The sequence below is a fragment of the Biomphalaria glabrata genome, chromosome 8, assembly GCF_947242115.1.
Source record: "Biomphalaria glabrata chromosome 8, xgBioGlab47.1, whole genome shotgun sequence".
Taxonomy (NCBI): domain Eukaryota; kingdom Metazoa; phylum Mollusca; class Gastropoda; family Planorbidae; genus Biomphalaria; species Biomphalaria glabrata.
Window position 1 is genome coordinate 47,010,439 of NC_074718.1, and position 72,089 is coordinate 47,082,527.

At 33.7% G+C, this 72,089-nt stretch overlaps 2 protein-coding genes, 1 long non-coding RNA gene and 1 pseudogene across 6 annotated transcripts in view; all 4 read left to right on the forward strand.

The window, feature by feature from the left end:
• Window positions 1–12,599, forward strand: part of LOC129927772 (uncharacterized) — a 12,943-nt gene extending 344 nt beyond the window's left edge. Inside the window, exons 2-7 of one of the 2 annotated variants that reach the window (XR_008779430.1) lie at window positions 3,835–3,995; window positions 4,647–4,826; window positions 5,545–5,650; window positions 8,911–9,082; window positions 10,016–10,178; window positions 10,731–10,832. This is a non-coding gene — a long non-coding RNA (uncharacterized LOC129927772). Of the gene's footprint in view, window positions 1–3,834; window positions 3,996–4,646; window positions 4,827–5,544; window positions 5,651–8,910; window positions 9,083–10,015; window positions 10,179–10,730; window positions 10,833–12,091 lie in introns of those variants that run through there. The other variant, XR_008779429.1, reaches the window with a different exon arrangement.
• Window positions 12,600–17,576: 4,977 nt separating this feature from the next.
• On the forward strand, window positions 17,577–44,944 carry LOC129927861 (THO complex subunit 2-like; annotated as a pseudogene).
• Window positions 44,945–48,810: 3,866 nt separating this feature from the next.
• Window positions 48,811–52,887, forward strand: LOC129927770 (uncharacterized). Its single transcript, XM_056038872.1, has 6 exons — window positions 48,811–49,000; window positions 49,559–49,624; window positions 50,374–50,444; window positions 50,561–50,658; window positions 51,521–51,581; window positions 52,248–52,887. Exons 1-6 carry the CDS (start codon window positions 48,819–48,821, stop codon window positions 52,271–52,273), a joined length of 504 nt encoding a protein of 167 aa, XP_055894847.1. The 5' UTR covers window positions 48,811–48,818; the 3' UTR covers window positions 52,274–52,887.
• Window positions 52,888–56,663: 3,776 nt separating this feature from the next.
• LOC129927771 (galactocerebrosidase-like) lies at window positions 56,664–62,624 on the forward strand. 3 transcript variants are annotated; one of them, XR_008779427.1, is made up of 5 exons: window positions 56,665–57,880; window positions 58,891–59,281; window positions 59,813–59,901; window positions 60,035–60,196; window positions 61,100–62,624. XR_008779427.1 is itself a non-coding variant. In XM_056038873.1 (4 exons), exons 1-4 carry the CDS (start codon window positions 57,728–57,730, stop codon window positions 61,121–61,123), a joined length of 333 nt encoding a protein of 110 aa, XP_055894848.1. In that variant the 5' UTR covers window positions 56,664–57,727; the 3' UTR covers window positions 61,124–62,624. The 3 variants fall into 3 exon arrangements, 1 of the variants encoding a protein (XP_055894848.1); XM_056038873.1 differs by lacking the exon at window positions 58,891–59,281 and having other exon boundaries at window positions 56,664–57,785; XR_008779428.1 differs by lacking the exon at window positions 58,891–59,281 and having other exon boundaries at window positions 56,669–57,880.
• Window positions 62,625–72,089: the final 9,465 nt, after the last annotated feature.

A 72,089-nucleotide genomic window follows, 5' to 3' on the forward strand; every position in this document is an offset into this window, starting at 1 on the left:
CTTAATATAGACTATAATCTATACGTAGATCTAGATTAGATATATAGTCTATTTATAGTAGTCTAGATACTATAATACTAGATTTAGATATGTTCTTAGAATCTAGATCCAGAGCCAAATGCTACATTTAATGAAGTTTAATCTAGATGTATTGTATGTCTAAATCTAGAGCTAAATCATCCCCTTTGGGTGTCGAATGACTATTTGCGAGGGGTCGCCTAAGATAAATTTTTTTTTGGGTGGGGGGCTATTTTCATCGCAAGTTGTTTTTTTTTTTTAAATATATTTCTTTGTGTCTCTAACGCAGCGGTTCTCAACCTTTTAAGTTCGACGACCCCTTTTTACAATCCCCCACTCTGCCGCGACCCCCCCACACACACACATACAGCAATAGTAGACGATAACAATCCATATTTTCGATGGTCTTAGGCGACCCCTGGCAAATGGTCAATCGACCCCCAAGGGGGTGGCGACCCACAGGTTGAGAACCCCTGCTCTAACGTGTTGTAACAAGCATATGTGTTCTATAGTCGAAATAAATTTATACTTTTAGATGACGTAGGTTTGGAAAATCATTCAGATTATATTATTACTGGACAAATAATGAAACGATCGTCAAGTATTAATAAAATAAAAAGTGGGAGTAATAGAGATAGATCTAAGAACACTGACAAATAGCCAGGAGATACGAATGACACTTAAGTGAATGTATCATCAATGAAAGTAGACGTGATTTTTATTGGTAGTTACTTCTTTCTTTTCACTTTTATAATTATTATTTGAAAATATTTGTTGCGGACCTCATCTTTGTTGTTGCAGTATACTTTTTCAACAACCGAAATTACTGTCGATTAATTGCATCGTAACGCCATTGCGGAATGAAATATTTCTATGGAGATGATCTAATCAGGTAAATCACATTTACCTCAGCCAATGAACGAAAAAGATTGTATGATTGGGGTCGCCGTCTAGTTTAAAATTGGATTAGGGGGTCGAGGAGCTAAAAAGGTTGAGAACCGCTGGTCTAGTCTATATAGAATTATAGATCTAGATTCTAGATCTAGCTCTTTATCTCCCAAGCAACGATAATAGCGTCGGTCATTTTTGTAAAAGCCGATTAAACGTCAACATTGTCGTCGGTGCAGTTAAACATCTTTGTTTCGTTCCTATTCTTGGTTAATAATTTTAAATGCTTATATTCTAAATCTACGTGATTTCCGCTTGCAGAAGAGTTCACGTTTTACTTCCTTCAACGTGGTTTTAATATTACAGAAAGTCGTCTTTTTTTTGTTGTTGTTTATCTTGTTTGGAAATGGGTCGATCCTCTAAAACTTGTAGATCTAAATTATATTCAGATCAACATGCAAAAGACCTTATTGATTCAGATAACAGTGATTTGTATTGTTTTAACTGTTCTTTGAAATCATTGTGATAGTTTTACTAGTTTTAGTGTCAGTGTTAGGGTCTGAACCCTAGGTCTATTTTTTTCTATTATAAAAAGAATGTTTTTGACATTTTTGCTATGTTTTATTAGATCTAATTATTTTTTTCCTGTAAATTTAGTCATAAAATTGATTTTTTTAAATATCTGATACAGAGTAAGAGTTATATATCCCTTCTCTTAGCCTGTCTTAGGGATAGATAGTTTCTGACAACTGTTTAGTGTCGAAAAGGTTAATATAAACTAGATTTATAATTAGTATAATATAATAATGTATAGATCTCTAGAGATTGATTAGATTGAATAGATTATAGATCTAGATCTATAGAAATCTATACTAAACTGACTAAATGGTATAATACTATTTATAATGTGTATAACATAGATCTACTGACTAGATGACTATATTGTCTAGATCTATAACTAGTTAGTAGTGTAACTATAATTCAATACTATAATAATTTACTATATAACTTATATTATTATAATTATATAATATAAAAATATAGTATAAATAATATTAATGGACCTCATTCACCAATCGTAAATAAACACATTTAGCCACGGCATAATATTGATAAAACAATAAAAAATATGTATCAGGTGACAGCCACTATGGATGGCATGTACTTTGTATAGAAGATATAGATAATCACGTGGTTAAATGTTGTTTGTTTACGATTGGTGAATGAGGTCCATTAACTATATTATAATTTTATTTAGTATGAAAAAAATATAGTATAAAATAGTAGTATTTTAATAAGTTTAGTCTAGTGACTAGTCTATAGTGACTATAGTGACGGTATTGTCAGACAAATAGTATAGACAGATACTCAGATAGTGTGAGATAGTCATACTATTTTAGTATTATGATTAAGTATAGTCTAGTAACTAGTCTAATAGTGACTATACTCAGATAATAGTATAGACAGATAGTGTGAGATAGTCATAGTATAATGATTATGATAATAATGACTATTGTGATTTTCTAGATCTATAGTAATATATTTTATATAATAATAAATTATAATAGATCTATTATAATCTAGATCTAGAGTAGTTTATGCTATTCGGACACCTATAGGCCAAAATTTCAAAGTTTGATTTTGACAGCGCATTATTTGACAATGGTTTGACTTAGAAAAGAAATAAGTATCAAAATCTTCTTTAGTTTAAGTTTAAGGAGAATAAGGATGACTACTTATATTTGTACCCCTAACCTATATTTGTTATTATATTTAAGGGCAAAGAGGCCATGTGTTTTCATTTAATGCAGACAAATTTGACTCACATTATTTTATTCCGGAGACCATATAATTTATTTCAGTCAGTCTCTATATTAGGCATTAATATTAACTAAATTTTTGTTTTTTGTTTATTAATTTAATACATTTCTAATATAGATGATCTTTTGTAGAATAGTACAGGTTAGGATAGCCATTCTTGCCTAAATAGCTGAATCCTCTATATTCTCTCTATAAATCTATCTAGTAGGTCTAGATCTAGGCATTTAACTACATTCAATGTACCAGCTCACTACAAACATTTGCCCATTTATTCTCTATAAAAAAATAACAACAAACAAACAAATATAATATAAGATCATTAACATTGATGTCTAAAACTGGCTGTCTGTCTTGGGTAAGAAAATTGTAATTTAATTCAAACACCCTATTATTTTTGTTGTATAAAATAAAACAACTTGGCTTATGAATCAAATAAAACAGCTCCAAAAACAGAATAAGTATTGCCGGGCTCATTAGCATAGACTTAGCCAACCAAAAAAATATTCTCTTAATCCTAGGAAAAGGTAAAGTCATCTGGGTAACATAAGAAAAAACAAAAACCTGATGTAGACATTTGAAATTCTTTTTTCTTACATAAAAAGACAGCTAATATTACTTCAACCTAACACAGGTGTTCCGTGTTACATCAAAAGAGGCCATTTTATGTACTTTTTCACACATTTTCTACAATTCTACAAAATTCCACTATTAGATTTTCAATCTCAAAATATCCCAATTTATAAATTAACCATTTCTAATTGCAATGAAAAGAAAATAGTGACATTTTTATTCGAATTTTTTTAGTTATAGACTTTATAGTGAACCAATACCTATTTGTCACCAGTACTGGAGAAACACTCATATATAAAATAAGATATAGGTTGGGGAAAGTATAAGTGGTGGTTGCTTTTTTCTGTTTTCATGACACCCTTGTTAACCACAGGTCAAAGAAACAAATGACCTTAACATCTTCTGTCCTCATAAATCACAAGATCTGAAAAGGGGTACTTTACTATAAACATGCTAATTAAAATTAAACATTTTAAGTCATTTCTTCTAACTGGTTCATTGAAATACAATGTTATAAATCATTTCTTGCCATTCTAGATTCAGGAAATCTTATCCACATACAAAGAGTTGACTGAGGTAAAGATTACAGTCTGTGTCTATCTAACAACAAGAAGCATGTAATTGTCTGTGCTACAACCTTAGCCCCTGACAGTCTGATAGAGTTCCTGAATGAGTTTTATGGTAATTCTAACTTAGAGGTAAGGCCATTGCTTAAACATACAACCAGTGTATAATAAATAGAACTTTAACAGAGTTGTAATAATAATAATTTATTTATAAAGTGCTGTTAACAAACAAAATGTAGGCTCAAGGCGCTGTAATAACATTACAAACACAAACACGACAATTACAATAAAAAACTAATCTAAAAAAATTTTAAACAAGTAGGTCTTAATGTTCTTCTTAAAAGTGGTATAGCATGTTGTCTGTCTGAGATCAATGGGGAGTGAGTTCCAAACCTTTGGTCCGTGCACTGAAAAATCCCGCAGACTGTGGCTTTTGAGGGAGAAACGTTGCACCACTAAAAGCGTTGAGTCCATTGAGCGCAGGGCTCTCTGGGGGACATATGGAGTAATCAGTTCTCTAAGGTACAGGGGCATCTCATTGTTATTTATACACTGATGACAAAGTGTACTTTAAGCCTCTCATAAAATAACAAAACTGCTACAGATGGGATGAGGTGGCCTCAGCTTGGGAGTCATTGTACAGAAGATTGTCCATATTTCAAAAGAAATTGGACTGAAAACTTGATTAGTTGTAAAGAAAAAAATTAACCCAAGAAACTTAAAAATGTTTCATTCAGCTATCAGAATGCTTAGCCTTATATACCTTTTTTTTTTCAAAAATAGAGATGTAATTCTGCTGTGTTCCTGTAAGTTGGAAACCAGAAAGCAAGTCATCTACTAGTGGTGTAATAGAGTCATATACATCAAGGGATGAGTACTAAAAGATGTGGACCTGATGTGGTGTCATGAAGCTTTTGCTTTCATCTTTTGGCTGTTCGTTTAACACAAGACAAAGCACAGACTGTAAGATTTTGTTTTCCATTTTATGTTAGATTTTTGTTTTAAATTTCTTTTTAAGATTGACTTCATGTTTCTTCACTCAACCTAATGTACGTAAGACTGTCTGAACATTTGATTCCATGAGTGGTACTCAGACATTGGTCTTTAAATAAAGCTTGCAATAATCTCCTGGTTAACTGACCACACAAATTGCAGTCTCACTTCGAAACTGAATGATGCAAACTTATTACATATATAAAGGCTGTTTCTGGGGTTACTGGTTATTGCCCTGCTTGTTACAATCCCTTATTTTGTTTATATAATTCACTAATTTCTCTCATAAAATGTGGACCCCAGTGCTGTTACATATGTTATATGTTTCCAAGGTTGTTGTTTTTTGGTACTCCTTGGTAAGGTTTTGTTTTACTTGTCCATTCTTGGGCATCTATGTGTTTGGTATTCTTGTATTAATTTGATAAGATTAATGTTTTAACATAGTTCCTTTAGAAATACGTAGGTGGTATGAAGTAATAATAACCTAAATAAATTATGTACATATCAATAACAGGGGATTATGTAGTTTCTTTGTTCATCTTAACAATAAGTCTCAACATCAATTAATATCATATTGAGGGGGTGAATATTCACTCATTATAAATTTCAGCATACACATTCATTATGTATTATTACCTATATAATTTATTTCTAGTATTGATATTTCTCTTAATGTTTTCTTGTCAAGTCTTTGGACATTTGTTTCTACATGAGTGTGACAAGGGAACAGCACTCTAACTTATCAAGAAAACTTTTGGCAAATTCAGTTTTGAAAACCAATCCAGTCGTCAATGGTATGATTTAATTTAAATTATTTGTCTAGCATCATAGACAGGGGGGAAGGGGGTAACTGAGAGAAGTTTTCCATGATACCTTTAGGCGCTTAACAAACTCAGCTCAGCTAGAGTGTGAATTTGAACTCAAGCTCTCTTGATGTAGGTAGCTCATTGGTTTATCCCACTCAGCCACACATCCCACACTCTAATTAGTTAGAAAAAAGGTTTTGTTGATTGATTATTAGACTCACATTCTGACCCTTGGTTTAAACTTGATCTCTTTATTTATTTTGAATATCTCAAGAGGAAGAAAAAAAATGTGATATGTAAGAAATGAGTACCAACTGTTTGATCAACGTAGTTAGAAAACTGTTGACAGTTCAGTGTTCCACTGTTCCATGTTTACTTTATTTGTTTTGTTGGATGTTTGCTTTATACAGACATGCCTACCATCCTGCATTATGCGGAACCGTCTCACAAAATCATCAAAAAAAAGGCTCACATGTTCCGCCATCCCGCATTCACACGTTTTTGTTCTACCGGATAGTAAAAGCTACACCAGTATTTCTATTAATATTGTTAGGCCCCTCCACGCTGTCTTTTCCAGATACGCCAAACGAAGGTAACACTTAAATATTGAAACAACACAGGCGGAAGGCAAACAATATAATGGTAGTCGACGCTGATAAACGATGTCCAACAAGAAGTTTAAACTAAATCTCCATGTTAATAAAAATATACCAATATCCAAAAAGTGGACATGATTCAATAATGTCAGTTCTGAAATACATTAACGTTTTTGTTTCAAATAAAAGAATTGGTTTTTAAAACTATGACTATGCATCAAATATTTTTTAGTACAAAGACAAGGCGTGTTAATCTAAAAAGAAATAAAATTTTACATTAAAAATTCGCATTACATACATAGCAGCGATGTCTGGCACTTTTTAAAAGCTTGTCTTGGCCTATGAGTGGTCAAGTAAACATGTAATATTTCTTTACTACGTCATATCTGTCTAGATATGCAGGTATATCTCCAGAGGTAGAGATGAGCAACCCCCACCTCCTTTTGTTTCTTTAGTCCATAACATTGAGTTCACAGAGTTCACAGCTGACCACATTAAGCCAGATGTCAACGTGTTGACACTGTCTAGAGGTCACATCTTATGAGGAAACTGAGTTTGTTTACTTGGAGAAGAATTTTTATTAGGGGGGGGGACTACAAGCCAAATCTTTATAAGGTTAATCTGGTATGAGTTTGGTTATTATGAGATAGGTTGTCAATCAAGGGTCTGGACCACAAGCTACACCTTTTATACTATTGGCCGAGTAATAAGTTTGTTTACTTTGAGTTAAGTCTCAATTAGGAGGCTGGACTACAAGGCAAACAGACACTGACCAGGGGTATCTTTAAAGGGAGGGCTCAAGAGACTCAACACCCCCAACTTCTTATTTGTTTAATCCATGACAATGTATTGATAGACATTTACCATTCTTAAGCCAGAATGGATTAATGCAGATTGTTGAGAAACATTGACACTGTTTAGAGGTCACTAGATGATAACACTAAGTTTGTTTACTTGGAGAGAAATGTCATTTGCGCTGAATACACATTCATTGCACAATAAAATAAAACAAATATGTGCATGTGTGCGTGTATGTATTTTTTTTCCTTGTATTAAAACCTTTAGAAAGAAAGCTAATTTCATTGTTTAATTCTATTGACTTAATATATAAAGGAAAACCTTACAGTAAAATTTAACATCGCAGAAAATAAATTGATCTAAAGCACCACAATTAGATCTAGCAAACAAAGAAAAATATATGCTGGAATGTTAAGAAACACTTGACCTCTGTAACTAAGGTACGGATATAATTTATCTATATGCTTGACTGACCATGCCAATGTATTATCTTTTTTTTGCCTGCACACTAAACACTATTGCGTATGCCCAAGGAAAAAACGCATGAGGGTCAACACAATCATCTATACCCACTACACTAGGACTACATGTGTAGGCTCACTACGTCTATCTAACCAGGTTGCTACAATCAGTCGAACACAAAGTCTATTTATGTTTTTTTTGGTAGGGAGGGTGTGGATGAGTTTTTTCTTCTTCTATAGTTGGTTTTCCTAATTCTCTTAGATCTTTATAACAGTAGATCTAAACATAGATATCAATAGTAGGCCTACAGACTACAATTAAATCTATGCTTCGCAACATTTAATGCTCAGGTTATAAGTAGGTATAATGGATGTTCCTGCTGTTAATAAAATATCGTTTGCCGCAAATGTATGAATAAATATATGACCTACTACGCTTAAGATTCCAACTATTAACTAACAGCTATCAGTATTAAGCCCTTAAAGCCAGAACCAGAATCAGTCTTTGGACTAAAAATTACAAATCTGATGACCAGTTGTTGGTCAGAAATTCTTGAACACATACATCCAACCACCATTCAAGCCAGATAAGAGATTTACATTAGTAAATAGTTAAATATATACTAACATATTTTACATTGACTCTCCAACACACAGCCTTTATGGTTGGTGGCCTCATACATACACACAGACACGCTCATGTTACACAGATTAATTTCTGTTTATAAATACTGTTAATCTTTAATAAATCAATCAGTAACAGAGTTTAAAACAATAAGGTATATAAAAGGAAAAGAAAATAATACCAACAAATATAAGTATATTATTTAACAGTTTTGTAAAATGTTCAGCAATACAAGCTATTTACAAGACTCTTAGGTATCCGGCTCCAGCCCCTGTGCGCCCCTACAGAGTATATTCTATCTCAAAATTTACCAAACTCCTCTTTTGTTCTCATCATGACTTGTATATTTCTAGAAGAAAGATCCACAATAGTATTGTATTCTTAACACAGCTACTTGAGTTTTTGTTTGGAACTTCACTTCCATTTACTTCCTTCACTATGTCAAAGAAGTGTGACTACCAAAACATTTGTACAGTTACTTATAACCAGGTGTCCAGTAGGAGGGCATAAGGGATACATGCTCTTGAATTAGCTACATCAATCTATTTTCAGTGTTTGTAGAGAATCATTAAAGCATTATGATTACAATAAAAATACTTTTTGTCCCTTGAAACATAAACTGATTGCCTTTGCACCCCATAATATGAGAAACAGTATTAGTTCTAGCTAGATTTCCCCTTCTAACATAATTTGTAATGCAAACTTCATTACTATCTTTAATACTATCAAGCTTTACATAACTCTAAAACTGTTTCTATGTTTGTTTAGGTTATCCACAGTACCAGGAGCCATTCAATCTTGCCCAGCAGACAGGCTCCCATGAAGTACTTAGTGATGGTCAAACAAAGTTTATTAGACAAATGGTTCTAGAGAATCCAGTAGCTTGGTGGGATTCTGATCTGCATAACAAATCAATTAGTGTTGTTGGTTCTTATACTTGGTAAGTGATTACTATAAAAGCCAAACATAATAGAAATAGCAGGTTAGCAAGCTTTACAGAAAGACTTGTTACAGATGTTGATATACAGGGTGACCCAAAAGTAAGTTTACAGTTATTTAACTACCTTTCATATGGTTGAAGCTACTTGCTTAGTAATACCAATAAAAACATTCCTCAGAGTATAAATTATCAGTTTTAATGGTAAACATGATAGCTACATTGTGATAAAATAGTTGATACTTGTTTATGTTGGTGTAACATTGTGAGAATGTGTTTTAATGTGTTATTGTCTTAGTATCTTTCATCAGTTCATGTGTCATTCTAGCTTAATAAAGCCTTTTTTAAGGTTTCTCTACAGTGTTACTTTAATTCTTATTACAATGTATTTAGTTAGAACAAGGCATGAAATGATGAAAGATACAATAGGTCAAATACTAGTATCTGTTGTAAATAATAGCAAGTAGTGTAGCAAGTAAATATCAACACTTGTAGCAGTAGTATGATTGATAAACAAATAGTAGTTTATGTAGTATAGTATATAAAAAAACACTAGGCTGTAGTTTGGGGTGGTAAACCTGTAAACCTACTCTTGGCCCACCTTGTATATAGAAACTGAATATTTTTTTTTTGCAATACTTTGGAAACCCAAACTTTTGTTCTAGTATGTAAGACTTTATAAAAATATAATACATTGCTCATTATTTAAATATGATTGTATAATGCAATCTGGCTTGGTTATTACTGTTGCAAGCCTATTCCATAAACTGACTCAAAGCATTGAATATAAAATATTAATGATAAAGTTTACTAATTATTACACATTTAAGCATTCTTTTTTAAAATTTCACACACTAGAAAATGCATTTTGTAATATATTTAGTTACTAAACCTTATTTTTTATATTAATACAATAGACATTCTTCTATTTTATAGGTCTGATATTCTGAAATAAATTTCCGTATCTCCACCTTAAATTTTACTAGTGGAGTTTTTGTAGCTGCCAGAGTGGATCTAGGTGGATGTGATGCCTTTAAAGATCAAGGCATTATTTATATATACTTCAAAGTGGCATGTATGAACTTAAGGAATGATTTTGGTAAGTAAACAAAGACAGATTATATACATTTAACCCACTAGCTACTAATGCGACCAAATGCCCCACTCGCTACTAATGCGCCCACCACAGCACACACACAGCATGACTTGTGTAGCTCTTGTTTTCCTGTGTGACGCGTAGTGTTATTTTGAGCTGGCTGGGTTTTTTAAAAAGTAGAAATATAGATTGTTTTGTTAAAAAAGCTGATATTTTTATGTCTTTTGCTTCAGTTTCTATGGGCCGTCAAAGTTTGGTGATTTTTTTTTAATTTTCCTTAGCTGTGCAGGCCATTTTCTCAATGACCTTTCAATTTTTAGACCCATTATCGCAAATAATACACTAAATACAGCTAATAATGAAGTTGAAATTGATAAAGACATTGATCATGAAATTTAGCTCTAAATTTAGACTTAGATCTAGTTCGATTCTGAGAGAGAGAGAGAGTGAAGTAAACATTAGATCTAGTCTAGATCTAATGTCAATGAATCTTCAACTTCTTTGACTGATATTTTGACCATTTTTTTTATCACATGAAAACGTTTGATGAAATAGATCTAGTTGGGTCATGCTAGAAGTAAGGAACACATGCAGAGCCACATCAGCATGATGCCATGTTCAGGCAACTAAAGGCCTCACGCGCACCCAGTGTAAGTCAGTAAATACTCAAGACATATACAGATTTTATATGTATATAAGCATAATGTATAGGCCTACTAAATTCCTACTTATAAACATTACTGGTCTTTGGGTAAATGTTAGAGGGTACCAGTAATAACAGATCTGATTGGGGTGTGGGGGTCCACCTGTCTTCAAAAAATCAGGCACTCGAACCTGTTGTTTTTATTGTTTTAATCTTGTAAAACCTAGTTATACCAAGTTATACATCATTTTAATGGCCATCCATTTCTCTCTTTTTTAGAAGTATTTTTTTTTTATTAATAGATGTTGTTTAATGTTTTTTTTAAATATATTTTTTAAAGTCAATCTCTAAATGTTTTATGTCTGTCACTAAATGTTTTAGGTCAGGCACTTCATTTTAGTCTTATTTTTTCTCCTATTTGATTTTTACTATAGTTATAGACACATAATAGGTTAAAAAGGGGAAATAATCTCAGCTCGTGCCATTAGCTCTTTTCTCTAACATCTAACTTAACGCTATGGCATTTAGTGCCTTATTCAATTTAAAAGAGAGAAAGAAAAACTGTAACATACCACAATTAGACCATTATATGTTGGTCTACAATGTCTTTTAGTGATTTTTTTTCACAAAAAGAGTTCTTTTTGAAAAGGGGAATTTTGAGAGCAAAGGTTAAAGAAAGGAGAAATTTTGAAGAGTCATTACTCATCATTGAGTATAAAAGCAAATCATCATACAAAAATAAATTTAGTCTTAACTCTACATTCTAATTACTTAACAGCTGTGTGCCATCGTTGAAATTCTGTCACATCTCAGAAATACCTACTATAAGCATCAGAAATCACATCGGATTGTTCAGGCATTTACTTACCTGTGATGATTTATTGCCAGCAACCTAAATTTAGACCTTGAGGTGACAAAAAGAATTGGAAAAACTCTCTAATTGTATTTGGGGAAAAAAAACAACTGACCACACCAACCAAAATGCTAGTGTACAAAGCCTGCATAGCCACTCTTCTATATATTAATGAGAGCTGGCCAACATACATTCATAAAGAGCATAGAAAAACAGTTTTTTTATCGTTTCATAAAGTTTGTTATTAAATAGAGCTAGAACAAAGATTCGATGAACATAACTTGCATTGACATACTAAAAAAAAATATGTAAACTTATCATTTTAAAATCAAATTATTTTCTTTTTAGAAGAAATCTTTAAATGATCAAATCTGAATATGTAATTGAAATGTACCTATTGTAACAAATCTCACTATTCAGGTTCTCTGCAACTGCACTTGACAACTCAGGTCTCCAAAAACTTAAATGTCCAACAAATCACAGCTAATACTGTACAATTGGCAACACATAACACTGACTGTACAATGTTCTGTCATGGACATCTGAACTGCTGTATCAAATCTGTACTGTTGTAGCAAGACCTCTGCTGGCTTCGCTGTACTTTGTTGAACTCTGTCATAATGTACTGAATGGTAGATCGAGAATTTGTGACTGAGTCAACTCTGGTACCTTTGTTCTTCATATAGGGTCTCTAATGGCATTCTAGAACCGGATTCCGTTAATCACATGACTCTTGAGTGAGTCACATCTCTTGTGACTGGCCTGAGTTCGATTCAGAACACTGATCCTGCCCAAACCGCAATGTTTGACACTCTTCTCAGGTGACCGTCACAACTCATCCTGGTTGACCGCTCGTCTAGCGCTGGCCTGGGGCATTTTCCATCGGCTGAAAACACACACACCACTACCCCCATCTTTGTCACCACCAGGATTATAACTCTATTTTAAAAAAAAAAATTTTTTCAGGGTTCAAGTGCACTTGGAGCTCTGGATGGAGTTATATTATTCAATGCAACTATTCCCACCTCTCCAGTATCTGGCTTAGCAGCTATTGGCACAGACAGCTATGGCTTGGCTCATTTTCATAATCTTGTATTAGATTCAGTGACAAGTGGCTTGAAGATTATGCAATGCTTGTAAAATAGTAACATAATTAGTATAGCTTAATTTATTTCTATCAAAGTCTCACTTTTAAATCTTTGTACAGTCACTGCCAAGCTCTACAATTTTTTTATGGAAATTGATTAGGTTTTATAAAATTCTAAATATTGACTGGTTAAAATTTTGAATACTTTTTTACAGCCCAACACAATTAAATAGCAATTGAGATCTCACCTACATCTTAACACCTAACTTAACTTAGGCCTGTAAGAATTAAAGCTAACATGAATGAATATCTGGGAGAGAAGTAATGTGACACATGAAAATTGTATGTTGATTTTCTTATGATGGTTTTGTCAATACTTTAAAAATATTTAACAATTTATTCTTATGAAATCTAATACAACTAGGTTTGGCTGTAGTTAGTTTTGTTAAAAGGTATTAAGAACATTCCATTCTGTATATATTAAACGTTTTTCTAATGTAATTGCATTCAGTGATTATCAATATTTAAACATATATACTAGTGTTTTGTAATCAGTGATTTTCATTTTCTGGTATCAGTTTGTTCCCATTTAGATTGCAATCTTTCCAAATGTGAAAACAAGGTGTCTGCATAATCTTTGAGGCCATTTTTAAAATCACTTAAATTTATTTATTTGTTTCTATTTAATAATTTGATTGCCGGGGAACAAAAGATTATTTGTGTTGTTTGTCTTTACTATTGGTGTCTTGTATCTCTTTTGTGATGGTAAAGTCACAAAATGTAGGAAACATCACTGTGTTTGGTCCAGTGTTCCTATATGCAAGTCTATTGTATTTTCTATATTATTTTACAATTGTAAAAAAAATTAATAAAATTGTTGCACTGTTGATGTTTTCAAATTAACATTTTTATTTATTTATGCTTACATATCTGTTGTGTTTTAGTTAGTTCATAAATATAGATTCTTAAATTAAATTGTTTCTTTCCGCACTTATAAACTATGATCATCTGTAAGCCTATTTTTACTTTTTTTTTAACTTTAATGTTCTACTTGGATATGTCTCAGAAATCATTACATTTCTTTTTCTTGAAACCACTCTATGGAAGCATCTATTTTAATCATATTAACTTTGATCATAAACATTGGATAGCTGCCTGGTTGTAACGGAGCAGTATGCACGCTGGACTGTTGATCAGAGTTCTCAATGGTCCAGAGTTCATACTCTGCCCAATGACATCCCGGTCATCTTGCAGGAGGTTTGTACTTGGAATTTAGTTATCCTCAACTCTGCAGGTACAGCCAAAACATGTAAAGCAAACATTTCTTTTGTCTGGCGCACAACTAGCACAAGCTTGGATGTATGTCCAATACCAGAACAGTTTACTCTAAAGCAGTGATTCCCAAAGTGGTCTATATAGACCCCTAGGGGTCTACGAAGACTTCCAAGGGGTCTACGAAAGTGAAAAAATAAATTTTGGGTCTATGAGATGTCCACGGGGGTCTACGATAATAGATATCATTTAGGCAGGTCGTGACTTTAATTTGTATATCCCATTACTGTAATTTTTTCATACACTAATAAATGATTTGTACTTTGGGTAATCCTTTAAATTGTTGTATCAATACATATTTAAATAGATTAATTTTGTCTACGTGTAACTAATGTTACTTGCTAGGTGGGTAGCAAGCCAAGGCAAATGAGCCCTTCCTGCCTGAAGCTTACTGGTTAAGGAGCCAGTCACTCGCCTTCTGCTGTCAGTGAAAACAGTTCTGAAGACCCATTCTTTGAGCCACACATGAAAGATCAAGAAAAGCACTATAAACTGCTCTTTGCAAAATTTCTTACGATGATATTTAATGCAAATTAATTAATTAATTAAAATTTAAGGTTTGAAGGACTACTTCATAGAAAAACAAATTCCTATATGAAACAAAATATCCGTAGCAACAGATGATAAACCTGAAAAACAAATTTTTCCAGTAAGTTTGGTTCCAGTAATACATATTGTCATTTTAATTGGGTTAAATTTGAATTATGTCAATAAAAAAGATAGATCTCTATAGCTTAAATGACTTTTTCACTCTTCAACTCTCTATAGTTAGAAACCAGTTTTTAAAAAAAGTTTATGAATTTGCAAAAATAAATACAAGTTAAGCAGGGGGTCTACCGAAAAACAGACAACATGGCAAGGGGTCTACAAGACAAAAAAGTTTGGGAACCACTGCTCTAAAGAAAAGTGTAAATATTTGAAATCCATAAATCTATATATGAAAGTCAAAACATGGACTCAGTCTTCTGTGATTCTCCTATTTAAAGATAATTAAAAATTTTACCCAGTTTTTCATTACCTCTTCCTTGAAATAAGTGATCACTTTTTGCATTCAATGTCTTGACTAGAACTGCAATGGTCCTCTTTTCTAAATCATTTTTTTTTATTTCTTCACTTAAAATTGTAAAATGTAATGCAACTTTTTATTCAACAAAACATTTTTCTTTTTCAAAAATACTGAATATCACACTAATGCTTTTAGCCATTATGAGCCAATGCATGAATTAGATTGAGAATGGTAAAGCCTTATGGCAATGGTGAGTGACTACAAATTGAAAGATGTCATAATGAACTTAATTAAAAGAACAATAAATAAAATATTATTTCTAATTACAATTTGACTAAGCCAAACCTAAAATACACTTAAAAGTAAATTCAGCTCAATGCCCATGTTAATATTTCGGAGAAAAAAATTCTGTTTCATTATGTTATTATTATTAGGCTATCAATTAAGTCTAATATTTGATTTCAACACTGATGTGTAAGATGCAACTCAATTTTATTGACATGAAAACAAGAAGATGAAAACAACACTAACAGGAGACTGTAATACACACTTATAGGCCTAACATACTTGAGAAAAACACGTGAACACACTAATAAGGCTTGTCTTCGAGTCCGAAGATGAGTGAGGAATGAAAGTATTTCCCGTGGCTGCGCAGCCCTTGCAGATAGCTGTGACCTACATACCCTGCCACACCCAGGGCAAGCATAACCATTGTCCGCAGGTGGTCGATTTAGATTTTCTTTTTGCCGTCTGCCTCTGTCCTCGACAGCAGATTTTCTTTTGGTCTCAAATGTGTATCTCGTGGCCTTTGTGAGTGACCCCCAGCTGTCTTGTTCTGTTCGATCAGTAGAAAAAGGGAGACTAAAAGAAAACAAACACATAACATGTTAACATCTATAAATACACATAGGCCTATAAACGTAACAGCCTCGTTTATAACAATAATAATGTTATATTATTACAAGCAAGGGTGGACTGGCTATATGGACATTTGGGCAATGCCCGGTGGGTCGGTACTCAAATGGGCCTAAAGGATCTTATGAATGCCACTATGGCACGCATAAAATTGTTAATTGTTCTATATTCTCTTATATAAGGGGCTACATCTTTAACGGACTACAGTGTAATACTAATTTAATCTAAAACGTTTTCAAAAATAATGTATTAGTAATAGCCTACATCCGTAGACAGTGCTATTAATAGGCTTCATCCAAAAGGGCCAACAAACATAGCGATTCAAAAGCCACTTATTAACATACATTACTAGATTGACACACGAAGCGCATTTGACGTAATTAGCCTATCTTCCTGAAGACGTGTCTGTAATTTAAAAGATAAGATTATAATAAAACCACCACACACCATTCCCTGGCCACTGCCAACAAAAGGTAGATAAGGACGCCTAGCTGGCAATGGCGACCTGCGGATTTTACCCATAGACTATAATTGCTCTCACTGGTGACACTTCCACTGAAACTTCCAAGTTCAACTTACTCAGACTAGAATTGAGAGTACTCAGACTCGTCTCAGTCTGTGCACACTACACTTAGATCTAGAATCTAGAACTCTAAACTTATTAAATAATCTAGATCTACTCATCTAGTTATACTATTACTATACTATAAAATACTATAATCATAGTATAATCTAGATCTAGATCTAGAACTAGAAGTTCAAGTTCTACACTACTACTCAGTACTAGTCTAGTAGTAGTGATAAGTAGTACTACTTGACTTACTACTAGACTAGTCTAGTTACTGGCTAGAGTCTAGAAGTTATTATTTACACTGTAAAGTGACTCACGTAACAGTTATCTGTAAGTAATCAGTAACTCACTCAGTAACTGCCATTCAAACTTAAATAAAGTTTAGTCTTTACTCAAAATTAGTCAAAACACTAAAATTTAAACAATCTCAGCTTCACAACTGACTTGAACTGTTGGAGTTGAAGTAAAATTGAGTTCTAAGTAATGCAATATAACTGTAACTAGATCTAGACTATCTATATAATATATATTATATGTAGATACTCCTAAGGATTGAAACCTAGCATACATATGTGATATTTCATTTAAAATAGTCTTCTCAAAGGTGCGTCTCCACTCCTTAATTTGCTTTTAAATTGCTATAAAATAAAAATCATTTAAAAAAAATCAAATTTGTTGTCAATGCTGAACCACCACCACTCATCCTTTAGTCTGTTGGGGCACTACACATGATCTGCTTTTTTTTTCTCCATTCCTTTTTTCTTTTTTTAACCATGACTAGAATCTCTTTTAACAACAGGCCTGTCCTTTCTTTGATGTCTATCCTTCACTTTTTCTGTCTGCCTATTGTTCTTTTTCCTGGGCCTGTTCCCTGCCTTCTTTCTGTTCAAATAAGGGTGCCTAAGCTTTGAAATGTGTAAGGTAAAATTGCCTAGTAAAGAATAATTTAAAATCTCTTCTTAGTTTTTATTTTGAATACAGATTAAAAATAATCATGAAAATGTGAGGTTTATCAAAGTAAATTAATGGCATCGTCTCTGATCTTATAACAAAAAATACTTTTTTTTTTTGTGGGAGTTATGATTTTTTTTTTCAATCTTTAGCCTAAAGCAGTGCAAGTTATTAGGAGATGATGAAATATCTATGAAAGAGTTACCAAAGAAAACAATTAAAAGAGCTTTTTATGAAGTTTGTTATGCAGTCAATCATAATCAACTCAAGATTGAGAATGCAGTATCTGTATTTTCTGAACTCAAGGTATTCTACAACTTCATCATCGTTATAACTAGGATAGATGTTATATACTATAACTAGGATAGATGTTATATATTTAAAAAAAACAATCTGGGCATATATTGCACCAAGTCTTTTATTTCAGGAAACATTTCCATGGCTACCATCTACACTTGCTGATGTACTGGGAATAGTGGGTAAGACTCCTCTATTTTTTTAAAGCACACTAACACTAAGTAAAGGAAATTTAAAATTAAGGCTTCTGTACATATATTTAACACTAATTGATTTGTTTTCATTTCAGATGTTGAAACTGCTTGCTCTGATGAATTGAGAGAAATTTATTACACTAGTTGGGGCATTACGAGTAAGCTATTTGTCTTAGAAAAAAATGTTTTTATCAGAAGAAATCCATAAAGAACATTGTTTGACAGAATCAGAATCAGTCACCGGATAAATGGGTGCATTTGGTTTCTATTTTTTTAAAAGTGTGTTTAAATCCTTATTCATTTTGGTCTTTGTTTCATTTCATTTTATTTCAGGCATGATAATAATCTCTGCTAGTTTTATTTTATTATAGATTTTTAAAGTGTGTGCCTTTTCATCTAATAAATATGTTTTTTTTTGTTTTTTTTTTAAACAGCAGTATATGAGGAAAACAATATTTTAATTAATAGTAGTGTTGTATTTTTAAAAAAGTATTTTTATGTACTATTTCAGAACACTATTATAGCTGATGGCCTTTTAAAAGAAAGATTAGACCAAGACTCCTTAGAGTTGGTTGGTTTAGTCAGTTCTCAAGTTGGATTTAATCAGAAATATGTGAAGACCAAAACTCGACTTTAGTAAGTTGTTGATTGGAATTAGGAATACAGTAGAACCTGCTTAAAGGCATACCTGGTATACAACCCTGACCCCTCCAAATCCCTTACCTTCAAATGTTTAGACCAGAACACAACTTTAGTCAGTTGTAAATAGGAATTATTAAAATATTAAGATGAGGTGATTAGCAATTATTAAAATATTAAGATGAGGTGATTAGCAATTATTAAAATATTAAGATGAGGTGATTAGCAAAGGTGCTGTGCTAGTTAGCAATAGAGCTGTTTAAAAATAATGGTTTCCAAATGTTATGCAATTAATTTGGTTCCAATTTTATTCTTCTTTCTATTATTTTTGTTTACAGGTTGTGAATCATAGCCTACAAATACTTTTGAAATTCTATACAAGCATGAGCTACTGTGTTATAATTATTATTTTTTTTTTTTCAGTTACAAGCAGCAGAAGTTTAATTTGTTAAGAGAAGAAAGTGAAGGCTACTCAAAATTAATCACTGAATTAAATCCAGATTTCAATCTCAAGATTTCCTGGGAACAAGTGCTGCAGAATATTCAATCATTGATTGGTAACTCATTGGTCCATTATATCTTTATGATGTAATAAAAACCAGTCAAATTAATTTTCAACTTTAAAATTCAAAAGGGCATAAATTAGTAACTTAATTATCAACTTTTGTTTTCTTTATATTTTTTTAGGTTGTTTTGATCTTGATCCTAACTGCGAGTTAGACATTATCCTTGAAGCTTTTGAATGCCATCCTGAAGAGAGCCCCTTCTATGTTCCATTCCTGCGCGCATACATTATAGACAAGTTGACTTTGTGCCATATTCTAGGATTTAAATTTCACTTCAGAGAGGTAATACTCTTTGTTCTGCTTTCTGAGCCATTGTTAGGATAAAAGTTTATGTGAAGAATTAAAGCTATCATCATGATACATGTCAACATATTTGTGTTTTGTTTATCCTGACATTGTTTCATTTAAATAGTTCTATTTCTCAGTCTGCTGACTGGAGCACTCCCAAATCATTATTCACATAAGCAGCACTTTTATTAAAGAATGAGCTGGTAGATCTAGATGACTTGTATCCTTATGTAAGTTGATTTTGGTAAATACTCTGAACTTGTACATCTACTGTATTTTCTCGCATATAGTTATTGTGGGTTATACAATTTTTACAAATGAATGGCAGCTGTGCCAGTGTAAAAAGGTACTGGGTTAACAAGAATTATTTTATTCATAAACAAAGCATAACGGAACCTATCAACATACTGGTGTGTCTTTATACCTTTATACAGTTTGCTCTGTGTTTTTGTTTACGTGTACATTGGAAAGCTTTATGAGCATCTCATTATAAACCTCAAGAAAACAAATAGTACCAATGATGGTACTTTATTTACTGGTAATTTAGTCACACTTTGCACATGTGGGGTATGTAATGGTGTTGTTTGTACTATTTTGTTTCTACTTAATTTGTAATTTGTGCAGTTGACAATTATATGCTGGGTATAAAATGCATGAAAATATGCCACACAGCTTTCAAAAACATTCAACTTGTATTTCTTTTTTTTTTTTTACTTAAAGAAATCTGTTTCCAAATGCTTGTAGTTGTCATTCTAAACATTTTCATAATTTGTTTTTACGCTGTTTATGGGCTATATTTGGCTCTTCTGTATTGGATGTACTGGTAATATTATGGTTGTGAATTTGACAGTTATTACCAGCAGACTCTGAAATAATTCCATTTCACAACAAAGAAGTCTCAGATGCCAAAGCCTATGCTAAAAAGCTGAGTACTGTGATATTGGCTGATAAAAAAGAGGATGAAAAGAAAGAAGAAGAACAACGGATTATTGATTTGGTAAGGTCTAGCAGTAGTTAAAGCTATTAGTTCATTAGTATAAACATTTCAAAATTGTATGCCATTATGTCTACTTTCTATGTCTTTTAATTTTTGTGTTTTGTTTGTGTCACCATGTTATTTTAGATGGTGGTTGGGTGGGTTCATATTATAATGAGTTATATACTGTAGACATTATCAGGATGAATATTTGCACATTTATACAGCTCTCATAAATGAGGAAATAACACTTAATGTAGCAGACACAAATATGTTTAATGTATATGTATATAACAACACTACATAGGAAATTTGATACACAATCCAAGAATAATCAGTAATAATCCTTTATAGAAATACTTGACAAAAATAGTAATAACTTATTAACGTACAAATGTCAACTGCTTTATAACTCTATAGTGACTGCTTGCAATAACTTTCTCAAGTGACTACCTTCAATGCCTGCCCCTTACTGACTGCTATCAAGTAACTACTTAGCTTAAGGTTAAAAGTGTTCACCTTCAGAAACCATGAATTGTGAATTAAACTGGTAATATCAAAATAGTGTATCTCCCTTATGGCACCAACTTTGAGGTGGTGACAGTTTGTATTTGAGCTTAGTAGTATAACAATGGTGTCACTGCTATTATGTGACATTTGATTGTATATAGTAGTGTAAGTAAAGATGAATTTTGTACTACTTGATGTCACACAAGTCCACTCCAATTCATACAGAACAACACTTATTAAAATTCATCAAATAAGACCTTGGTTAGCTGACAAGATTTATTTACTATAAAATAAAAAAACAGTTCACTGGCAATTCCAGCCATAAAGAATTACATATGATGCTTCATAAATCCAATGAAATATTCTAAGTAAACAACTGGTATTAAACTATTGAATCAACTACATTAGACATCCTTACAGTTTAAGAACATGGCGATCACTGCCTCTACCCATGTGGTTAAAATTCTAGAACGAGATTTCTTGCCCACAATTCAACTGTGAATGCTTGTTTCCCACGTCAAACATTGTGAACATGAATATACCATTTACTTCGTGCTTCCCAACAAAATACATGTCACTAACTATCAAACAATGATGTGACAAAATGGTTAAATACACTTAGTAGATGTGGTGGCTGAGTGATAAAGCTCTTGGCTTCCTGGGTTTGAATCCTGATGAAGAGTGAGATTTTTTATTTCAGAATCTTTAGAGCACCTCTGAGTCCATCCAGCTCTGCCTGACATTAGTTGGGGAAAAGTAAAGGTGGTTGGTTGTTGTGCTGGCCACATGACACCCTTGTTAACAGTGGACCTGGCAACAAATGACCTTTACATCATCCACCCCATAGATTGTAAAGTCTGAAAGGTCAACTTCATCTTTACTAAAAACACATGCAGAATTAATGACAATGTTAAGTTTGTGCTTTAGAATAACAAAACATGTTTCTTTGTTTTGAAAGATTAAAGAATATATATTAATAAGAAGTGGTTAACAATATGACTTAAGTAAGTTTGGCTATCTTTTTGTTTTCAGAGAGAAAACATTCAAAAACTTGGTCTGTGTGAAGCTTTGCTAGAAATAGGAGCCTGGGAGAATGCTAGGGCCATCATTGACAGGCTGCCTGAAAACTTTGTTTTGGTTCATCCATCCATCTCCTATGCCCTTTGCTCATTAGTAAATAGAGTGATAGAACCTCTGTATGAAAAGTAAGTTTACATTTCTAAATAGAACTAATATCAGTATGATGTTTTACTGACTTTTTTTTTTCATAAGAATTTAAAAAAACAACTAGTTTTATTATCCTAATTTCTTGTCTTTCAGGAACATAGGGTTAGCATCTGTGTTAGCCAAGTGGAGAGTTAAGAAAGTAGAATCCTGTGATTGTCCTCTAGCCTACACCTATCACCAGCTCTATCACTTAGCCATGCCAATGTTGTATTACCTGGTCCATATGCTTCTCAAGATCCTATTTTGATGGTGAAAATATAATTTTAATGTTTTTGTAAATATGATTATCTTATTTTGCAATTAAAAAAAATATTGTTCAACTAATTATTTTTTCATAAATATTTAAATGAATTACAATTAGAAGCGAGATCATATTCAATTAATATCCCTTAAGTAATCACCAGCACATAATTCTATTATATCTAAGACAAAGTATTAGAATTCCCATATACAAAATGGTATTACAAAATAAATTATGTTTAGAACTGAAATGAATAGTACAACATTCTGTTACAATGGGTTATTAAAAACTTTTAAATATAAAGATCATGAATAGATTAAATGAAAAATTACTTTTCAACACTTTTTAAACCAAGCTAACACTGAATACAGTTATAGCCTGAGTGTGTATTTTAGAACAGAGTGAACATAATTTTAAATGACAATTTCAGCATCACTCCGGTGGCATTGGTCCAGAGGATGAAATTGCTTACTATGGGTTTTTAAATGCTCTTGAAGAAGTCCTGCTACCATCTCTTTCCCTTCTTCTTCAATGGCTGAAGAATTGTGGACTCTACTAAAACTCTATCCATATGAGATACGGTGAGAGAGCTAATGTTGCTACATCTGTAATTATCTTATGATCATGGACACTTGTTTTTATCGAAGTGGGCGTCATCTTTTAGATTTTTGTGTGTGCCTCCCTTTAGCAATAACATTTTTCTTGTTGCCCTACCTAGAAAATGTGTTGCCCACTTAGAGGCTTAATGAAAGCAAAAAAAAACAACAACTTTCTTTTACCATTCAGATATCATCTCTATGGGACATGGAAAAATGAGAGTTTTTTCTTGTATCCAATACTTATCAGTACAAGAGCAGATTGTCTGGATAGAGCCAAATACATCATGAAGTAAGTCTAAAACTTGTGTCCTGAGATGTTTAGAAAATTATTGCCCTTGCTTTCTCTTGTATTTAATCCTAACACTGCCATGAACTGCCTATAGTTTGTGTTTATAAATAGAATTCTCAATTAAATTGAGATACTTAATTCGAAAATTCATAAATCATAAAGTTAGGGTAGATATGTTTTTAAACAATCTCCTTTTTTTTCTGTAGGCGTTTTTCTAAAGAGATGGTGAAACCCTCTGGTCGACAGTTAGGCAAGTTGAGTCATAGTAATCCTAGCATTGCTGCCTTTAGTCTGGTTTTGAACCTCGAGCCCCCTTCATAGGTAGCCAGGCCAAGTTCAAGCGTACTTAGCCTCTTGACCATGCTTCCTTATTAATATTTTCCTGCACTTGTAATTATTTTGACATTGTAGCCAAGTAAAAAGAATTTTAAAAAAAGAGGGTGTCTGGGAGAAAGTTTTTGTGCTTCTTTTTTATTTGGGTGCTCAGCAAACACAACTCGATCACATGTCAATATAAAAATTTCCTGATGTACATTGAGATTCAAACTTATGCCCCTTGTTACATGTCCAAGCAGTTCATGCCACTCAACCTCACAGCCCATCTTAGTTGTTAGTGACAGTGGAAAATATGACAAGAAAGTTTCCTCTTCATGCAACTCAGTACAGAAGAGTTTGTGAAGAGATTACCTCCCATTGATGTCTTGTTATCAACCTACCATATCCCTCATTCAGCTGCCTTCTTTCTCTCCAAACTTCTCTATGCACATGCTATCAATGTAAGCTTCAAATTGAATTGTCTGCCCAGATTTAGTATAACAATATGTTTCTTAATTTTTTTCTTTGAAAAGCAAATAATTCTTTTCATCTTTAAATTGTTCTTATAATTATTCTTAAGTACTCCATTTTTAAGTTTGGCAGGGTAGTTGATTGATAAAGTGTTGAGCCTTTTTAATCAAAAGTCACAGATTGGGTCTTGATGAAGCATTATGGTTTTTTACTCTAGATGGGTATGCAGCTACAGCTGGTGAAGTCAAGGTCATTGTGCTAAGCCACACTGCATCATCATTTACCCTGGAGTCTTTAACTTTCACTTTTTGTTTTAAAAAAAAGTTTAATATACTATTGACTATTGTGCAATACTTAAGAGAGTGAACCCAAGTCTCTACATCTCATTACAGGTCAAATATGATGAACTGAAAAAGTTGAAGGACAAAAAGAATCATAAGGTAGCTTTTAGTATATTGTTCAATCTTTTGTCTTTTTCTACTCATTTTCTTTTTACATAAAACATTTTTTTGTGTCTCTCATTGATTCTAGACCATTTGCTACATTAATGCTTACAAAGAGGTTATGGGACCAGTGGTTGAAGCCATCAAGCCAGTGTTTTCATCTAAAATTTGGGATGACCTGACGTAAGTCTTACATAGCAGCCCAGCTTGATTCAAGAATGAATGATTGATTCCCTTGTGTAACCCAATGAATGTTTCCTTGTTCCAGGCCACAGTTCTACATCACTTTCTGGTCACTGTCCATGTATGACTTGTATGTTCCTAAAGGTGCTTATGAGAAACAGATCTTCTGCAGGAAAATCAAATCAGTACAGTGGAAGCTAACAAAGACATGGTATGTAGACTAGATGTGATATAATGTTATTAATTCTGTATACTTCAAGAACATTAAACACATTTCACATTATCATTCCTTTATCATTCTAACCATTTGTGTTGGCAGCCAATAAAAGTTAGCCAGACATTTAAATTAATTGCCACCTCGTTTAAAAAATAAGTAAGTTCCCTTTTCAGACTGCAATCTGAAGGGCAGATGATGTAATTATTATCTGTTTCTATGGCCCACAGCCAGCACAACAACCAACCAAGTCCCAAAATTAAAAATCCCAGTATTCACATAGATTTGAAACAGGAACTCCTTGTTTGAAAGTCAAGCACTTTATTTCTCAGTCACCTTGTTTAGTCTGTCCTTGTTTGAAAGTCAAGCACTTTATCTCTCAGTCACCTTGTTTAGTCTGTCCTTGTTTGAAAGTCAAGCACTTTATCTCTCAGTCACCTTGTTTAGTCTGTCCTTGTTTGAAAGTCAAGCACTTTATCTCTCAGTCACCTTGTTTAGTCTGTCCTTGTTTGAAAGTCAAGCACTTTATCTCTCAGTCACCTTGTTTAGTCTGTCCTTGTTTGAAAGTCAAGCACTTTATCTCTCAGTCACCTTGTTTAGTCTGTCCTTGTTTGAAAGTCAAGCACTTTATCTCTCAGTCACCTTGTTTAGTCTGTCCTTGTTTGAAAGTCAAACACTTTCTCAGTCACCTTGTTTAGTCTGTCCTTGTTTGAAAGTCAAGCACTTTATCTCTCAGTCACCTTGTTTAGTCTGTCCTTGTTTGAAAGTCAAGCACTTTATCTCTCAGTCACCTTGTTTAGTCTGTCCTTGTTTGAAAGTCAAGCACCTTATCTCTCAGTCACCTTGTTTAGTCTGTCCTTGTTTGAAAGTCAAGCACCTTATCTCTCAGTCACCTTGTTTAGTCTGTCCTTGTTTGAAAGTCAAGCACTTTATCTCTGTCACCTTGTTTAGTCTGTTCTTGTTTGAAAGTCAAGCACTTTATCTCTCAGTCACCTTGTTTAGTCTGTCCTTGTTTGAAAGTCAAGCACTTTATCTCTGTCACCTTGTTTCCGTTTGTCCTTGTTTGAAAGTCAAGCACTTTATCTCTCAGTCACCTTGTTTAGCCTGTCCTTGTTTGAAAGTCAAGCACTTTATCTCTCAGTCACCTTGTTTAGCCTGTCCTTGTTTGAAAGTCAAGCACTTTATCTCTCAGTCACCTTGTTTAGTCTGTCCTTCTTTGAAAGTCAAGCACCTTATCTCTCAGTCACCTTGTTTAGTCTGTCCTTGTTTGAAAGTCAAACACTTTATCTCTCAGTCACCTTGTTTAGTCTGTCCTTGTTTGAAAGTCAAGCACTTTATCTCTGTCACCTTGTTTAGTCTGTTCTTGTTTGAAAGTCAAGCACTTTATCTCTCAGTCACCTTGTTTAGTCTGTCCTTGTTTGAAAGTCAAGCACTTTATCTCTGTCACCTTGTTTAGCCTGTCCTTGTTTGAAAGTCAAGCACTTTATCTCTGTCACCTTGTTTAGTTTGTCCTTGTTTGAAAGTCAAGCACTTTATCTCTCAGTCACCTTGTTTAGTCTGTCCTTGTTTGAAAGTCAAGCACTTTATCTCTCAGTCACCTTGTTTAGCCTGTCCTTGTTTGAAAGTCAAGCACTTTATCTCTCAGTCATCTTGTTTAGTCTGTCCTTGTTTGAAAGTCAAGCACTTTATCTCTCAGTCACCTTGTTTAGTCTGTCCTTGTTTGAAAGTCAAGCACTTTATCTCTCAGTCACCTTGTTTAGTCTGTCCTTGTTTGAAAGTCAAGCACTTTATCTCTGTCACCTTGTTTAGTCTGTTCTTGTTTGAAAGTCAAGCACTTTATCTCTCAGTCACCTTGTTTAGTCTGTCCTTGTTTGAAAGTCAAGCACTTTATCTCTGTCACCTTGTTTCCGTTTGTCCTTGTTTGAAAGTCAAGCACTTTATCTCTCAGTCACCTTGTTTAGCCTGTCCTTGTTTGAAAGTCAAGCACTTTATCTCTCAGTCACCTTGTTTAGCCTGTCCTTGTTTGAAAGTCAAGCACTTTATCTCTCAGTCACCTTGTTTAGTCTGTCCTTGTTTGAAAGTCAAGCACTTTATCTCTCAGTCACCTTGTTTAGTCTGTCCTTGTTTGAAAGTCAAACACTTTATCTCTCAGTCACCTTGTTTAGTCTGTCCTTGTTTGAAAGTCAAGCACTTTATCTCTGTCACCTTGTTTAGTCTGTTCTTGTTTGAAAGTCAAGCACTTTTTCTCTCAGTCACCTTGTTTAGCCTGTCCTTGTTTGAAAGTCAAGCACTTTATCTCTGTCACCTTGTTTAGTTTGTCCTTGTTTGAAAGTCAAGCACTTTATCTCTCAGTCACCTTGTTTAGTCTGTCCTTGTTTGAAAGTCAAGCACTTTATCTCTCAGTCACCTTGTTTAGTCTGTCCTTGTTTGAAAGTCAAGCACCTTATCTCTCAGTCACCTTGTTTAGTCTGTCCTTGTTTGAAAGTCAAGCACCTTATCTCTCAGTCACCTTGTTTAGTCTGTCCTTGTTTGAAAGTCAAGCACTTTATCTCTCAGTCACCTTGTTTAACCTGTCCTTGTTTGAAAGTCAAGCACTTTATCTCTCAGTCACCTTGTTTAGTCTGTCCTTGTTTGAAAGTCAAGCACTTTATCTCTCAGTCACCTTGTTTAGTCTGTCCTTGTTTGAAAGTCAAACACTTTATCTCTCAGTCACCTTGTTTAGTCTGTCCTTGTTTGAAAGTCAAGCACTTTATCTCTGTCACCTTGTTTAGTCTGTTCTTGTTTGAAAGTCAAGCACTTTTTCTCTCAGTCACCTTGTTTAGCCTGTCCTTGTTTGAAAGTCAAGCACTTTATCTCTGTCACCTTGTTTAGTTTGTCCTTGTTTGAAAGTCAAGCACTTTATCTCTCAGTCACCTTGTTTAGTCTGTCCTTGTTTGAAAGTCAAGCACTTTATCTCTCAGTCACCTTGTTTAGTCTGTCCTTGTTTGAAAGTCAAGCACCTTATCTCTCAGTCACCTTGTTTAGTCTGTCCTTGTTTGAAAGTCAAGCACCTTATCTCTCAGTCACCTTGTTTAGTCTGTCCTTGTTTGAAAGTCAAGCACTTTATCTCTGTCACCTTGTTTAGTCTGTTCTTGTTTGAAAGTCAAGCACTTTATCTCTCAGTCACCTTGTTTAGTCTGTCCTTGTTTGAAAGTCAAGCACTTTATCTCTGTCACCTTGTTTCCGTTTGTCCTTGTTTGAAAGTCAAGCACTTTATCTCTCAGTCACCTTGTTTAGCCTGTCCTTGTTTGAAAGTCAAGCACTTTATCTCTCAGTCACCTTGTTTAGCCTGTCCTTGTTTGAAAGTCAAGCACTTTATCTCTCAGTCACCTTGTTTAGTCTGTCCTTGTTTGAAAGTCAAGCACCTTATCTCTCAGTCACCTTGTTTAGTCTGTCCTTGTTTGAAAGTCAAGCACTTTATCTCTGTCACCTTGTTTAGCCTGTCCTTGTTTGAAAGTCAAGCACTTTATCTCTGTCACCTTGTTTAGTTTGTCCTTGTTTGAAAGTCAAGCACTTTATCTCTCAGTCACCTTGTTTAGTCTGTCCTTGTTTGAAAGTCAAGCACTTTATCTCTCAGTCACCTTGTTTAGCCTGTCCTTGTTTGAAAGTCAAGCACTTTATCTCTCAGTCATCTTGTTTAGTCTGTCCTTGTTTGAAAGTCAAGCACTTTATCTCTCAGTCACCTTGTTTAGTCTGTCCTTGTTTGAAAGTCAAGCACTTTATCTCTCAGTCACCTTGTTTAGTCTGTCCTTGTTTGAAAGTCAAGCACTTTATCTCTGTCACCTTGTTTAGTCTGTTCTTGTTTGAAAGTCAAGCACTTTATCTCTCAGTCACCTTGTTTAGTCTGTCCTTGTTTGAAAGTCAAGCACTTTATCTCTGTCACCTTGTTTCCGTTTGTCCTTGTTTGAAAGTCAAGCACTTTATCTCTCAGTCACCTTGTTTAGCCTGTCCTTGTTTGAAAGTCAAGCACTTTATCTCTCAGTCACCTTGTTTAGCCTGTCCTTGTTTGAAAGTCAAGCACTTTATCTCTCAGTCACCTTGTTTAGTCTGTCCTTGTTTGAAAGTCAAGCACTTTATCTCTCAGTCACCTTGTTTAGTCTGTCCTTGTTTGAAAGTCAAACACTTTATCTCTCAGTCACCTTGTTTAGTCTGTCCTTGTTTGAAAGTCAAGCACTTTATCTCTGTCACCTTGTTTAGTCTGTTCTTGTTTGAAAGTCAAGCACTTTTTCTCTCAGTCACCTTGTTTAGCCTGTCCTTGTTTGAAAGTCAAGCACTTTATCTCTGTCACCTTGTTTAGTTTGTCCTTGTTTGAAAGTCAAGCACTTTATCTCTCAGTCACCTTGTTTAGTCTGTCCTTGTTTGAAAGTCAAGCACTTTATCTCTCAGTCACCTTGTTTAGCCTGTCCTTGTTTGAAAGTCAAGCACTTTATCTCTCAGTCATCTTGTTTAGTCTGTCCTTGTTTGAAAGTCAAGCACTTTATCTCTCAGTCACCTTGTTTAGTCTGTCCTTGTTTGAAAGTCAAGCACTTTATCTCTCAGTCACCTTGTTTAGTCTGTCCTTGTTTGAAAGTCAAGCACTTTATCTCTGTCACCTTGTTTAGTCTGTTCTTGTTTGAAAGTCAAGCACTTTATCTCTCAGTCACCTTGTTTAGTCTGTCCTTGTTTGAAAGTCAAGCACTTTATCTCTCAGTCACCTTGTTTAGTCTGTCCTTGTTTGAAAGTCAAGCACCTTATCTCTCAGTCACCTTGTTTAGTCTGTCCTTGTTTGAAAGTCAAGCACCTTATCTCTCAGTCACCTTGTTTAGTCTGTCCTTGTTTGAAAGTCAAGCACTTTATCTCTATCACCTTGTTTAGTCTGTTCTTGTTTGAAAGTCAAGCACTTTATCTCTCAGTCACCTTGTTTAGTCTGTCCTTGTTTGAAAGTCAAGCACTTTATCTCTCAGTCACCTTGTTTAGTCTGTCCTTGTTTGAAAGTCAAGCACTTTATCTCTCAGTCACCTTGTTTAGTCTGTCCTTGTTTGAAAGTCAAGCACTTTATCTCTCAGTCACCTTGTTTAGTCTGTCCTTGTTTGAAAGTCAAACACTTTCTCAGTCACCTTGTTTAGTCTGTCCTTGTTTGAAAGTCAAGCACTTTATCTCTCAGTCACCTTGTTTAGTCTGTCCTTGTTTGAAAGTCAAGCACTTTATCTCTCAGTCACCTTGTTTAGTCTGTCCTTGTTTGAAAGTCAAGCACCTTATCTCTCAGTCACCTTGTTTAGTCTGTCCTTGTTTGAAAGTCAAGCACTTTATCTCTGTGTTGATGGTCTATTTTGTTGATGAGTATATATATGTTACTGGTGCATGCGAGTCCATATGACACAACAACAGAATGAATCAAGAATATACTTAATAACGCAGGCTGATAACTTCAACAATTTAATAAACAATAAAAAGGGCACAGTCCTCTGTCGTCGCTAGCCTAGCGTCGTCCTCTTAGGCGTCTTGTCCGTTATTCTTCTTGTTCATTATCCTACTCTGTTCTTACTCGTCACATTACTTAGGAAAAACCCGATTCACATCAACTTCTACGCATCTTGTGTCATTACATATTTCCTCCCCCCTTTATCAAAAAAAAAATTTTGTCAATTTTTTTTTTTTTCAGTCTAAAACACTATCCCTACTGTCATGTCTGTACAATATATATGGCCAAAATTTTGGGGAAAGACAAAACAAACATATATCTTGATCTTGATGGACATCATCATGTTTCCCATCTTCATCAGTTCCTGGTAAAATTGTCCATGTTCCTATGTCACAAAGTTCACACTGTAGTTGAATGTTGACACCAAGAAAACAATATGTACAGTTCCAATACAGTTATTGGTAAGAAAATATCCGGTATACAGTGTTCTAATCATCACTCATGTCATTGACGATGAAATAGTATAATACAGTGTAATAGTTTCACCAACTAATAGTACTAAGTCCATCAAGACATGTATACAGTCCCCATACGACGATGCCTTTGTCGATTCCACAGACATAAAACAGTTTTTCAGAGTAAATACACATGTATATAGTCCACATACGAAGATGCCTTTGCTGACTCCATAGGCATAAATCAGAGTTTTTCAGAGTAAATACTGTCATTGGCTATATGTTCATGGCTGGTCGCCTCACATCACACCAAACCTTACCTGTCAGACAAAATGTAATATTTGTGTCAAAACAGCTTTCCAAATTATTCTACTTAACTTTTTTGTTGGGTACCAATAAGTATATTTTCTCTCCACTTACCATTTCCAAACTGACCTAGCCTTTTACTAATGGATGATAATGATTATATAAAAAAAATAATGACTGTAGATGATCATACTTACTTTAATTTACACCTTTGACTTCAATTATTGAAATTTTATAATTATCTCCCTTGATTTAATAAAATTCCCAATTTATATTTTACTGAGTTATCTTCCTTTAAAGGAAATAAAATATATATAGTCCATATATAAACAACTTATTCATACCCATTGACTAGAACATATACATATATATACATGCATAAACAAATCAAAATGAATAATCATTATTTACAACAGTTTATCTCACTGTAACTCTTGACAACATGTCAGCTACAATATTAATTTCTCCCCTAATAGCCTCCAATTGAAAATTATATTCTTGTAAAATTAGAAACCACCTGTATAATCTACCATTTTTAATACTTTTTTCTTGCATAAACTTAAGAGGCCTGTGATCAGATAACAATATGAATTTGTTTCCCAGTAAATAGCTTTCCAACTTAGTTACAACCCAAACAACAGCTAAAGCCTCCTTCTCTATGACACTGTATCTCTTCTCAGTATCAGATAATTTCCTACTTACATAAATTATTGGGTGTAATTTATCATACTGTTGCATCAAACAACCTCCTATAGCACTACCAGAAGCATCAGTAGTGACATAGAATATTTTAGAAACATCTGGTAATCTCAATATTAAATTTGTAGAAAAAATATGCTTAACTTTCTCTATAGCTTCTACACACTTTCTATTACAAGTCACTTTTCTAGGCTGTCCTTTCTTTAATAACTGGTTTAATGGATTAACTAACTCTGCTAAATTTGGTATGTATTTTCTATAATAGTTTATCATCCCTAGTATTGATTTAATCTGTTTTTGTGTTGTTGGTATTTCTATTTCTAATATCTTCTTTACATTATCTTCAATGGGACTGATAGTATTATTTTTAACTCTATGTCCTAAAAATGTGATTTCTTCTAAGCCTATCTCTACCTTTTCTGCTTGAACTGTTAGACCATTTTGTTTAATTAACTCAAAAATCTCCCTAATTCCTTTTAAATGTTCTTTCCAATCCTCATGAAAAATGCATATATCATCTAAGTAACAGATTACATTTTTTCTATGACCTATAACTGACATCATCATCCTATTAAAGGTAGCTGGAGCATTTATAAGCCCAAAGCTCATAAAGTTCCATTGGAATATTCCATAAGGAGTGATAAATGCAGTATAAGGTTTAGCTCTATTGGTTAAAGGAATTTGCCAATATCCTTTTGTCAGATCCAATTTTGTAAATACTTTAGCATTGGACAATTTGTGTAATATGTCATCAATGTTAGGCATAGGGTAAGGATCAAATTCAGTTATCTTATTTAACTGTCTATAATCTATGCATAACCTTATATCCCCATTCTTTTTCTTTGCTATAACTATTGGTGAAGCATAAGCTGAATTGGATGGTTCTATTATTCCTAGTTTTAATAAGTTGTCTATTTCATCTTTAACTTTTCCCTGTAAGTGTAATGGAATCCTATAAGGCTTCATGAAAATAGGTTTGTCACTAGTTAACTTTATGTCATGCTTTATGATATTTGTTTTTCCTGGCAAACTGGAAAAAATTTCTTTAAAATCATTGATTACATTTATTATGTCTTTTGTTTTTTCTGGAGATAAATTTTCTAAATTCAGTTTTTCCCATGTTTGATTATCTTTAGTTTCTAGTATAGGAATATTTTTAATATCATTTTCATTAGTTTCCTCATTGATTAAAACAATTAAACATTCATCTACTTGATTTTCATTTTCCACAGTTTCTGTATCTAACTTTTGAGTTTGATTTTCATTGTTTACTTCTGTATCCAAATTTTGAAATTGATTTTCATTTCTCTCATTGTATAACTTCAAATTATTTATATGATATGTTTTTATTTTTCCATTCATATTAATCTTATAGTTTACTTCACTTGTTTTATTTGTAACAACAAATGGACCCTTCCACTGTTTTCCTAATTTGTTTTTTAAGTCAATTACCAAAAGTAATACCTTGTCTCCTACCTCCAATGTTCTTAATTTTCTTTTTTCATTTAAGTTCTCATGTACTGTTTCTTTATATTTCATGTTATTCTCAAAAGCTTCCGCCCATATTTGTTTTAAATCTAAAGCTGTTTCATTGTCATTTTCCTTTTCTATTTTATTTAAGATCAAACTTTCTTTAAAAATTTGTATTTCATCCCTAGGTTTCCTTCCATGTACTAACTCATATGGTGAAAATTGAGTTGCCTCATGAATATTATTTCTAATAGAAAATAGAACAAAATTAATATATTGATCCCAGTTTTTCTGATTATTTTCTACAATTTTAGCTAAGGATCTTTTTATAACACCGTTAAGGCGTTCACAAAGCCCGTTGGCTTCCGGGTGGAATGGCGATGATTTAATGTGTTCTATACCATATTTTAATATCCATCTTTTAAATAACTCAGATGTAAACATAGAAGCATTGTCTGATAGTAATGTTTTTGGTATCCCATGTCTGACTATGAACTTTTGATCTAAAGCATTAATAATATTTTCTGTGTCTATATTGGATAATACCACTGCTTCAGGATATCTACTGAACATGTCTACTATTGTCAATATGTACTTATTATTATGTTCTGTTTTAGTTAAAGGTCCTATGATGTCTATTGCTATTTTTTGAAATGGTTTATTTGGTTCATCCATTGACTGTAATGGAGCTTTACCTAATTTACCCTTAAGTCCCCTTCTTTGACACATATCACATGATCTTATGTATTTTGATATGGTTCCTTTCATTTTAGGCCAAAATACTTGAGTTGCTAAATTTCTAAAACATTTCTTTATACCTCTATGTCCACTTAAATTACTGTCATGTGACAAAATCATGACATCCTTCCAATACTTTTGTGGTAAGACTAATTGTTTTATTTCTCTATCATTTATTTTTGTTTTCCTAAATAGTATTCCTTCTTCTATGACATATTTCTCCATTGGGTTATTATTTCTCCTGTCACTAATTCTGTCATATGTTTTCCCAATGATGTTATCTTGTTTTTGTTCTTGAGCCAATTTGTTTATTCCTTTCAATTTTTCTGTTTTCATTTCTTCAGTTCCATCTTTCTGTTTTTCTGCTTGCGTTTCGTCTTGTTTTTGACCTTGTATTTCAACCTCTTTCTCTTTATCTTCTTCACCATTAACTATTTCATCATTCATATCAATAAGTTCCTGAGTTTCTTGTTTTGGCTTGTTCTTAGATCTGGTTATTACCATATTACTAATGTAATTATCTGTTTCAGTATTCCTATTCTGCTGTAACCTTTCATATTTCTTTTCCCATGCTTCAATTTCCTGTCTTGAACATTCCTTCAAACCTGTTAAGTTTCCAATTAACATATCATGTCTCATGTTAGGCATGGCTACTCCCTCACAATGGCCAGTGTAAAAAGGTGTCTCAATAAACACTTTAAATACTTTAAATTCCTTTATACTGCCATCTGCCAACTCCACTTTCCTTGTATATCCCCTATAATATTGCGCCTCAATGAGATCAGCCCGAACCACGAGTGTGTTACAGCCACTATCTCGGATTGCCTTTATTGGAACATTGTTAATAAAAGCTGGGTAGAAAGCAAAATTGTTTTTATTTTCCCTAACAAAAAACACTCTGTCAGAATCTCTATTTTTATATTCCCTGCTTTTACTCCTATTGTATGTGTTATTATTGTAATTGTTGTTGTAATTGCTGTACCTATTCCTACTGTCTGCTCTGTAATTATTTCTACTATCTGTCCTATTGTAATTATGTGTACTACTTGATCTATTATAATTATTCCTACTGTTTGACCTGTTTTGTGTTCCCCTGCATCTCATAGCCATATGTCCTTTTTTCCCACATCTATAACATGTAACATCCCTGTTGTTTGACCTATCTCTACTATTGCTATATCTAAAATGTTGGCTATCCCTACTTCTATTTCTACTTCTTTCATTGTTTTCCTGTGTATATCCCACTAGATCAATATTCTTTTTATCTTTACATGAAAAAAGGTTGTTGGGATAGGCATTTTTATATGTTCTTATTATCTCAGTAACATCATCCAAAACTTTGGGATTCCTTTCTTTGATAAATGATTGTAATTGAGGGTCACACTTGGCTACAAAATTATCAAGTAATATAAAATTTTTTAATCCCTCAAAGGTACTGTCAATCTTCTCAAATCCCAGCCATTTATTAAAATAGTCTTTTTCCAAATTTATAGTGGTTTGTGGTTCTATCTGATTGGAAGGTGTGTTTTCAAAATATTTTTTTCTGAATGTGCTGGCATTGTGTCCATATGCATTCAGCAATTCCTTTTTTAAAACTTGGTAGCTATTTTGTACAGTATGATTATGGTTTTGACAAATTGTAAGAGCTTGCCCTTGTACAAAGTCTAACAAAATTTGAGACCACTCTTCCTCCCTTATATTACAATTAACCATTTTAATTTCATATCTCTTTAGGTAATCTGAAATGCAATCTCTAGCCTCCTGAAAGGGTTGTAGTTTTTTCCTCAACCAATGGTTGTTATCACTTGAAATATTAGTGTTGTTTGTATGATTATTACTATTATTGGTTTCAATGTGATTGTCTGGGGCACTGGTAGTATTAGTATTAGATCTATCATTAGTATTATTGCTATTAACTTTTTGTTTATTTTGTTCAGCTTCAATTCTCAATTTCTCAAGATCATATTGTAATTTCCTATCTGCTTCTTCTTTTATTAATTGTGCTTCCCTATCTTTTTCTTTCTCCCTTATCTGATCAATTCTATCTCTCTCTATTGTCACCATTTGCTGTACATAGCTAGTTAGGTCCTTCCCTTTAAGTTCTAATTGTTTAGCCTCAGCAATAATTTGCTGGCGAAAAGTCTCCATATAATCAAAGTTTGGAGCTGTTGCCATTATGCTTATTTTATTTTAAACAATGTCTCAATATAGTTTTGATATGGCCTCCCTATTGGCCTAAATATCCCAATTTAGTTTTCACAAAAACTCACTTTCAAATACTTCTTGTAATATATATATATTTAAATACCTTTGCTCAGTGTTATATCAACAAATATTACCTCAGTGGACTTACTCACAGCCACAATACTTGAATACAACTCAAAATTTTATATCACCTTAATTCAGTGGACTTACTTTAGACCACATAAACAAATATCATATTATATACTTTTATCAATACCTCAATACTTAATTCAATGGACTTACTTCTTGCCAATAAATACCCCTAGGACTATTCTAGTCACTAGTCTAGATTCAATACAACTTCAATACAACTTCAAATAGATAAATCAATATTATACCTCCAACAGTAAATCACAATCCAGTGATACTGACAAAAAATTTTATTCTGACCAATTAGACTGTGTTTAAACACATCTATAAAATAATGTCAACCGATTAATCGGGACAAAAGATCTATATATAAATAATTACTCCTTAGACTCAGTTGTCTTCAGGATAAAATAGATCTAAGGCTCTCATAGGTATAACAATTTAGTTAATACCTGGAAACAATCTAGAATTTATAATCTAGATTAAACGTGGCTTACCTTATCTACTTAAGATAAAATTACTAATATATAATAAGAATAGTGTAAAATAAACGTAATAAGACACAAAAAAAAATAAATCTATTCTAATGAGATGAGACTTTTTAGAGGAAGTATACACTGAAAGAGACAAATAAAGATGACTTCAACTGACTTCTAAAAAAAATAAAATGTACGTGGATACGAACAAAACAAGACAATCTAAACAATCATCGAGACTTTATTAAATGGAGCAGGTCCACTTTCTAATGTGTCCTATAATGACGCCCTTATCAGGCAACCTGCTCTTAACAAAGATCTACTGTCCCTAATAGACTTAATTTAATAATAATGGAGAGAAAAAATAAACTTATCTTTAGTTAGATCCCCTTTGTTCAGTCCACGGAGCTACAACGGTCAGTTCCACACAAGTTCCCCACTGTCTTAGTCTTAGGCAAGGCAAGGTGTGCTCCCACAGGCTACTCGACAGGCAGTACTGAGTTAGGCCAATCTCTCCTGGTGCTGCCACAGTATGGTACGGTTCTCAGATAAAGTCCTCTGGTAGGGTTCCAAGGTTCCGGTTCCACTTGATGATCTGTTGGTGCTGGCTTCTGTCTTCAGGTCATGAACATAAGTCAATACTGAGACAAGCTGGTGGTGCTGTCTCCAGAGAGGTAAAAAAAATGACAAAGTCCAACTCTCTCTTTTGATGAATATAAATTAGTCAACTTTACAAGTTGAATAGATGGTCACGCAGTGTGGTAGTAGGGTATACCATCACTCGTGTGTAGATTAGATTGCAAGCTCAGCAACACTGCAACAGTCAATTAATAGCTTGAAAAACAAACCTGACAAGGTGACTCGATCCAACGGTCAGCTTGTAGATACTAGATATGTAGACTCAGATGACTTTCCGTACTCACAATAAACAGATAAACCTGACAAAATGAGGTATCTTCACTCTTGAGGTATATAGGTAGAGGTATACTGACGACGGACTGCCCTAAATCACTTCAACGGACGAAATAGTTCTGGATTCAGACACAATAGATATAGATCTAGTCAATATAGATCCAAGTTCAATCTAAAAATATCCAACATGGCTGACAAAGCTAGACGCTGGTAACGGTTTCGAATTTTCTCTAATAGAAAGTCTAGATCCACTGGAACAAAGATGCCAAAATCCAGCTGCAGTCCAGATAATTAGCACAGACGTAGGGTAGATCTAGTAGAAATAAACGAATGTTAATCCAGTACTTCTCCAGTGTACTTCGCCAAGTGTAGAATTGTAGATAGCTATATCCAGAACATGAAGTTAACTAGATTGTAGATCAAAATGACGCCCTGGCCGTCGTGGGTCGCCACATCTGTTGATGGTCTATTTTGTTGATGAGTATATATATGTTACTGGTGCATGCGAGTCCATATGACACAACAACAGAATGAATCAAGAATATACTTAATAACGCAGGCTGATAACTTCAACAATTTAATAAACAATAAAAAGGGCACAGTCCTCTGTCGTCGCTAGCCTAGCGTCGTCCTCTTAGGCGTCTTGTCCGTTATTCTTCTTGTTCATTATCCTACTCTGTTCTTACTCGTCACATTACTTAGGAAAAACCCGATTCACATCAACTTCTACGCATCTTGTGTCATTACATCTGTCACCTTGTTTAGTCTGTTCTTGTTTGAAAGTCAAGCACTTTATCTCTCAGTCACCTTGTTTAGTCTGTCCTTGTTTGAAAGTCAAGCACTTTATCTCTGTCACCTTGTTTTTCGTTTGTCCTTGTTTGAAAGTCAAGCACTTTATCTCTCAGTCACCTTGTTTAGTCTGTCCTTGTTTGAAAGTCAAGCACTTTATCTCTCAGTCACTTTGTTTAGCCTGTCCTTGTTTGAAAGTCAAGCACTTTATCTCTCAGTCACCTTGTTTAGTCTGTCCTTGTTTGAAAGTCAAGCACTTTATCTCTCAGTCACCTTGTTTAGTCTGTCCTTGTTTGAAAGTCAAACACTTTATCTCTCAGTCACCTTGTTTAGTCTGTCCTTGTTTGAAAGTCAAGCACTTTATCTCTGTCACCTTGTTTAGTCTGTTCTTGTTTGAAAGTCAAGCACTTTTTCTCTCAGTCACCTTGTTTAGCCTGTCCTTGTTTGAAAGTCAAGCACTTTATCTCTGTCACCTTGTTTAGTTTGTCCTTGTTTGAAAGTCAAGCACTTTATCTCTCAGTCACCTTGTTTAGCCTGTCCTTGTTTGAAAGTCAAGCACTTTATCTCTCAGTCATCTTGTTTAGTCTGTCCTTGTTTGAAAGTCAAGCACTTTATCTCTCAGTCACCTTGTTTAGTCTGTCCTTGTTTGAAAGTCAAGCACTTTATCTCTCAGTCACCTTGTTTAGTCTGTCCTTGTTTGAAAGTCAAGCACTTTATCTCTCAGTCACCTTGTTTAGTCTGTCCTTGTTTGAAAGTCAAGCACTTTATCTCTCAGTCACCTTGTTTAGTCTGTCCTTGTTTGAAAGTCAAGCACTTTATCTCTCAGTCACCTTGTTTAGTCTGTCCTTGTTTGAAAGTCAAACACTTTATCTCTCAGTCACCTTGTTTAGTCTGTCCTTGTTTGAAAGTCAAGCACTTTATCTCTGTCACCTTGTTTAGTCTGTTCTTGTTTGAAAGTCAAGCACTTTTTCTCTCAGTCACCTTGTTTAGCCTGTCCTTGTTTGAAAGTCAAGCACTTTATCTCTGTCACCTTGTTTAGTTTGTCCTTGTTTGAAAGTCAAGCACTTTATCTCTCAGTCACCTTGTTTAGCCTGTCCTTGTTTGAAAGTCAAGCACTTTATCTCTCAGTCATCTTGTTTAGTCTGTCCTTGTTTGAAAGTCAAGCACTTTATCTCTCAGTCACCTTGTTTAGTCTGTCCTTGTTTGAAAGTCAAGCACTTTATCTCTCAGTCACCTTGTTTAGTCTGTCCTTGTTTGAAAGTCAAGCACTTTATCTCTGTCACCTTGTTTAGTCTGTTCTTGTTTGAAAGTCAAGCACTTTATCTCTCAGTCACCTTGTTTAGTCTGTCCTTGTTTGAAAGTCAAGCACTTTATCTCTGTCACCTTGTTTCCGTTTGTCCTTGTTTGAAAGTCAAGCACTTTATCTCTCAGTCACCTTGTTTAGCCTGTCCTTGTTTGAAAGTCAAGCACTTTATCTCTCAGTCACCTTGTTTAGCCTGTATTTGTTTGAAAGTCAAGCACTTTATCTCTCAGTCACCTTGTTTAGTCTGTCCTTGTTTGAAAGTCAAGCACTTTATCTCTCAGTCACCTTGTTTAGTCTGTCCTTGTTTGAAAGTCAAACACTTTATCTCTCAGTCACCTTGTTTAGTCTGTCCTTGTTTGAAAGTCAAGCACTTTATCTCTGTCACCTTGTTTAGTCTGTTCTTGTTTGAAAGTCAAGCACTTTTTCTCTCAGTCACCTTGTTTAGTCTGTCCTTGTTTGAAAGTCAAGCACTTTATCTCTGTCACCTTGTTTCCATTTGTCCTTGTTTGAAAGTCAAGCACTTTATCTCTGTCACCTTGTTTAGTTTGTCCTTGTTTGAAAGTCAAGCACTTTATCTCTCAGTCACCTTGTTTAGTCTGTCCTTGTTTGAAAGTCAAGCACTTTATCTCTCAGTCACCTTGTTTAGCCTGTCCTTGTTTGAAAGTCAAGCACTTTATCTCTCAGTCACCTTGTTTAGTCTGTCCTTGTTTGAAAGTCAAGCACTTTATCATCTCTCAGTCACCTTGTTTAGTCTGTCCTTGATTGCTTGTCTTCTGTATAATTGTATGTTGAATAGCAAAGCCACAACTATGATTTAAATAATAAAAAAAAAGAATTGTGATCTATTTAGACATCTATGGTTTATAGAAAACATGTTGATGTAATTGCCCAATCCAATGCAAGTATTTTTGGACCGATCTTTTTGTAGTCAATGTATTCTATATGATGGCCTGGGATTTGATTCTGTATAATAGTTTCTTCAGAAATCAATAACAACCTGGTTATGATATTCAATTCTCGCAGCCTGTCAGCAAGAAACGTAAAGAGCAAGAAAGATGCAAGATCTTAACTGACAGATTGAAAGATGAAGCTAGGAGGCAGGTGGAGCATGTCCAGAGAGTGATGGAGAGACTAGAAGAGGAGAAACATTCTTGGTTTCCCACAGGTACTCACACATGCACACACACATATACATACATTGATACGTTTGTACCCATATCTGATCTTGTTCTAACTCTGGTTTCCCAGGGACTCTCAAGTCTGAGATGACCACCAATCTACTTCAGTATTGCTTGTTTCCACACTGTTGTTTCACTGCCAGTGATGCCATATACTGTGGTCATTTTATACAAGTTCTTCATAATTTAAAAACACCCAATTTTTCCACTCTTATTACTTATGATAGGGTAAGTATTGGGCACGTTCTATCTACAATATTTGTAGTTGGAATTCATTCAAATTACAATATATTTATATATGTTTGCACCAGTATTTTAAATACATAAACTCCACCCCATACTGTTGTTTTAAGATATGTAGATGTCGGGTAATCATGCAAAAAAAAAAACCTGTTCAATCCAGATTGAATTTTTTTTCTAATTTTAGATTTCTATAGAGCCTGAAACTTTTTGTAAATTGTTTTTGACTAGCTGTACTGATAATGAGGCTTGACATTATGGCAGATTTCTGTGCAGTGCTTTAGAGACTGTCATGAGGTGGCACAGCAGTCCAGCTATCTATGAAAAGGTGAACAATCTTTCTCTCTGATAAGACATGCTAAGATGTGCTAACATTTTTCTAGGCCAGTTATTCACTTTATACTTTTTTTTTTACTTTCAGGAGTGCTTCAACTTTCCAGGTTTTCTAACAGTCTTCCGTAAAGGAACTGATGTGAATAACAAAATGAACAGACTTGATTATGTTGATTACAGACATGTTTGTCATAAATGGCATTTTAGGCTAACTAAGGTGAAGACTTTAAAATCAAATGTCTTTGCGTTTAGGTTTAGGGTTAGAGTGTGGACTTTTGGGGACTGATACCCTTCCCTTCTTTTGTTAAACAGTCAGATCTGGTGGGGTAGCTATAAGAGCATTACTAATGTGAGGAGTATGATTAACTCTTTACCCCCCCCCCCTATACTAACCTTGATAGGAGTATGTGGCTGCCAATGGGTCTTCTCACACCTGTTTTTTCTTATTTTTCTTTATATAGTAAGGATCCTCCATAGAAAAAAAAACAGATTTCAAAAAGCTTATAGAAATTGCTCAATGTATAAGCAGACATTATTCATCATGTTTAATAATACAGAATTGCCCCCCCCCCCTTTTTTTTAAAATATATATCTATAAATTTTAAAAAATATTTTGTGCATCAACAGTATAAAACCAGAGCAGACAAAGCCTGTGTCAGACAGAGCTCAGTGCCTCCATCTCTTATACCTTTAGTACAACCCCTGTGCTAGATCCAGAATCTAGGGTGCCCAAAACATGGATTTGCATTGGCTTTTCTAGTTAGACTGGTTAAATAGGCTAACTGTTACCTTTTTCTTTCTTTAGTCTGTGATCACATGTTTGGAGTCCAAGAACTACAGTCAGATGAGAAATTCTTTGATTGTTTTGACCAAAGTAAATTCTTGATAAGTTCTTGCTTTCAGATAATGAAGATTCTGAGATTATTTTTGTATCAAATGATTATTATAGGTAATTGTTGATGGTGATGATAGGATGTCATCAAAAATTGAGAAGCTAACTATTAGAATTGAACCCAATTTAATAGTTTTGTAGATGTGTCTAGAATGAAAGATTCATTCAATAGTCTTAAAGACTAGTCTTCAACAAGGTCAGGCTAGTTTTATTTTCAGACAAGAAAATACCTGCTTGCATAAGTCTGTAAAAGAAAATAAAGACACAATTTCAGCAGCTAATAGTTTTTGAAGGTAAATGCTGCTTCAGGTGAAACAAAAAAATTGTTGGACTTGAACTTCTCTTTCAGTCATTATTTGCTTGTATGTCAAAGCAACTGTTACTGTATGGGCTGAATCAAGTTTTGTTTGATACAGAAAAGATGTCCCTTTGTGGCCCAGTATCAAATTGTCTTCTCCTGTCAGATCTTGTACTGAGTATCTAATTGGTTTCTCCTGTCAGATCTTGTACTGAGTATCTAATTGGTTTCTCCTTTCAGATCTTGTACTGGAGACAGTTTGATCTGGTGAACTGTTTTCATTTAGTTCTCACTAATTATCTGCTGGTATTTTTTAAAAAATGATGACCATGTTCACATCATTGTGAGCATACTGAGTTACCAATATTCACTACACAGTATTATCCCTAACTTTGTATCTGTTTTAACAATCCCAACATTGGTCATTTCTTTATTCAATTGCCTTACATTGTCTTGTAAATAACCTATCAGCTGTTCTACTTTACATATAGTTGTGTGACATAACATTTTGTTTTCTCTCAGATTTTGCCTAACTTTCCAAGAATGACTCAGATTGGAATGGCCATAGAAAGACGAGTGGATAAACTTAGTAAAGAGGAGAAGGATAAAAGACCAGATATTTATGCATTAGTTATATTGTAAGAAAGAACAATCTATTATAGCTAAAACTAGACATGAGTTGCCTGATAGTTAAGTCTAATTTTATAAATGCCTTTGTATATGTATATTTGCCTACCTTCACAAATGTTTATGTAATGCTATGCTAGGTATGCTGGACAGTTAATGAGCAAGAAACCAACTTGGGTACAAGAAACGTAATTCCATATAAAAGAAGTGAGTCTGTTGTCAAACTGTATGCACATTCACAACATTAATTTTATTTTAAAAAATATAACAATGCTTTCTACAGTTTTACTATATACATAGACCAATGAATGGACTATTTAAAATACATTTTTTATCTACCCGGTGTGAAAGTAATGAAACATATTTCTTCCCTAAGCCAAAGAAAACCAACAATACAGAAGCACAAAATCAGACACAACAGCAGTGGCAGTCAGACAGCTCATCAGGAATCAGTACTAAGAGAGATGTTGATGGTAAGGCAGGCTTAAATTTGTTTAAAACCTGTCGAACGTTTTTAGGATCAGTGATTGAGAGAGATGTAGATTTTAAGGCAGGCTTAAACTTGTCAAATATTTTTAGGATCAATGATTCTTCTGATCTTTTTTATTCATTTGTGATATTTGTCTTATGTTGAACAGGACGCTCCAAAGATGTCAAACCTGAACTCAGTTCAAGAGAAGAGAAGAGAGCTACAGAAAGTGAAAGAGAGAAGAGAGCAGCAGAGAAAAAAGAGAATCTACACTGGTAAACTGACATCAAGTGACTTTTATTTCACAGACTACTGCTTCTACCTGCTCTAGGTACTGCATCATTCTTCCATTCTATCTATGTTTGTTGGTATTATATACTTGTTTTTAAAATTTTTTAAATTAATTTTGTCATATTCAAAATATTTCATACAGTTTTGATCTGAGTTTTTTTTCTTAATATTTGCTTTTAATTGGAGTTATAGGGTTATAGGTCTGTCACTTCTTGAACCTGTCACTTCTTGAACTTGTCAGTTCTAGTTGGCGCTAAAGGAAAGCAAACTTCCTCACATTTTCTATTTACATAATTCTTCTTTTTCTTTCATGTGGTTTGATCAGGTTGAAGAATGGAGCTCTAGTTTCTCCTTTGTGTTATATCTAAATTGTGGTTCTCTTGTGCTAGTTTTCTTTGTTTATGACTTTATTTTAAACTTTACCACAATTGTCAAATGACAATTTAAATTGTACAAACATCCCAACCCAATTGATCTGTACAATAAATGCATCGTTCTTTTTTTCTTTGTTAGTAAAATACATTTTTTCATGTTTTTTTTACTAAACCCAGGTTTAACTTGTAATATTTATTTCAATTTTGTTAGAGTAAAGAAAGAAGCTCGAGATAGTCCTGACCAATACCACAGGCAGGCAGGCACAGATCAGACTGAGGACTCAGTTAGGCCCGAAACGCCCAAGGAGGAGAAATTGAAGAAAAGTGACCGCTAAGACAGGGAAGCAACCAAGCTGGCCAAAGAGAAAGCCAAAGAAGAGAAGCATGAGAGGAAAGAACATGAAGCCTTTGCCAAGGAGGAAGAGAGACATTCATCCAGGGTGAAAGACTACGAAGGGAGCAGTGCAAGCCACAACTTGAGCACATCCTCCCACAGACATAGTGCTGAGCCATCACCCAAACATTTGGAGGAAAGAGGTACAAAGTCAACTGTAATATCAATAGTTCAGGATCAGTTAGGAAAGTTGATTATTCATCTACCTTTTTTTTTTAACTTTCTCTTCCTGTGAACTTCTCACTGACCAATTTATTTTTGGGCTAGCCCTCCATCATTTCTTTAGTGGGATGGAATCTTGTGACCAACTTGGACATTAAGTAGTCAGTTAGTTCTCATGGTTAGATCTCCTGGACATTAAGTAGCCAGTTAGTTAAGTTTTCAAGGCTAGATCTCCTGTTCTTATGATACCTGTATTTCTAAATAGCTGGTTTCTAATGTATGCAAAATGTGACAATTTTTCTGTTTTCCAATAAATTTACCTGTTAAAGTTAAGTTAAATGTACCTTTAAGAATTAAGTTAAATATAGACTGACCTAAAATACAGAATTTAAACTTTCATTTTTCTCTGGAATTGTAAACGTCTATTTCAAAGCTTGACATTTTACCACTCTGCCTCCTGTTGTACAGTTTTGTGTATACTAGTTCTACTGAAGAGAGAAAAAATATTCTTTTAAGTCACATGATTTCTTTCCATATTATTTATTTTCTATGGGGCTTTTTAAATAGTGATATAAAACATCCAGTTAATAGAAGCAGTGCTCTTCTTTTACAAGTGTGGAATACATTTTTGATTGATTCAATCAGTTAGCAACAAAAGCAATGCCAATATTCTCTGATTATTTGTCCACATTTGCCAGACAATCCTTTTTCTCAATCACTGTAAGCATTATTCTTTATTTGTCATTTGTTCTATACCATTACAGTTGTTCTGAAGACCAAATCTGGTTTCAGTGGAAACTTCTTAATTATTTTTTTTCAGATCCTAAACGAAGGCGTCTGGAAATGAGTGGGTCATCTCAGGTTAGTATACAAGTGTAGTGGAAGGTTTTTGTCCTGAGACAAGTTCTCCCAGACAAGCTAACCACAATATGGTTTAAGGAGTATCCTCTCCGTCAAGTGTTAAAGCGTCAAAGATAACCCAAAGTCTAATGTGAATAAAACAATATCAAATGGAAAGTGTTCAAAGCAGAGATCAAATCAATAAGGAAATCAATGTAGAAACGGAAGTAGAAGGTGAAACAAGGAGAGAATTAACAGAAGAGAGCTTGAATAAACAAGAGAAATGGAGGCAGTAAGATCCAAAAATGCTGGGGCCAGATGACAAGAGACGAAGGCACAAAATGGATGATACTGATACATTGCGGCTTGAGAAAAAGGTGAATCCCAGACATAGAGAGCACAGTGACAAGGAAAATGAAAATGTCTATGTTAAAAACAAAGAGCTTGATCACTTTGAAACCCTTCCTTCAAAACAATAACATTGATAAGCAGCTTGCATAGAGAGAGACAAATCTTGGATGGATAACTTATTTTTTGATGTATATTGCAAGTGGTCAGGTTTGAAACCAACTAACGTCACTCTGCCTACGACTGCCTATTGCGTCATGTAATATTGTTGCCAAAGAAACCAATGGAACAGAGGAAGAAATTTACCTTTCAAGGTGTCAAAAGCCTGATCTGTTTGATAAGCATCCTTTTCTTGAGGAGATAGAGGTGTAGTGAACAAAAATCTTTCTGTGAAGAGAGGAAATTGGTCTTATGAAACATGCTGCTCATCAGCCTTTGGTTTACCAATATGTGCAGTTAAAGTCAAAGAAGCATTTATTGAAAGATACTGACATATGATGACTGAAATATAGACGCCTTGAAAGTTGATAGTAGGGAAGATAATAAATGATCTCTTCTTGCTGCTGTTAATACCACCTGCAAACCATTCGACTAGCAGAGTCCTGATATCAAAAGAAAGTCATTATTTGAGCAAAGTTATAAAATGCTGCTGTCTGAACGAAGCAGTGCTGTCTTCCCACCTGGTCAGAAGTCTCAAGTGAAGTTGGTGTCTTCAGCATGTTGAGTGACTGCCAGCTACGTTGATGTACTGCTGTGATACAAGAGTTAATCCATCCTCTGCAGCTGTCTGAAACAACCTAAGAACAAGGTCATACTGAAGGAGCCATACAGAAACGAATCACTCTCCATCCTCTATCCACTGAAATGAAAACAACTAGCAGGGCCTATAACATCCAACCCTTTCTGGATTTTGTTTTAAAGTATTTAAAAAGGCAAGAATTCAGTGCAGATATCAATAAGAAATATTAACATTGATGAAAGCTGTGATTTGACATGTATTCTGAGGCAGTGACCATTTGGAATTCTCCATGGGTATCCATTTTTAAATTCTGATACTTATGCTATTGGAAATAGTTATTAGGTTTAAAACAAGCTTCTTTGTGATGTTTGAGTTATAACCTGTTTTCTGTAGACATCAACTCAATTTGCCCATGTTGAGAGTAAATTTTGCACTATGCTATATATTAGATAACATCACTAAAGCTTCCAGTATAAAAGGGCTACTAGACTCTCAACCTGTCTGCATTGCATTCTTGGTCCCCTGTTTACCTGTCAGCTTGTTTTGTGATGATGTTTTGACGTGTAGCTGCTTATTGTCACTCCAGTGCGATTGTTCCTTTGTCTTACTTCTGTTAACAATACTTGTCTTTTGTAGTATGTAAATAACAGGAAATGTAATTAATATGTTTGTCTTTATGCTGCACTGTTAGCATGTTCCAAAAAAAAAGGGGGTGGTGGAATGGAGCCGTGATCAGTGGCAATACAGTGGTCTCAGCGAAGTAGCAATGGAAAGATGACTAGAAACTTTTTAAGACCAGAAAGTGTTGACCATAGAGAGGGACTGAGTACATTTCTTGGCTAGTAAGAATACAAATGAAATGTTAACAGGAAGGTGGGAGAACAAACTTGATAGAAACAGTTGTGAGTACTGTACACATTGTTTTGTGAGTGTACTGTACACTTTGTTTTGTGAGTGTACTGTACATTTTGGTCCATGAATAAACAAACCAGCAGTAGATTGTATGCAACATTGATTTTGTCTGTCTCTATTTTTCATTATTGCACATCACTTTGAATGTTGGTTCTAAAAGTAACTTATGTCCATTATCTAAGTGATAATGATGGATGTCAATGTATTTTTCAAAACTTTCTTTCTGTTTATTGATGTAAACCTGTTTCATTTTTTTTGACCAAAAATGTTTTACTTCCATTAGAACAAGACCCATATGAAAGTAAAAGCTGACCCAAGTCTAAACATGTGTGGGCCTATTTGTAAAATGTATTGTTCAGAAAGAAATGAATGTATCCAAATTAAAAAAAAAGATCTTGAAATAATATTCATTCAGTAACATAAAAAAGATACCAACATAACCTAGAAATAAAACTTCTACATTAAATATCATGAGAGATAGTGCTGTCCACCTTCATTCAACCCAAACTTGAAGGTGAATCACATAGGGTAATAGGTTTTCTTTGAAACCATATCTTATTCTCAAGACTTCTTATAGAGATTTTCTACTTAGGTCTTACAACTGCAAAAGCTAAACTCATAAGTCAAATAAAAGTTTCACTAATTAGTGTCTTGCTTTTATCAGAAACATTTGTTTAATTGTTTTAAAATATTTTTCTTGCTGCAATGAAAGCTGTTTCAATTGTCTTCAATTCATCATGCCCTGATCATATGTTGTTTGATATAGCAATGTTTTCATTGGTTTTTTTTTTGGGGGGGTGGGGGAGATAAGGGCATGATGAATTGCACACTGGCTTGGCATGGTTGTGGCACTAAAACAAAACATGAGATGCTTTGCCACCACATCATCTTCTTCTTTACCACCACAACAGCCACTGCATGTCATGTTGACATGTTGTGCAACTTACTTCTTGATTGTAGGAGTCACCAGTGGATGGACAAAGCAAGCACAGAAAGGTAATGACCTTGTGACCTCTAGACACACTAAGTCAGCCCCATCTCTTTTAGCCTGCTTCCTTCTAAAAGTATTTTTGATATGGCATCTTCTGTCCAAGCTAAACATAATTTTTAAAAATGATGGAGTGGCTTAGCTTATGTGATATACAATATATACCTGGATATTCGTTGTTTAAAGTGTGACTTCATAATGGCTTAGACTATCAAATTACATAAAACTAATTTAAATTGCTTTAGCTGTCATTTTGGGATCATCAGTCTCTGATGGTCTGCAGTTAACTTTAAACATTTTATTCCTAGATAAAATCTCAGCTTTTGTTTCATTGATTTACTCTTTAAAAAAAATTCTCTTGTTGTTTATACCTTAAATGAGAAAAGAAAATTGCCTGCACTTGGTCAACTAATTTGTGAAATGTAAAAGATGTTTATGTTAAAGCTCATTGTGGTATTTACACCAATCAGTGGACACTTTAACAGTAAATACCACTTGATAGAGCACTGTTTGGTAACAGCAACAGATATAGAGCTCTAATTCCCAGTTTACTTATTATTTGACAGAGTCCCACAAGTCAAGAAGCTGATGAGTCTTTTGAAATGGAAAAAGATCGTAAAGATAAAAAGAGGGTATGTTTATTTTATTTTTTTTGTGTCCTAGTGTAAATCTTTTTTTAACTCTTTCTCTCCATAATTATTTTCCATGTTCCAACTGAATTATCCATTTTGCTCATATGTATTTCACTACCCTGTTATGATTAAACTTCAACAACTTGTTTGTTTGTTTTCGGAAAATGTTAAGTTTGGTATAGAATTAAATGGGACTGTATGCCTTTTTTAGATAAATACTAATATTTATAAAACCTAAACGATATTTTATTTTGGATAATGGAATGTAAAAATAAAAACTTACTGACTTACCAAGTCTATTAAGATCTAGACCATATTTTATGATCCAAACTGAACTAAAACTGTTCTTAATGATAGTTATTCATATTTTAACATAACTTAATATATAATGTATATAAAACATAAATTAATTGTCTTGAGCTCACTATCCCATGTCATTTTCATATGAAAAATTAATATTAAATATAGATCCTTTTTTTTTAGCCCCCACTCTTGAAAAACATCCTTTTTTGGGGAAAAACATGATTGAAAATAAGAAATCTGTGTATTCCAAGGGGAACTATTCAAAATTAAATTTTAAGCAATTAAAAACATTTTTTTGTATATTTTAAGAAAAGATTATGAATTGTATTATTCTTAAATGCTATAAAAATGTAGACTAGGACACATTGGGATAATTGTTAAGTGGTATCAAATTAGTTTAGGAGAGATTATAAATGTATTATATCAACTCCAGTGATTCTCTTCAGGAACACTGTTGAAACCTATGACCCAGAACTTTCCAAAAGAAGAAAAAGTGAGGATCATTATCTAGCTTCACGTACGTATTGATAGAATCATTCTAGAACTCCTTGTTTTACACACTTCTGTACAAATATTTTTGAGATGAAGGCACTGCCTCAAGGCTCCAAACTTTTTTTTCTCCACTAAATGTAGGCAAACAAAATGGGGAAGCCAATGGATCCTCCAAAATGTATGCAGAGAGAGATTATAAAGAGAAATCTAAACAACAGAGTCACTCCTCTAAGAGCAAGGTAAACTTTTCACCTTCACCTGTCCCTTAGTCTGTTGAACTATTGGGGCACCACACAATATAGGTCAACCATCTTTCTCCATTCCTCTTAATAGAATCTCTTTCATTGGCAGGCCTGTCCATTCTTTAATGTTGTTTTCCCATTGCTTCCTCTGTCTCCTTTTTTTTCCTGGTGCTGTTCCCTGGAGGAGAGTTTTGCAAGCACTGAGGACCTTTTGATATTGCCATAAAGGTTTAATTTGTGTTATTTTACAGAGGTAAACATTTATGGACAGAAAACTGATTTTTTGGTTTTGTTATATTCACTAAGAACCATTCTTCACATGTGAAATAATTGACATAAATAAGCATGGTCTAAAAGCTTTTGTTTTCAAATTATTTTATACACATACATCTAAACTATTTTTTAAATACTAAAATGTAACTAAATTAATTGTATATTCAATGCTATTAGTAGTACCACAACAATGTACATAGATTACTTACAGTCCACTAATAACATACACTTTTGATTTAGAAATCAAGTAATAGAAAAACAAAGTTGTTTTTTTTCTTCTTCAAATTAAGTAAGCATCAATCTATTGTAAAGCCATGTTAAACATATGTGTTTTTAATTTACAATAGTTGTATAGTATCTTTCTTATCTGAAGCTGGTAATACAATTCAGGTGTTAGTTTTTGTGTAACAGTAATAAGGCATGACCATGTCTGACTTGCAGTGTTCTATTGCTTTATATGGGTGCACATTTCTTTAATTATTTTTTATTTTTTTCATTTGCTTTGAATTAGAGAATTTATTTGATAATTCTCTATACCTCTCTATGTCTTAAGTTTTGACTTGTTTGATTTTTTCCTTTTCTCCAGGAACAGTTTAATGAAACAGATGGATCTCCAAAACTGAAGATGAAAGAAAAGAGAGACAAATCATATCCTTGATCTAGGGACTGAGACTTGATTATGTAGTCAGCTGGGGCTTAATTATTTAGTCTTTATGGTAAATACTTTCTGGTCTTAAAGTTTCTAGTCATCTTTCCATTGCTAGATACATGAGTGAGGTGTGTATATTAAACATTTCAATTGGGAATTAAACATTTCAATTGGGAAAGGTAGAAAAAAAATCCAGTCACTTTAAAAAAAACATAAAAATCAGTTGGTCCTTCTCATGTTTGAATTCAATAGTTTGTAATAATGGCAGTTTAACTTTAAAATAGTCATTATGTTCATCCATCCCGGTGGGACTACAGCCCTTGGAGGGCCCTGACCTACTATAGCACATCTTTTCATTCTGATCTATCCTGCTGTTCTAGATCTGCCTCTACATCGTCAAGCCACTGTACTGTGGCCTACCTTTGAGGTGCCTGCTTTTTGTTTGTTTTGTGAACAATCTTTGCTGCTCCTCTGTTCTCTGACATTCTTTCAAGGTGACCTGCCCAGCGTAATCTGTTCCTTTTTATTTCCGTCATTATGGAGGGGGGTCTTGGTATATTAGTGATCATATTACTAATTAGAGCCTAGAAATAGATAATGTTGCCTCTTAGTACTTAAGTTAGTAATCTGATTGAAAGTGTATAATTTCCTTAACTTCTTCTCACATGTTCCAAAAAACAGAAAAAATAAAACCAGTTTGATCTGGATGTTTCCAGACTGCAGTCTCTTGTTGACTATTGTTAGTTGGATGGCAATGTGCAGCTTTTTAAACCTTTTGTTTTCCCTTTTGAAACATTGATTTATATATTTCTCAAACATTTTTAGATAGTAACATATGTTGATCTGTAGATCTAGTGTGGGTGAATGTGTGATATCATGTACATTAGACTCTGGCCATTCAGTTGGTTCTGTAAAATTACAAAGTGACACTTTTTTTTTCTTGATATTGTTGACTTATGAATTAGAACTCAGGCTTTTGTTGAAACAGATCTGCCTTCTGGTCAAATTATATTGAGTCATTTCTCCAGGTTCAAAACAGTTCAACTTATGGACCAAGGTGTTGAGTTGATCGTTTCACTTGTTCAATTGAAATCCTATCCAGTCCTAGTTCAAAGTCTTAGTGTTAGTGGCAAGCATTGCTTCCAGTCCTGTGGGATCTACTGGAAGTGAACTCTAAAATATGACCATTGTTGCTGTACACACAGATTTCATGTATTTATGTTTGCTTCAAATTAAGGGTCTAAGTGACCTTGGTTGACTATGTTGATCATTGAATAAATGGACTGACATGTCCGCAGATTATAGTTTTGCTTGTTAATATATTTTCTTGTGTTGAATAGATTAAGTTTTAAGTTAAGAAATACTGACATTGTTCCATAACTTCTCAGCCAGCACATTACAATGTACTGCACTGATCTAAATACTTTATAACTACATCTCAGTTTGAATGAAAATCAATAATTATAAACTAGTACTGAAATTACACATTTGTATAACTACATCTCAGTTTGAATGAAAATCAATAATTATAAACTAGTACTGAAATTACACATTTGAAACCAAAAGAAAATTTAAGACAAATCGTAGCGGGCGAATAAGAACCTAAAGTGATAACAGCTGAACCATTGTTATGTCTGCTGAATGTTACATTATATGTAGGTCACAGCTGGGAAAGTGTAGCTGTTATGTGAAATACTGAAACTTCATACTCAAAAAGCCTTATTAACTCACTAATATAAGTAACTGGCACCAAAAGGGCGCATTAGCAGAACTACAGGCAACTTAATATAAAAGACTATATAGCTGCAATCTCACTGCTCAAACAAGGCATGATAGAGGCTGTTCTTTTTAGCTACATCATCTACAAGTTTCATTAGCCCCCTTTTTTTTTGTACCACCAAAGAGCATCTAGTCTCCTAGAAATGTTTTTTTTTACTATTTCAGCTTCATCGGACATCTGATAATACTTGTACTCTGCCAAGTTGCTTCCCTTTAATATTATCCTATTTACTGCTGCAGTCCATGTTTTTTTTTTTTTTTTAGAAGTATTTGCCTTTTGATTCAGCCCCACATCTCTGTTTTCAACAGACATCAAACAGGTTCTTGTCTAAACCACTGTTAGCAACTACTGGCAATACAGAAAATGAAAAATACAGAAACTTAGCCTATAATACATATGGGATCTGATATAATTCACTAGCGATATGGTCACGAATCTAATGGAGACCACTGGCCTATATTAGAATACACAAACGATCCATATTTCATACAGAAATGAATAACGAACAAAGTTTAGAAGAAAATATGCGAAAACGCAAAATTACTTTAACTTGGGAAATGCTCGTTTTCTGTACATTGATGTATGAACATAGATATGAAACTAAGTAAGGGCAGTCACTACTGCGTACTAAATATTTGGTTTACGGCAATACTGTACATTCCATAATATCGAGGTGGTCCACGTTTGATCCTGGTCCATATTGCAAGCCTCTCCCATTCTAAGTGATGAACTAACAACATAACTACTATATTTCGTAGAGGATTCGCTGTAGAAAGAACAGCAATTCAAAATAAGGTTGCACTTGTAGACTATAGGTCTACATTGAGATTCTCTGGTCTACCAGCCAATTACCAGCCTTTGGGTGACCCATGCGTCACAATCCCTCTCTCGACCTTGCTGGTGAAATTCAATGGAACGCTTCGTGTTACATTTGGCACCAACTCAGTTGTTATAGTTGACACTCCCAACTTATGGGGCTTCACTCCTGATTTTTCCTCGACGTTGCTTCCTGAAGCCTTATTTACCGCAAGCCAACCCGGGGGAGGGGTGTATTTTATCTTATAAAATACAGACTCTACTTCAAATAGACGATTACGCCCTACGCGTGTCCCTAGGCCAATGAAGTCATGTTTGAAGTCGAGTATGGCTACCACTCTCCTAGATACAAAGGATCTAAACCTAGGTCTATAATCAAATCATGCACATGGTATCGTGCCTTATCTTATATAATACAGACGTTACTTCAAAAAACAAGATGATTACGTCCTACGCGTCATGCATGTAGTCAATGACCTAAATTCTGCCAAGTCACTGGTTTTCCTGGATAGCTCAGGCAACCCATTCCATGCTCTAATAGCACTAGGGTACGCGTACTATTTGGTGGTAATTATCTGCCTCAAGCAAAGACAAGTTGTAGTCGTACGATCTTCTATACCCAAGAATCGATGTCTCAATTTTTTCATCTATCTGAGCACTCTACAATCGAAAGTACAATTCAACCTTTGTGTGTGTGTGTGTGTGTGTGTGTGTGTGTCATTGCATCCTAAGTAAGCATTACCATAGAAGAGAATGAATGAGATTTTGCATTCAACATTAAATGTAGAAATTGGACTTTTTGTTTTGGTCACTTGTGCCAAATTTTAAACATACGACGTTGGGTTTCCATAAAGTTTGATGGCTTTGAAAAGAACTAGTTCTGTTTAGGCTTTATGAGCTCTTCTTGAAAGATTCGTTGCAGAGTGTGGTGAAATAGTTGATACTTGTTTATGTTTGTATAGCGTCGTGAGAATGTGTTCACAACATTGGTTTTGAAGTGAAGTTTGAAGATTTACCTTTAGTCTGTTGGACCGTTGGGGCACCAGGCAAGATTTGTCGACCGTCTTTCTCCATTCCTCTCTTTTTTTCCCCTTGTTTAGAACCTCTCTCAATGGCAGGCCTGTCCATTCTTTAATGTTGTCCTCCCATCGCTTTTTCTGTCTGCCTCTTCTTCTTTTCCCTGGCACTGTTCCCTGAAGGAAGGTCTTTGCGAGCCCCGTAGATCTTTTAATGTGGCCAAAGGTTTTAAGCTTTCGTCTTTTCACAATAGTTAGCAGGTCATCATGGGCTCCGATCGCTACAGTAACCCTGTCTCTGATTTCTTGGTTTGTGATGCGGTCTTTGAATGTGATGCCTAGGATCCTTCTGTAGCATCTCAATTCCATTGCTTGGATCCTCCTCTCAAGCTCTGCATTCAACGTCCACGACTTGCAAGCATATAAAAATGTGGCCATGACCAGAGAGCGCATCAGTCTGATTTTGGTGCCGAGGGCTAAGCCCTTATCTTTCCATATTATTTTAAGTTTTGAAAGGGCTGCTATGGACTGTGCTATTCGGGCCAATAATTCGGGTTTTGTTCCCTCATCTGAGACAATAGCTCCGAGGTATTTGAAGCTGTTAACACTAGTTAGCTTTTCACCTCCAATACTGATGTCTCTTTTAAAGCCCTGATGGCTATTGGTCATAATTTGAGTTTTTTTGGCATTTATTTGCATGCCATATGCTGTGGCAGTCTTGTCAATGCGCATCACCAGGTCAGCTAGTTCTTCTTCTGTCCCTGCTAGGCCGTCAATGTCATCTGCGAAGCGCAAGTTAGTAATTCTTCTTCCTCCAATGCTAACAGTACCTTCATAGCCCTCGAGGGCATCTTCCATTATCCTTTCAAGGAAGATATTGAAGAGTGTTGGTGACAGTAGGCAGCCTTGTCTTACTCCAACTGTGGTTTTGAACCAGTCCCCAATATTATTGTTGAAGTACACGGCACTGGTGGCATCCTTGTTGAGGTTCTGGATAACTTTGATTATGTTTTTATTAATGTTGTACTTTTCCATTGTCGCCCAGAGTGCTCCGTGCTATAGGCCTACTCAATCGGAAGCTTTCTTGAAATCAATAAAGACATGGAAAAGATTCTCTTGGTGTTGGAGATATTTCTCACAGAGTATTCTGAGGTTTAGGATTTGCTCTGTTGTGCTGCGACCTTGTCTAAAACCTGCTTGTTCTTCTGATATGATGTTGTCTGCTATCGGTTTTAGTCGGTTTAATAAGGGGATACGGATATGGCTTGTTGTGTGGTATATGCGTCCAGTACAGATGATCGATGGTCTCCCTACCCTCCACTATCCCCGCTTGTCCTGGGAGGAAGTTTGGGCTAGGGTGCAATAAACTTGAAATATGAAAAAAATATTCAAAACATTAAAAAAAAAAAATTTACACATTGGACAAGCGAATGTTTCAATATTAAAATTTAAAAAAAGTCTAAACGTAGCAGCTTTAACGAACATCTACTACGTACATTAGGATTCCAAAATATATTGTACATTTAGGCCTACTTCTAAAAGAAAAACGCGAAAATTATGTCTGTATGTTACTTTTCTTTGTCCTTATAACCGAGTTAAACCGTTCCGGATCCCAATTGGGATGCTTTCAGCGCTTCCCTAGACCAAATCTTGCTAAAAAAGGGAAGGGGGCGCAAATGAAATTGTTTTCACAACTAGTAAACGTTTGAGAAACACGGATCTACAGTTTATTATGGAATATTAAGGTACATTATAGTTTGTATAATTGAGTACGCATTTTAGCATGTAGGCTAAATGATGTATTTCAATAAATCTCAAAAGTGATTCTCTTGGCAAAAACATTATCTATATATAGCCTACCTTACCTAAAGACATGCGATATTTTGTTCTCTTAGTTAAAACAGAAGTCATAGCTAATCAATTTTTCGCCAAACAAAACTGTTATAAGTGAATCTGAAACACAATAGATGTCAGAACACAAACGGCTTTAAAAAAATGACTGTTATAGCCTTATAGGCTACAGCAAGTCCTTTTTTTATCACGAGAAACTTTAGCATTTTGTAGAAGCGAAGTTTTAGATTGTGACTATATAATAGGCCTATATATTGTAGATATTTTGAGCTAGGTAATACACTCTATAGTTATTCTTATTATTTGAGCGCAATGTATTTATGATATTACAATTTTTGTTCCTAGAATAAAAAAGGGGGGAGGGGGCGCCAAAAAATGGCGTGTTACAGATACACTGCCCGTTTTTAAACAGTTACTTCAAGATATCTAGTCAGGATAGAGTCTGGCTTTAACATCTTCATTATAGTGATGTTTTTATTTTAAAAACTCGATTCTTTGACAGTAAAGTATATCTACTTCAGTTTACTGGATATCGACGAGCGGTACCTGTTGAAAAAGGTTTGAAAAGCACTGATCTAGATCTAGATCTACTGGGTAATAGTTGAAAGCAATCGTATATTTACTAAATTCTTTATCACTTAGCCGAAATTCGTATCTATAGTTTTGTATATAAATAACAAAATGGCGAGTGTTTTGCTTTCACACTCACAGCATTCGCAGGTTGAAACTTTAAAGAGGCGTAAGAAACAAACTAAAATTCTAAAAAAATAAATAAACTAAAAAATTCTTTTGTCTGTTCGCGAACATTTATCTTTATCGGATGAAGCAACACGGGTAAATGTCTTAATAGTCTAAACTGTTCTAGATCTAGTAAAATCTAGTACCATAATTAGTATTTTGTCTAAGTCAAAGAGTATAGTAGTACAGTAGTACTAGTAGTTAGTAGTAGTACTACTAAGTACTAGTAGTAGGTAGTAGTAGTAGTAGTAAAATCTACTCTAGTAAATCTAGTAACTATTGTTTCTATTCTAGTTAACGATGATTTTACCGTAAGTAGATTTTAGTAGATCTAGACTCTAGACGTCTAGATAGATTATCAATATCATATCTAGATCTAGTAGATAGTCTATGTCTATATATATGGATCTCTAGACTCTATTACTCATAAGTTAAATTATTATTATATATAGAGAGATCTAGGTCTAGAATATTGACCTTGAGGCACTAGTAGACTAGAGGACAAGTTTAGATTAGATTTTATTATCTTATCTAATGTAGATTTAGATCTAGAATATATTCTATCTCACAGTATCTGTATTACTATTATTATATCTAAATCTATCATCTGGATGATCTAGCCATGGGCATGGGCGCCCTCAGGATTTTTCACAGAGTGCAAGCTGCTAACCATGGCTCAAAGTCTTAGCCTCAACAGTAAACATTAAATACTCTATTTATTCATGAAATAAAAATACAAACTAAAAACGTGAACAAAATCTTCAATGTACACATTCATTGTTAACTTTATCAGTGAGGACCGTGCTTCCCTACATTCGATCAAACGAAAACTGCAAATGTTTGGCTGCTGAAACTGTCAATAACTTTACTAAATATACTAATGCATTGATTTTCGTTGCGATGGACAAGCTGCTGCTGATCGCTTATCGAGTAGTTCTGATATTCTTCTTTGTATTGCAGCTTTTAGGATGAAGACAAAACAAGTTGAACTGACCATTATTATTGCTCGAAAAGCGAGACATATGAAGCAAGTTAAGAATCAAGATATGTAATGTAAAGCCATGTTCTCTAATAACTCCCAAAATCCAAACATTTTTTTTTCTCAGTTTGTCTGTCGACTGCGAAATTCTCAGCTGCAGCAACTCAATATTTGGTATCAGGCTTTTCTGCCAGCAGTCTCTTCTTCCTCAAGATGACATTTCTGACGTGTTCCTTAGGATGGTCATGTTGGTTTTTGATTATGTCATTAAGGATGTGCTGTTGAGTGAAAAGACTACTACACAGTGGAAACTGGTTCAAGAACAGATGACTAATTAACAACAATGAAAAGACAAATCAGAAACAAGAGGAGAGGCATTTACTACACATGTGCAGTTTGTTTGGTTTTATTTACAGTCATTATTTTAAGATCCGCCAAACAGTCAAAGATCTCAAAGTTGAGACTTAAATCTCGAATGGATTCTTATTTTTCAGTTGATTGTGTCTAACACAAATAAGGTAAATTTAAATTTAGCAACAACGCTATCGTTAGGGACAGTTACAGAAAAAGAAAACTAGCCATCAGTAGGACAGCCTTGGGCAGCAATGACATTAGACACATGCAGTGCGTTTCTCTGAACCACAATTTCTTCACTAAAATACCCAGCAAATGTAGTTAATTCATGATGTATTTCAGGTGATATACTTTCCATATTTCACAGGCATAAAGCAATAGTAATCTAATGTGGTGTATAAAATACAAACATGCTCAATGTGTGAAGCACCATTAAAGAGTGGCAACACAGTTTTTCTGATATACTGGGAGATGTGCATTTGTACAAACTTTTTAAAGGGATTTAAGTTTTTCTTTGATCATCAGATAAATATTTGATAAGCAAATAGTCCTTTTTTCTGAGAATTAATTGCATTTTTTTGTGTAGAGATAGGAACACCTCAAACACCCAACAGCTCTGTAAAAAGATCTATATCTTACATCAGAAGAACACTTTTTAAAAAATAACATCTATGTCTCCCTTAATATTTTTTCAGATGGAACTGAAGCATCCCACATGCACAATAGCAATAATGAGAACTATGAGAGAGGATATGAATTGTGGCTTATGGTTAAAGCCAAAAAGGTATTTGGTGCATTATGTAACCAATCATCCAAAAACTGTAAAATGTAGCATAAGATGAATACAATGTGTTAAAATAAAATAGTTATCAAACTGTTTATTATATTAAATTTTAATATATTTTTTTTTGCTGCAGAGAAATCAAAATATTAAATTGTATGGCCTTACTTGGGCATTTTCTGGTTGGATTGGTCAAGGCACACATAATCCTTATACAAATGTTTCTCTGACAGCTTACATTGTTCGATGGATTACTGGAGCTAAAAGAAGGCATAATTTAACAATAGTCTACATTGGGGTAAGTTTCCGTAGCTGCACCTACACTTTCCATGTTCTTATGTATTGGTTTTCTCTCGACTGTTTTTGTTGGTCTTTCTATTACATACACAATTTAGTTCATAATATAAATATATTTTTATTTAACTCTATCTTCGTTTTTGAAATTTTTGTTCTGTTAGAAGGCCTGCATACAACATTTATTACACATCTGTGTTTTCTCTCTCTTTGCAGACTTTAAGAAATGCATTAGATTTAAATGGCTTTCAAAAACATTTTAATTATAGCACATGATGGAAGATGGGATATTGCTCATAACATTTTAAAAGATAAAAAATTAGCTAATCTATTTTATGCTATTGGGTATGTTGGTTACGTTTCTTTCGCAAAAGCTAGTGATGATGAGATAGAAACATATATATACAATGGGATGCCTGAATCAGCCAGGAAAAACAATGACTAAGTAGAGTTTAATAAACTTAACATGCATGACTAGCTTGATCATGAAATGTATAGGAGATAATTATATTCTCTTTTGAAGTAATGCCTGTAATATAGAAGATATGAAGATTGTGTTGTCCTGTTCTTTTGCCTTGTGCCTGTGGATTCCCATCTAAAGCCTGAATAGCTCTTTTGTTGGCATTTTTATTTTAGATGTATCTTATCTATTGTTCACTATTCATTAAGTTTTGAAAGTGGTTTTCTGAGTTTGGAAAGACCTAATCAACTTCCTAACAAACAACTCTGCTAGCTTGTAGACAACTAGGTGAACATATAAGGATATCTAGCATGTAATAACTTCTATAAAACTTTTAAAAGAATAAGTATGTTATTATGAGCTTTTTTTTAAAGTAAAAGCATATATTAATATATTTTATAGAATTGCATTTTGGAAAGTGTTATGCAAAAGTGATTCTGTTCACAGCTGCCATTATCCAAGCACATATGATTCTCCGGAGGCTTACATCACTGGAAAAAGTCTTTCGGCTTCTGAAGATTACAGTACATGTAATGCTGCAAATGGAGGAGGATGCTGGGCCAGGTAAACACTCTATAACATAATGACATAGTGAATGAAATAAAATTGTATTGTAATTTTAGTCTAAAATAGTGAGATATATATATATATATATATATAAGTATACAGTATAAGCCAGTTCCTGAATTAGCTTGTTACAATGCACATTGGCCAAGAAATACAGCCAAAGTTTAAAATTCTGGATAAAGTCATCTCTATTTTACTTTGGCTAGCTATTTTCTGTATAGGCAAAAGATTGGCAGCAATTCTCTCTGCAAATGATGATGTGCTGATTCATAATAGAACATTTGACATTTTTAATCATGGGTGGTTGAGGGGGGGGGTGCTAAGTGGTTAAGTGCGGTTGCTTTAGAGCTAAGGGTTTTCAGGTTCAAATCTTGTTGAAGATTGTTTTTGAATTTCAGGATTTTAGAATGCCTTGGGTCAGTGCAATTCTAATGGGTATCTGACATTAGTTGGGGAAAGTAAAGAAGGTTGGTCGTTGTGCTGGCCATATGATACCTTTATAACAGTAGGCCACAGAAACAGATGACATTTACATCATCTGCCATATAGATTGAAAATTCTAAAAGGCATTCTTTTTACATTTTAATCCCTAACTATTCTAAAAATTCTAACCATTTTTTCATTCAAAGACATTTTTTCTTTTCTGAGCAACTAAATTGATGATCATGTTAAATCAACATTTGATTTTTAAAAAATAATTTCTGATTTACTTTGATGCAAGAAAAAGCTAATATTATAAGCATTACTCACCATAGTCAAATTATGCACTTTTATAAAGTATGCTAAGTAGGCTTAGCAAAGCATAAAAAAAAAGAATATTTGCTATTGACCTTTTCGAAAATTAAAACAAAAAAAAAATTTTGTGCCAAGATCATTATACTATAGCTTTTTATTGTATTGCATGCCACCTAAAAAAAGTTTGACATTCTGCATGATATCTACTGAGGTCAATGAAATATGGAAAAGGAGCTACAAACTAAGTACATTAATGAAACCAAAAAAAAAAAAGAATTAGAAGATAACTACCATGTCAGACAAAAACTGTCTAATTTTAAGAAAGGCCTAACTTCTAACTATGACCAATTGTGACAAAGAATACATTTTATTACTTAATTATCAGAAAGAATGTCAAATTAGGTAGGAGGTGTGGTGGCCGAGTGGTAAAGTTGTTAGCTTCTGAACCAGGGGTTTCAGGTTTGAATTCTGGTGAAGACTGGGATTTTTACTTTCTGTAATGTCTTAGTGTCAATGATTAGATTGACCATGGTAATGACTTATGTCAATAAAAACATTGAAAATGGTAATGAGTTAGTGTCAATGATTACATTGAGAATGGTAATGACTTAGTGTTATTGATTGGATTGAGAATGGTAATGACTTAATTTCAATAAAAACAACAAAAATGGTAATGTGTTAGTGTCAATGATTAGATTGAGAATGGTAATGTCTTAGTGTCAATGATGACTTTGAGAATAGTAATGTGTTAGTGTTAATGATTACATTGAGAATGCTATGTCAATGATCACTTTGAGAATGGTATTGTCTTAGTGTCAATGATTAGATTGAGAATGGTAATGTCTTAGTGTCAATGATTAGATACAGAATGGTAATGACCTAGTGTCAATGATTACATTGAGAATGGTAATGTCTTAGTGTCAATGATTACATAAAAAATGTTAAGTCAATGATAAGATTAAGGATGGTAATGACTTAGTGTCAATGATTACATTGAGAATGGTAATGTTTTAGTGTCAATGATGAGATTGAGAATGGTAATGTTTTAGTGTCAATAATTAGATTGAGAATGGTAATGACTTAGTGTCAATGATTACATTGACAATGGTAATGTCTAAGTGACAATGATTACATTAAAAATGTTATGTCAATGATTAGATTAAGAATGGTAATGACTTAGTGTCAATAATTACATTGCGAATGGTAATGTCATTTTGTCAGTGATTACATTAAGAATGGTAATGTTTTAGTGTCAATGATTACATTGAGAATGGTAATGCTTTAGTGTCAATGATTACATTGAGAATGGTAATGTCTAAGTGTCAATGATTACATTGAGAATGTTATGTCAATGATTAGATTAAGAATGGTAATGACTTAGTGTCAATGATTAGATTAAGAATGGTAATGACTTAGTGTCAATGATAACATTAAAAATGGAAATGTGTTAGTGTCAATGATTAGATTGAGAATGGTAATGTTTTAGTGTCAATGATTACATTGAGAATGTTAATGTCTTATTGTCAATGTTTACATTGAGAATGCTATGTCAATGATTAGATTGAGAATGGTAATGTGCTAGTGTCAATGATTAGATTGAGAATGGTAATGTCTTAGTGTCAATGATTAGATTGAGAATGGTAATGTCTTAGTGTCAATGATTAGATTAAGAATGGTAATGACCTAGTGTCAATGATTAGATTGAGAATGGTAATGTCTTAGTGTCAATGATTACATAAGGAATGTTAAGTCAATGATTAGATTAAGAATGGTAATGACTTAGTGTCAATGATTAGATTAAGAATGGTAAAGTTTTAGTGTTGATGATGACTTTGAAAATAGTAATGTGTTAGTGTCAATGATTACATTGAGAATGGTAATGTCTTAGTGTCAATAATTAGATTGAGAATTATAATGTGTTAGTGTCAATGAAAAGATTATGAATGGTAAAGTTTTAGTGTCAATGATGACTTTGAAAATGGTAATGTGTTAGTGTCAATGATTACATTGAGAATGGTAATGTCTTAGTGTCAATGATTAGATTCAGAATGGTAATGTCTTAGTGTCAATTTTTAGGAAGAGAATTGTAATGTTATAGTGTCAATGATTAGATTAAGAATGGTAACGTTTTAGTGTCAATGATGACTTTGAAAATGGTAATGTGTTAGTGTCAATGATTACATTGAGAATGGTAATGTCTTAGTGTCAATGATTAGATTGAGAATGAAAATGTCTTAGTGTCAATGATTAGATTGAGAATGGTAATGTGTTTGTGTCAATCATTAGATTAAGAATAGTATTGTCTTAGTGTCAATGATTAGATTGAGAATGGTAATTTCTTATTGTCAATTATTTCATTGACACTGGTAATGTCTTAGTATCAATGATTACATTAAGAATGATAATGTCTAAGTGTCAATGGTTATGTTGAGAATGTTATGTCAATGATTAGATTAAGAATGTTAATGTTTTATTGTCAATAATTACATTGAGAATGGTAATGTCTTAGTGTCAATGATTACATTGAGAATAGTAATGTCTTAGTGCCAATGATGACAGTGAGAATGGTAATGTCTTAGTGTCAATGATTAGATTAAGAATGGTAATGTCTTAGTGTCAATGTTTAGATAGAGAATTATAATGTGTTAGTGTCAATGTTTAGATAGAGAATTATAATGTGTTAGTGTCAATGATTAGATTAAGAATGGTAAAGTTTTAGTGTCAATGATGACTTTGAAAATGGTAATGTGTTAGTGTCAATGATTAGATTGAGAATGAAAATGTCTTAGTGTCAATGATTAGATTGAGAATGGTAATGTGTTTGTGTCAATCATTAGATTGAGAATAGTATTGTCTTAGTGTCAAAGATTAGATTGAGAATTGTTATTTCTTATTGTCAATTATTTCATTGACACTGGTAATGTCTTAGTATCAATGATTATATTAAGAATGGTAATGTCTTAGTGTCAATGATAACAGTGAGAATGGTAATGTCTTATAGTCAATGTTTACATTAGGAATGGTAATGTCATAGTGCCAATAATGACAGTAAGAATGGTAATGTCTTAGTGTCAATGATTAGATTGAGAATGGTAATGTCTTTGTGTCAATGATTAGATTAAGAATGGTAATGTTTTAGTGTCAATGATTACATTGAGAATAGTAATAATTTAGTGTCAATGATTATATTGAGAATGGTAATGTGTTAAATTCAATGATAAGATTGAAAATGGTAATAATTTGGGTCTATGATTAGATTTAGAATGGTAATGTTTTAGTGTCAATAATTAGATTGAGAATGGTAATGACTTAGTGTCAATTATTACATTGACAATGGTAATGTCTAAGTGACAATGATTACATTAAGAATAATATGTCAATGATTAGATTAACAATGGTAATGACTAAGTGTCAATGATTACATTGAGAATGGTAATGTTTTAGTGTCAATGATTACATTGAGAATGGTAATGTCTTATTGTCAATGAATACATTAAGAATGCTATGTCAATGATTACTTTGAGAATGGTAATGTGTTAGTGTCAATGATTACATTGAGAAAGGTAATGTCTTAGTGTCAATGATTAGATTGAGAATTTTAATGTGTTAGTGTCAATGAAAAGATTATGAATGGTATTGTGTTTGTGTCAATAATTAGATTGAGAATGGTATTGTGTTAGTGTAAATGATTAGACTGAGAATGGTAATGTGTTAGTGTCAATGATTAGATTAAGAATGGTAAAGTTTTAGTGTCAATGATGACTTTGAAAATGGTTATGTGTTAGTGTCAATGATTAGATATAGAATGGTAATTTCTTAGTGTCAATGATTAGATTAAGAATGGTAATTACTTAGTGTTAATGATTACATTGAGAATGGTAATGTATTATTGTAAATGATTAGATTGAAAATAATAATATCTTAGTGTCAATGATTAGATTGAGAATGGTAATGACTTAGGGTCAATTATTACATTGACAATGGTAATGTCTAAGTGACAATGATTACATTAAGAATAATATGTCAATGATTAGATTAACAATGGTAATGACTAAGTGTCAATGATTACATTGAGAATGGTAATGTTTTAGTGTCAATGATTACATTGAGAATGGTAATGTCTTATTGTCAATGAATACATTAAGAATGCTATGTCAATGATTACTTTGAGAATGGTAATGTGTTAGTGTCAATGATTACATTGAGAATGGTAATGTGTTAGTGTCAATGATTAGATGGAGAATGGTAATGTGTTAGTGTCAATGATTAGATTGAGAATGGCAACGACTTAGTGTCAATGAAAACATTGAAAATGGTAATGTGTTATTGTCAATAATTAGATTGAAATGGTAATGTTTTAGTGTCAATGATTAGATTGAGAATGGTAATGTCTAAGTGTCAATGATTAGATTGAGAATTATAATGAGTTAGTTTTAATGATAAGATTATGAATGGTAATGTGTTTGTGTCAATGATAAGTTTGAGCATAGTAATGTGTTAGTGTCAATGATTACATTAGGAATGGTAATGTCTTATTGTCAATGATTAGATTGAGAATGGCAATGTTTTAGTGTCAATGATTAAATTGAGAATAGTAATGTCTTAGTGCCAATGATAACAGTGAGAATGGTAATGTCTTAGTGTCAATGATAACATTGAAAATGGTAATGTGTTAGTGTCTATGATTAGATTGAGAATGGTAATGTTTTAGTGTCAATGATGACTTTGAGAATGCTAATGTGTTAGTGTCAATGATTACATTGAGACTGGTAATGTCTTATTGTCAATGATTAGATTGAAAATAATAATGACTTAGTGTCAATGATGAGATTGAGAATGGTAATGTCTTAGTGTCATGATTTGATTAAGAATGGTAATGACTTAGTGTCAATAATTAGATTAAGAATGTTAATGACTTAGTGTCAATGATTACATTGAGAATGATAATGTCTTAGTGTCAATGATTAGATTAAGAATGGTAATGTTTTAGTGTCAATGATTACATTAAGAATGTTAATGTCTAAGTGTCAATGATTACATTGAGAATGTTATGTCAAAGATTAGATTAAGAATGGTAATGACTTAGTGTCAATAATTACATTGAGAATGGTAATGTCTTATTGTCTATGATTACATTGAGAATGGTAATGTCTTAGTGTCAAAGATTAGATTACGGAATGTAATGTTTTAGTGTTAATGATTACATTGACAATAATAATGTCTTAGTGTCAATGATTACATTAAGAATGGTAATGTTTTAGTGTCAATGATTACATTGAGAATGGTAATGTGTTAGTGTCAATGATTAGACGGAGAATGGTAATGTGTTAGTGTCAATGATTAGATTAAAAATGGTAATGACTTAGTGTCAATGAAAACATTGAAAATGGTAATGTGTTAGTGTCAATGATTAGATTGAGAATGGTAATGTTTTAGTGTCAATGATTACATTAAGAATGGTAATGTCTAAGTGTCAATGATTACATTGAGAATGTTATGTTAATGATTAGATTAAGAATGGTAATGACTTAGTGTTAATGATTAGATTGAGAATGGTAATGTGTTAGTGTCAATGATTACATTGAGAATGGTAATGTGTTAGTGTCAATGATTAGATGGAGAATGGTAATGTGTTAGTGTCAATGATTAGATTGAGAATGGTAATGTCTAAGTGTCAACGATTAGATTGAGAATTATAATGAGTTAGTTTTAATGATAAGATTATAAATGGTAATGTGTTTGTGTCAATGATAAGTTTGAGCATAGTAATGTGTTAGTGTCAATGATTACATTAGGAATGGTAATGTCTTATTGTCAATGATTAGATTGAGAATGGCAATGTCTTAGTGTCAATGATTAAATTGAAAATAGTAATGTCTTAGTGCCAATGATAACAGTGAGAATGGTAATGTCTTAGTGTCAATGATAACATTGAAAATGGTAATGTGTTAGTGTCAATGATTAGATTGAGAATGGTAATGTTTTAGTGTCAATGATGACTTTGAGAATGGTAATGTGTTAGTGTCAATGATTACATTGAGACTGGTAATGTCTTATTGTCAATGATTAGATTGAAAATAATAATGACTTAGTGTCAATGATGAGATTGAGAATGGTAATGTTAAAGTTTCAATGATGACTTTAGAATGGTAATGTCTTAGTGTCCACAATTACATTAATAATTTATTAGTGTCAATGATTAGATTGAGAATGGTAATGCCTTAGCGTCAATGATTAGATTGAGAATGGTAATGTCTTAGTTTCAGTGATTACATTGAGAATAGTAATGTCTTAGTGCCAATGATAACAGTGAGAATGGTAATGTCTTAGTGTCAATGATAACATTGAAAATGGTAATGTGTTAGTGTCAATGATTAGATTGAGAATGGTAATGTTTTAGTGTCAATAATGAGATTGAGAATGGTAATGTTTAAGTGTCAATGATGACTTTAGAATGGTAATGTCTTAGTGTCAACAATTACATTAATAATGTTATGTCAATGATTAGATTAAGAATGGTAATTTATTAGTGTCAATGATTAGATTGAGAATGGTAATGCCTTAGCGTCAATGATTAGATTGAGAATGGTAATTACTTAGTGTCAATGATTTGATTAAGAATGGTAATGACTTAGTGTCAATAATTAGATTAAGAATGTTAATGACTTAGTGTCAATGATTACATTGAGAATGATAATGTGTTAGTGTCAATGATTACATTGAGAATGTTATGTCAATGATTAGATTTAGAGTATAATGTCTTAGTGACAATGATAAGATTAAGAATGGTAATGACTTAGTGTCAATGAATACATTGAGAATTGTAATGTGTTAGTGTCAATGATAAGATTGAAAATGGTATTGTGTTAGTGTTAATGATTAGACTGAGAATGGTTATGTGTTAGTGTCAATGATTAGATGTAGAATGGTAATGTTTTAGTCTCAATGATGACTAAGTTTTGGAGGATGTCAGGAGGAGCATACCAGTTTACAATAACTTCTATTAGTGACCATAAAAAGAGCAATTAAAAAAGGATTATAAGTTAACCAATTACAATCTTAGAAGCCCAACTACTAAGTACTCTAAGTAGTAAACTCACTTTAATTTTTATAATAATACTTTGAAAAAGTTTTCTCTATTAAATCAATTATTTTATATGAGTCAAACAAACATGGTTAAAGGAGACGAATCACAATATAATCATATGTAGTGTAAACAAAATGTTACTTCGTGACCAAAGATTTGATAATTTGACTAAAAAAAAGCACAATGGCATTGTATTCACAAGAATGCATTCAATCTCGTTTTCACTATGCATGAAGATAAACATATTCCCCTTTTCTAAAGACTCAATATTCAAACTTTTGCACAATGTAATCTTATATGTACACGAAGATGGCTGCAAAGTCTTGAAAACAAACAAAAAATGAACTATATCTGGATCATTAAATTAGGTTTGGTCTAAGTCTACCTTGTTTCTCAATATCTCTATTATACACTGGTAATCTACGTATAAATCATTACGCTGCTTGGCTTTGTAGCACTGGCAAAGATATTTATATATATATATATATATATATATATATATATATATATATATTGTAACGTTTCTCACTACTCAGGCACTCTGCAAACTGCACCACACGACACAACCAATTAGAAGAATGTGACAACTCAGGGCTAAAAAACAGTTTAATATCAAATACATCACAGCCAGACAGGGGACCAGACAAAAGTAGATTAACCGGTACCAGCATTTTAGTACATTTTAGTTTTGAAAATGATTTTAAGGTGGTAGAGGAGACAATTGCAAGCCCGCTAAAGCTTAAAATCCGTAAATGTTCACATTACCTAGCTAATCTTTGAATTGGGTTGGACATAGTTGGTGCATAAGCAAACATTAGAGTTGCATTAGAGAATAATCCATTTGGTTTATTGGCTTGACCACATAACATACGTTGAAATCCTTGAGTTGTCACATATAAACAGTATCCATGCCACAGCAGCAATAACGTTGGAGGGTCAACAAAAAATTACAAAGATACCCTTAAGAGTTCTCTCAAGGTGTGTGAGGGAAACGATCCTTTCTCATTGCCTGAGGCCGTGAGTGTCGTGTTTCATGATATAAGGCAAGGAGCTCGGTAATCAACAAAAAACGTAGATCTAAGAATAAAAAAACGGAAAGTGAGAAAAGAAGCAGGCATATCTGCAGCAAACCCAAGTTACCAATGCCGTCTAGGAGGTCGGCTTTTTTAAAGTAAAAAATTGGACTCCATAGCCATATTCAAATTCATAGAAAATGGGAAATAATCTCATCTTAAGTTACGAAGGAGGAGCTATATATTTAAGCTAGCTGATCTGCTCATTAACTGATTAGCTATCGGTTACGTTAATGTGCGAAATCGACATTTTGCCTCTAAATATAGGCATAATGTTCATATTAACGGTTTAAGTACTCTTAGGGTTAGGATAGGGTTGCAAGCTCCTGCAAATAACTATAAAATAATAATTCAATTTATTAAGCGCTGTTAACAAAGCACTATAAACTCTTGCAGAGCTGACTTTTTGAGTCAAAACGCAAGAGTTAAGTCGAAGATAACTACAACATTACGTAGTACCTGGACAAGTGGATCCTCGTAGTTGGTGATAAATACAAAATGTGTACTCTTCTAATTCTGTTCTAATGTTGCTGCTCGGCGGTCTGAAAGTTCAACAAGAAAACAGCGCCCACTTTCTCTTTCTACTGCGCCAAATACCTATATTGTTCATACCTCACAACCAGCAAAGACATACCTGACTTACTAGGCGTCCCATTTTTATCACTGGAGCAATACACCACAGGTGCGTTATGTAAGTCAAACTCATACGATACGTCACACACGCACACCAATCACCGTTCACAAGAGGGGAGGGGAGTAATAGGGGGAGAAAATGAAAGAATGTCAAGAGGAGGGGAGGGAAGAGAAATTGGGGAAAGAAAACTAAGTCTTAATAGTAAAAAGGGAGGGGGGGAACAGAAGTTATCTAAGACGCCCAGGATGACATCACATCCAGACGATGGCTGCTAGCGGCTCCTGGATGTCCCTCTTTGCTTTAGCAGAGACAAGGGGAGGGAAGCGACCTCTGTGACCCGAGTTGAGTCTGTCTTGGTCCAATGAATGGAAAAGGGTTTGTGTTTAAAGGAGATGGACTGGGTGACAAAATCAGCTCTTCTATTAGCATATGTGATGTAATACTAAAATATGATTTTATTCTTTTTGACTCACAATCGACTGGTGTCTGGAAATTTAAGCTCCCAGTAATTTAGTCACCCGGAAATTTAGGAACCGGGAAATCGGGCACTTTTTGACAAGGCGGAAAATTAGGCACTCTTCAATAGAGACTTAATTTAGAAGAAAATTGATATTTTAGCGCATTTTATTCCGAAAAGACCAACTGTAATATTGGTATTATAATTTCTTAGACAGCTCATTAGGAGTATGGAACCCTTTCCTATGACAACTTTTTAGGAGTGTTATGGTATCATTGATATGTGTGTGTGTGTTTTATGATTAGGGTTAGTTATGCAATGAGAATGATGCAAGATAAGCCGCCTTGTCATTAGTGTTCTTGACTCCAGAATGCCTATTTGAAAGTACATTTTTTTAGTGAGTTAGATTTTCTTTGGAATACAATTTTTTCATTATTACTAAGTTTATTACATTTAGGCTTTCCCCCAGGATAGATTACAGTTATTCATTTCATTTAAACTTGATTTTCTTTATAATGTAATTCAAGTTCTGTTTTGTTTGTTGTAAAATGTTTTACATGTTTTGGATGTTCCTTCAGAGTTGAAGATAATTACTTCCTAGTCCTAACCTCCCGCAGGACGACAGGGGATGGGAGCGGGCAGGGTTTGAACCCTGGACCATCGATAAATCTGAACGACAGTCCAGCGCGCAAACCACACGACCAGGCAGCCATCCAGTTCTATTTAGTATTAATCACAAAAAATCAATAAGTAATTTCAAGTTAAGATGTAATATACCTTTAGTAGTTTAATTGTGTACCAGCAGTTTGGTGCTTCAGGTCAACAACCATACACTACAAGGAGTTGTCAACTGGTTGATACTTACTTTGAGAACTCATTAGGAG

Coding starts and splice junctions, on each gene's coding strand:
- LOC129927770 (XM_056038872.1), top strand. CDS start 48,819: ATGATGAATTGCACACTGGCTTGGCATGGTTGTGGCACTAAAACAAAA. Junction 49,001..49,558: donor GACAAAGCAAGCACAGAAAG/GTAATGACCTTG, acceptor ATTATTTGACAG/AGTCCCACAAGTCAAGAAGC. Junction 51,582..52,247: donor GAAAGAAAAGAGAGACAAAT/CATATCCTTGAT, acceptor AACTTCTTCTCA/CATGTTCCAAAAAACAGAAA.
- LOC129927771 (XM_056038873.1), top strand. CDS start 57,728: ATGGCGAGTGTTTTGCTTTCACACTCACAGCATTCGCAGGTTGAAACT. Junction 59,902..60,034: donor TTATGGTTAAAGCCAAAAAG/GTATTTGGTGCA, acceptor TTTTTGCTGCAG/AGAAATCAAAATATTAAATT. Junction 60,197..61,099: donor TAACAATAGTCTACATTGGG/GTAAGTTTCCGT, acceptor TTCTGTTCACAG/CTGCCATTATCCAAGCACAT.